Genomic DNA, 72,089 nt, shown 5'->3' on the forward strand with positions numbered 1-72,089 from the left:
GCTCCATTGTTTCCCCTATGCTTTTCACCATGTACAAGAAACTGCTGAGTAAGGTCATCAGGAGATTTGGGGTGAGTTGTCACAAATATGTGGATGACACTCAGCTCTACCTCATGCTTCTGGATCATCCCAGGGATGCTCTAGAAACCCTGAACTGGAGAGAGTTTGGGAGTGAATGTGGACTAATAAACTGAATCTTAATCCTGACAAGATGGAAATGCTACGGGTGAGTGGAAGGTCTGACCCAGCACTTAAAATGTCACCCATTTTGGATGGGGTTGCATTCCACTTGAGGGAAGAGTTCTGTATTTGGGAGATACTCTTGGACCCAGGCATACTGCTGGATTAGCAGGTATCAATTATTAGGGCTGCCAAGTGGGGGCGGGAGGTGGGTAACCCCCCGCTTTGGAGGCCTGATTTCCGCCGCCGCAGAATTGGGCCCTGGGGGAACTCCCCCCCCGAAACGCTATGGTTTTCCCTCCGATGATTGGGGCCACACCCCCAACGTGATCGACGTAGCACGTCACTTCCGGGCCAAGATGGAGGATGTTGTGCTATCATGGGAGATAGTGGGACTTAGGCCTTTCCTTCTGGTCTGTCTGTCAATGAATACGCTTATGAAATGCTACACAAGAAGGAAGAAATCATTGATGCATCTTCTTTCAGGAAGGAAAAATGCTTCTAAAGGAAGTTCTTTTTTGTTTTGCATTTTAAAACGTTGACTATTATAAAGGAGGAGGGATTGCAAAGCAGGCTGAACAAAAGCTGCTTTGCTTCTGGTTGCCACTATTGGGTATGATGGGTAATTTAACAAAAGAAGGCAAGTACATTGTAATAAATGTATCAGGCCTAAGACAATGAGAGACTGTCTCATTCTGGATGTTATCAGCAAGCTGCAAAATCACAAACTTTCAAAAAGTGGGGCAAGAGAAGGATAATGATTACAGCATGTCAAGGAAAGTAGGTCTAGGGAAGTGTTTTAATAGGATTGTATGGCTTGGAAAAGAAGACTCTTTCAGTCTAATCAGTAGCCATTCTGAGAAAGCATGCGGAGGATGATGTTTGTATTTCATAAGAACACTGATTTAAGAAGGAAGCTCTATGGCTCCAGAGGAAAGATTTTGTTGCCAGGACTTCCAATAACTATGTTTAAAATTATTAAGGGAGACATTTGAAAGAGCAGCTGATGCCCTTTTTATTCTAAACTCCGCTTGGTAGCCATAAAATTAAGAATGCTTAAATTAATAACCAATTTTGGAGAAATCACTATTTAGGAGTTACATAAGGGTTTCCTGTGGTTTCTATTTTAGTTTCTTCTCGATGTAATAGTGATGTGCATTTGTTGTTGTCATTATGACAATGAATACCAAAATCAACAGCATTCCTTTTTATTTGCTAATATAAGTTACTCTGGTGCCTGTCTATCCATCTTGGTGTGCCACTTTAAAGAGTTCAATCAGGGAAGAGGAGAAATCAGTAATGACTGAATGATGAGGCACTTTTGCAATCACTAGAGCCAAACAGGTCTTGTAATGGAAGAGATTTTTCCTGTTGTCATCAATCAAGAATTTCAGGGCAGGAACAGAGAGGGACATAGATAGACACTGTGTTTGCATCCCCTAGATGACAGTCATGATATGTGGACTGGATGAGACAGAGGCAAATCCCCCCCCCCGGGGGGTTGAATCCAAACAAATTTGAGCACATAAACTTGTCTTGTTATTCCTGTTTGGTTCTCATATCTGTTAAAACATCATTATGTTGTATGCTAATTTCTTTTCACCCTCTACCTATATGTATGGACTGATAACTTCAATTTCTTGGTTACATTTTTTATTTTCAAAAACAAAAGTGGGATACAAAATGTAAAAAGGGTACGGGAAAGTGTAAATTCATCAACCATTAACAAATATTCACGATCTTGTTAGCAGAAGCTAAAAATGCTGTTGCATTACAATGGAAAAACAAAGTCCAACTAGACAAAATTGGCATTCAATATTATGGAATATATACATAATGGCTAAAATTACAAACAACCTTACTGATTCACAGGCAACTTCATCTAATTTTATCACAGTTTGGTTCCCTATATTAGACTACTTAATACATCAAGAAGAAATACCAAATGTAATAGAAGAACTAAATTTATGGCAAATAAATGGGTTAATAAATAATAGATGTTTAAACACAATAGATAAACAAGATATTCAATTAAATCTACTGTTATCACAATTCTACATTTGTAAGTAATTTATATTGTCTTAACTTGCTGTATATTGCAATCTTGTATAATAAAAACTTAATTTTAAAAGTTATCAAATATCATGAATACAACAAGTAACATCATCTGTATTAATAAAAATACATTGTTCAAATATAGAAGCAGCAAATATTTTATTATATCATTATTATAGTATATAGGAATAAGTTCTCTTTCCGAATAGTCAGTGATAGTCTAGTAAAAATAAACAAGATTACATCTTTAACAATTACACAAATTTCTACACTAAGTTTAAACTGTCCTTAAAACCTGTATATTATCTTAATAATTTATCACATTATAAGTCTTATTTTTACCAAATATCTTAAATACTTAATGGAGTATTAAATAAAGAGATTTAAACTGTAATCAAAATGATCATCACCTTTTATGTAATATTCAGATACATTCAAAAAAGTTCAATTTTCTTGATAACGTCCATTTCAGTGTGTCTAAGGAAGTGTGTTTGCACATGAAAGCTCCCACCTTAAATAAAACTTTGTTGGTCTTAAAGGTGCCACTGGACTCAAACTCTGTTATACAGAAACAAAGAGGAGGACATATTTGTACAACCATTTTAGTATATAGAGAGTAGGGGAGGTAGTTTCTCCCTGTTCCCCAGATCCCTCAGTTCTTGGCTAAGTATAAAGGAAGATAAGCTTTTCTTCTTTTTCCTGCTTCTCCAGGCGCTTCTGTGCTGCTGCCCACCTGTCAGGTAGGCATAACTTATATAGCCAAGCAGGCCGTATTCCACATTGATGCAACCTTCTTTTGCTATGCTGTGGGCCTGCTTTTCCAGCACAGCCAGCACAAGACTTGGGTGTAGGGTTCCCAAGTCCGAGTGGCGCTGGAGCGGGGGACTCCAGCGCCGCTCTGGGAGAGTTTTCCCTCGGATGACCATGGCCCCACCCCCAGCACGCCCGGCATAGTCGTGTCACTTCCGGGTGATGTGCACGTTGCGTACTTTGGGGGTGGGGTTCCCCCTGGGGCCCGATCCGCCAGCGGCGGGAAACGGGCCTCTAGGGCGGGGGTTCCCCCCCCCAGGGGGACTTGGCAAGCCTACTTGGGTGTGGTTGTGTTGCTGCCAGCTATGGAACATTCTGCCCTCAAGTATGGAGGAGGAGTTGCCATCATGCCAAGTCTTCTGGATCATTCTAGTTTCCTAATGAATCTTGCATTGATCACTGTGACCTGTTTAGCTTCAGGAGTCGGAGTGTTTCTGCCTGTGCTGGTTGAGTCTGGTAAAAGAGCCATTGTTTACAAGAGCAGCCAAGAAAACTAGGTTCCTGACAAGGCTGGAAAAACTAAAAAATGGAGGCAACCTTTGATTGCCTGGTAGGAACCCATTTTCAAAACCTCTTGTGGGTAGACTTGGATTCTGAGGGATTCTGCAGGGTTTTCTAGAGGAGACAAAGAAGAAGTGCAGGGTTTTATACTCTGCTTTTCTCTACCTTAAGGTGTCAAAGCGGCTTACAATTGCCTTCGCTTCCTCTCCCCACAACAGGCACCTTGTGAGATAGGTGGAGCAGAGAGAGTTATGAGAGAACTGTGACCGGCCCAAGATCACCTGGCAGGCTTCATGTGGAAGGATGGGGAATCAAACTCAGTGCTCCAGATTAGGGTCTGCTGCTCTTAACCACTACACCATGCTGGTAAAAGTCTCTGATTCCCCTGACATAACCATAGCAACTATATTTAAGAATAATCTAGCACAGGAGGGCAGTCTCATTTCTGCATATGTGAGATACAAATATATCCCAAACGTTCCATATTTCAGGGTGGAGGATGACAGGTGAGGATACAAATATACATTGGGAGCAATCAAGTTGCAATAGCTTTGCTATGCCACGATAATGATCAAGATGTTTATTGCTATATTCACTTGTCAAGAACAGTGGTACTGCCTCAGTTGTCATTTTCAGGCGCAAACCCTTAAAAGCTCTTTCATTCTTGATTTTCCTACAGAAACACTGCTCTTACATGAGCAAGGAAGAATTTTTAGAGAAGAAGAAAATGGGCCCTTTGTGCCATTCATTAGTCTGACAGATTTCCTCAGCTTGGCAGCCAGCCCTTGCATCAAAGCCTGACTGTGTTCTGGCAATGTTTCTTTGCTGGCCACTGTCCCAGTAGCACTGGAAGGCTGCCACTGATATGGTGGCAGTAGCAGTTTCATAATAGCTTCTCTTTATGCTGACAGATTAACAAAACTTTGCTCTTCTGATTGTCACACCAGGCCAAATTCACTCCCATCTGATGGCTTTCTGGTCAAGAAATGTTGCATTTGTGGCCTATGGCATTGGAAATGAAAAGGAGAGATTTCGATACTGAACACAACTATAAATACTGAGAGTTTCCCATTTAGTTGATGTAGATGTGGCAGAGCTGCATTGTCAGGACAGAAATCTGAGCAACGGCTTGCTGCAGAATACAAGGCCTCTACCTTATACATGATAAGAAACGATGGAAAAAAGAAAAATGCCCCTGAGAATGTTCAAAGTACATTTCATCACCTATCTAGAACCGACCGTCATGAGCTTTTGGAAAAACTGGAAACGTTCACTTATTGGGCTTCTTCGGACAATACGCTTCCACATGGGCATTGTAAATAGTCAATACTGATGAAGGAGGGAAAGGCAAATTGTTGAGCAAATCTCTGGCCAAATTAACAATATGAAAAAATGTAGGAATTAGAACCACCACAGGGAGGCAGTCTGCATTATACAACCCCCTAGTGGAAATTATTTGAAACTATCTCTACTTGAAAGCTGGTCTGCATAAAGACTGGAACATCTAGATGTACATGGCTGTCGGTTGAACATGTTGTCATTCAGTTGAAGCAGTGCTGATGTTGCTTCAGCAGTTTCAATGTGTAGGCTGTAATGTGCAGAAACATTACCCCCACTACATTTACAGGACATCAGGGCAGCTCACAGAGAAAAGTGGTGTAATATCATTAGAACGCCATGTAGTATTTGATTGTTCTGTTGCATGTGAGAATTTAATTACTAAGATCTATCTGTTATTGTCCTGCTGCGGAACATTCATTAAGTCACTGAGCAAAAATGCCACAACATTGTTTTGAGCTTTGTCTTGTAATAAGCATAGAGTAAATGATAACAATGCTCTGAGCAACAGTGGAGGGAACAAGGGACAATAGAAAAGCTATATCTTTTTTAAAAATGCTTTTTAAGCCTAGGATCACAAGAAGCCATTTATTCACTTTTTGTGGAGATGACTATAGATACTCCCATAGTTAAGATTTTGCAATCTGCATAATCTGAAGGTGGGCTTTTGGGGAGTGCAATTAGAGCATTTAAAGTATAATTTGCTATTTACTGAATGCTCTTTTTTATTTGCAATTACTCAGAGAAATACAAGCCTCTCCTGGGTCCTCACCTTTTATCAATGCAGATATCAAATGCTGTTTCACCTAAGTACATTTGTGCAGTTCTCATTTCTTATGCAAATAAAAAACATCAACGGGCAGCTCTGCACTGTAGCAGAAATTGTATTGTGAATTTCATTCCAATTAGTACCTTTCACCTAAGAGGGCTATCATGTACCTAAAAGCTGCTTTCTTATTACTATAATCTGGGGAAAGTTGCTTCCACTGACTGTTATGGTTAAAACCATAACTCAAAATGAGATAAAATCACACAATTATTTCTTGTTACCTTCAGTTTAAAAATGCTGTTGCTTCTGATTGAGAGTTTTCCTCCAAAACAACACTAAAAAACTCTTAACAGTGATCCAAAACAGAGTTACACTCTTCTCATCCAATCACCTTCAGTGGATTTAGAAGGATATAACCTTGTTTGGGATTACACTGTCAGAATATGAGTTATTTAAAAAAAATTGTACATTACTAGATGTTATGGTTGCAAGAACATACATGTAACTTTGCTACTCAGGTATTTCCAAAGCAAAAATTCTCATACATATTATACTATTGTTAAAATGTCAGAGATTTGGAGATATTTCCATTAAATTTAGGGTTCTCTAAATGAAATAACAATTGGTGCCAGAATTCTAGTTAAAACATTATGTGGAAAAACATTTTTATAAAAATCATGTTGCATATCTTGATGCTAGAAAATGAAAGCTAAAACTATGGATAGGAAACTGAAACTTCACTCTTGCCGTGGAGAGAACGAAATTATCCATCCTGTTATCTATCCAACCCCCTTTCCCCACATGGGATAATCAAAGCTGAATACGCAGAGGGCTCCTTTTACAAGATGGCCTATATAAAGCAAAGATAATGCCAGCTGGTGTTATTTGAAAGGACATCTTGGGAAAAGCAGATACACATTCGTTTTGAATAAGAGAATGAACACCTCCATCTGCAAGCTTGTGCCTGTGCTGTATGTATGAGCGTATATGCTTTAAAGAAAAATGTACCACTAAGAAGCTGTTTGAATCTATTTTATAATAATATTGTATATGTGTATATGAAATAATGTATACCATAGATTTAAAATTTTATACAGATGTCTAGAAGGACCTTAATGCAATGTGTGTAGCTTCTTATTGTCTAGTGAATTATTTGTATCTTTTATTTTAGTAATATAAAATGTCTAATATGAAAAAAGCATTATGACTAATACCATCAGTGGCTTTAAACTGATGATTTGAGACTTGTGAATACTTCATTTTTATTAGAATTATTTGTGACATTTTGAAGCCCAATAGTATACATAGAAAAATATTAATAATCATATTCCTGAAAAAATATGCTTGAGTACAAGAACAAACATAATCCAATTAATTTTAGAAATGTCAATTGTATTCAGCATGTTTAAACGTTTGTAATTTATGTTTTCTTGTGTTCCAATCAAATCTCCTCTCTTTTACTTCCAGTGTCCTTATTTTACCTTTAATCCAAACCAATTTTTCCTAGTACTCATATGGTTACCCTAGGTCCCCCATTGCCCCTTTTCAAAATATACTTTTAAGTATTTCTCTAAGGGAAGACCACTGGTTGGGGAAATGTAAAAAATCCAAAAAACTATTTATTTTGATATTGGGAATAAAACTTCATTACAAGTGGAAGTTTTCATATTTAATTTTCCACTGGCAATTAACAGGCACTTCAAACAGGTTTGACATATGTAAGGGTGTCCAGATCTAGCAGCATTCTGGAAGATCAGGTTCTGCTTTCGTTAGTGTTTATTATTCTTGGAAGAAATGGTGATGGTTGCTTTTCTACTATGGGTCATCTTGGCTCCAGGCATTGCTGCGTCTTGCAATCCAACTAAAGCAGGTAAAATAACTGTTTTAAAAATTGAGCTATGTTTCCTCCTTGCAATTAAATTATCATCAAAATATCTGGCTATATTAAACAAGCAAACAGATTTTGTAGTACATGAAGATTTGCCATGGCACATTTACAAATGTGAAATCTTGCTTGTATTTTCTCTGTACAGCAAGATACGATAAAGCACATACATTAATCTTAACTTATATTGTGTATGAACCAATCCAAATTACACATTTAAGTTCAATTGATTCCAAATTCTGAATTCTCTCCCAATGAAATCCATGACACTAAAAACTTATTTGACTTTGAGTGGACCATGCCCAATATTGGCTATGCTTTCCCCTACCTTTTATTATTATTGATCATTTATGCATTTTTAAATCATTTTTAGCCATCTCAAGTACCATGTGAAACGGGTCCAGTTATCCCGTTTTTTATATTTGAGAAGGAAGTCCAAAGGACAGTGGATGCATTCAGACCAAACAAACCTCAGTCTGTTCATGACAAGAACAAGTCCTCGCGCTCCCAAACTCCCTCCCCCTTTCTCTTATGTACTTGCCAAGACATAGCTTGGAATTAACCTGCAACTTGTTGAGATGTCCCAGTTGGGCAATTTAACATACTGTGATTTGTTTCTTGCTTAGAAACATGCATTCTAAACTAAACCTGGCTGACAACAAATTGTAGCTAGTTCTAAGCCAGAGCATTCATTCTCTGCATACAAGGGGTGTGAGAGAGAACTTTGCTTACAAGTATAAGGTTTGTTCTTCTGAGGTTTGTTCTCAAACTTCTTTGAATGCAGTTTCTACAAGTAAGAATGTTAGCCTATGACCAGCTAGTGAGGTCAAGAGACTACTTCATGAAGTGGACAACTGACAGGACTAAATGTTTTCCTGTGACCTTGATCACTGTTATATGTTGTAATTTGGTCATATTAGGTCATACAAAGTTGCATTGATTTATATTTTTCCCATAGATGAAGGGGTAGCAAAAAATTGGGGTCACAAGGACCTTTGGATATTGTGATCCATCCTTTGGATATTGGATCCATCCAGCTTTTCCACTCAGTCTTACACAGCTCCCCTCTTTACTTCAGCCCCTATCCTACATGGTCCCATGGTCTTCAGCATTGCCTTTTTATGTGGTCTATGGGGATCCTTTTTTCCTATTTCATTAATGGAAAAGCTGGATGGATCCAACACTATGTTGTCTTTTTTCATCATATATCTCACAGATAAAGGAAACATTACAACTATAGCTATGTTGCTGCTTTACATAGTAGTTTAATGTGTCATTTATGCTTCTGTTCCTTTTTTGCTGAGTTCAGAATGTACTTTAGAGATTGTAGGACATTGTTCGGTCAGGTCCTGTGAGTATCTGTCGTCCTCTGCTTAGTGTGTAGTGCCTTTGTAATACATAATAGTGCATGTCACAATGGGCTGAACAAGACAAGATCCCCTTAGCATCACCCTTCAGCTTCAGTTAATATTGAATTACTATTTTGGCAGTAGCAGATGGCACCATGAGCTTAAACATTTGTTACACTGCTTAGTGCTCTTTTTTGAAGTCATGTCAAATTTGCTATGTACAGGTGTTTCTCTTCTGTATACAGCAAAGTACAACTGAACATTTTAAGAGACTGAGAAACAACAGAGTAGAAAAAATTAGAAAATAAGACTGTGGTTGTATCATACAACGTGTTGAATAAAGGTGCTCAAACCAAGGTGAAATTGAAAATCTTTTTAAAATATCTTGGAACATATTTTATGAGCACCTATACTATGGCAAATGTCAGTTTGTATCAGGAGATGATATGGTATCAGGGACAGAAAGCACCAGTAGTATATACAAGAGTTTGTCTTTTAAGCCAAATCTTACTAGAGCTCAACCTGGGACCATCAAGGTGAGGCCTGGGTTTATTGTTATTGTTGCTGTTATTATTACTAAAGGACAGAGTACATTTCTTAACTGTATCTGCACCTTTTCCCCCCCTTTTAGATGCCATTTTGGTGTATTGCTATCCTAAAACCATAATTACTAAAATCCCTGAATGTCCTTATGGATGGGAAGTAAATCAGCTGGCTCTTGGTGGGGTTTGCTACAATGGGGTCCATGATTCAGGGTATTACCAGTTTACAATCCCAGATCTGTCACCCAAAAATAAATCATACTGCGGAACCCAATCAGATGTAAGTAGACCAAATTAAAACCTTTCCTTCCTTGGATTTCATGATGATTTGTTCAGTACATGTGTGTATGTTGTGCTGTCAAGTCACTTCTGACATATGGTGACCCTATACATTGATGTCCTCCAAAAGGTCCTATCACTAACAGCCATTCTCAGGTCTTTCAAACTGAGGGCTGTGGCTTCCTTGGTGAAATCAATCCATCCCATGTTGGGTCTTCCTCTTTTCCTGCTGGCTTCAACTTTTCCTAGCATTATTGTCTTTTTTTCAGTGACTCTTCTCTTCTCATGATATGACCAAAGTATGATAGCCTCAGTTTAGTCATTTTAACTTCTGGGGAGAGTTCAGGCTTGATTTGGTGTAGAACCCACTTATTTGTCATTTTGGTGGGCCACAGTATCCATAAAACTCTCTTCCACCACCATATTTCAAAGGAATCTACTTTCTTTCTGTCAGCTATATATATTTTTAAGGATCACCACTTAAATTTGCCATGCAGCTAAGAAGCCTGGACTAAAGCAGAGAGATTTAATACTATTAATTTAGCCCTTGCTAAAGCCAAATTTCATTTTTAAATGGTGATAACTTTTCTTATATTATAGTAATTGTTTCCTGGGAAACTTTTACTGTTAGCATAAAAGCAATATTATGCTAAAAATGTCTTTAGAATGTTGGAATACTGAGCAGCATCTCTTAAAAATGGTTTTCTTCTCCATAACAAAGTTTAATACATTTCCCCTTGTTAAAATGTGTTTGACACAATAGATTGAGACAATCAAAACTGAGTTAATATGCTGGATGTTATATTACACATTAATATAATACAACCCAGCTATATCAAATTGCTTATTTGGACTATCAGTTTAAAGAATAGCATCTTGCCTTGTTAGGGATACATTTGTAGATTAGAAGTAATGAGCACAAATATTTTGAAACAAGCAATATAAACATATTTGCAGAACTTGGCATATGGCCCTGAATGACTTTAAAAAACAATTATGATATTGGAGCACTTGAATACCATTCTTATTCAATGTATCTACACAACAGTGGGTTTTCCTTTATTTCTCTTCAGAACCACCCTGAGCCTGTTTGCAGGGGAGGGCAGCATACAAATCAAATCAATCAATCAATAAAAGACATTCTATAGGGAACCATCAGTTACGGCTTAGGGCTGGTTCATTACTCAGCTTGTGATGCTCTTGACATCATGGATGAGTGACTCCATTCTCTTTCCACCTTGCACCTAAAACAGCATGGGAGCTCATGTCTGCATGTCACATTCAGGCAATTCTTTCTCCTGAACAGCATGTTGGAAGAAACACATACTCGCACCCTTGGAGAAAGCCATTAAAGTTGATCCTAGATTGGATAAATATGTGAATCAGCCCCAGAAATATAAAATGTTAAGCAAAAAAAAAGAAGTGTGCTGCCTTAAAACCTTAACATCAGTGAGCTGAATTATTATAGGCAAGAACCTACTCCATCAGATGAAACATCCTATTGTTTTTCTCCTTCTGCATTGTTTTAACATGTGAAGCCATGTGGGTGCTTATCCGGAATGTTTAAAAAGTAACCACAGAACTGACAATTTATTACCAGAATTGTATTTGTTCTGCAGAAATTTATCTCTGTATCTTTCCTCTGGTGCAGTTTAAAAGCTCCATCTATCATTTCTATAACTCCATCACCTCCAATGACAGCTCAGTGATTGTGAAGAGTCAGCCTGTGAACTATTCATTTACATGCACGTACCATGCAAACTATTTGGTGAACCATGCTGCCTTTGACCAAAGGTAACTCTGCCTTGATTGGTTGAAGCTCCGTTTCTTAGAATATGCCTCACTATACTTTCAATGGCGTATGATTTAGTCATATGACTTTTTCTGCCTCTTTTAGAGTGGCAACAGTTCATGTGAAGAATGGCAGCTCCGGTTCATTTGAAAGCCAATTGTCCCTCAACTTCTATACTGTAAGTACTCTGCTGATATCCAGAGTCAGTTTCACAAGGCTGGGAGGAACTGGATGGGTCACAGTCTCATGGAATTTAGGACCAGGGAGTCTCTCAGTGCTGCAACAGTAAAGAGAATTTGGTCACAACTGTATATGGTGTACCATAGAATACAGACATACCACAGAACACAGATAGAACTTTTCAGAATTCTAATGGGTGCATGCAGGAAGTTTGTTGAAAAACTTGTCATGCACTTACTCCCAGTTGAAGCTGAGACTATATATTTTTGGTGCTATCTTCTATGTGATTACTATTTAATTCATACAAGCCATCACTTGGTGTTGTGTCATTAAATGATGACAATCGTGTATGTATTTACTTACTACACTGAAAGCCAGATCCACAACTCAAGGCACAACCATAATCCAGTAGATCTTAAGTATTTTTATTTATGGGATTCTTGGCTAACATGATGAGGACAGTGGTCCTGAACAATGAAGTCACTCCACTGATTTCAATTGTATTTAAAAATTTGTAGTGAAAATGAGACTAATGCAGAGATTCTTAACAGCATAACACCCAACATGCCTCTTTTCTAGACTGTTTTCTGCATTGATGTTTGTTGTTATATAACAACATAACAATGTATTAAGTACAGTATCTCATACATTTCCTTTATTAGTATCAACTTTTGCTGATGCTTTCACAAAGTATGTTATTACTGTAAGAAACCATTAGAAACTGGCCAAAAGTCACAAACACAGGGCAATGTGTATCTTGTCTTTTAGGTCTCACTACACATAGAAGTTCCTTTCATTCCTCCTGAAATTTACCTAGATATCCTCTGAATGCAGAAGATGCTTAGTGTTCTCTTGGGATCTTTACTCTGCTTTGTATTTGGTTTCTAAAGATTGTCCTGTGCCATGAAGCTTTTTATCTGAAAGTTCTGCCCCCCTTTTCAGGATTCTGAATGTGTGAGCAGCACACATGCTGCTTGACTACAAATCAAGCCCAATTTTTCCCATCGGATCTCAGACAGAGAATGGTCTAGATATTACCATGAATAACTGAAGAGGCCGGACCTCAAGATACTATGAATGGATTCTTTACAGGGATCTGGTGACTGGCATTTTCCCATGTCCCCACAGCAATAGATGTCAGTAAATCTGCAGTGTGTCTGCTTGTATAATCCTGATTTACTTCTGATGCCAAGTAATTTCAAGCAAGACACTGTTAGCAAGCTACATGCAACAGTTATGTAACTATTTATAGTTTGACAGTGAAGAGGGTTATGCAGGTAAATACCTGCAGAGATTTTGTCTCCCTAATTACATTATGTTGGGATAGATGTCATTTATCCTTATTTGCAGTGCTTCAGAGTTAAATTCACTATGCCAAAATTTGGACATACAGGGCACCCTGATTTTCTAAATAGTCTAGACTAGAATAGAATAGTCTTTGCAGAACTGTATTGACTCAAAATCGTACATGGGCAGAAAACCATACCCCTCTCCCTCCCCTGATCTGCCACAGGGTAGCCAAACTCCAAGTGGTGGCTAGAGATCTCCTGCAATTACAACTGACTTTCAGGTGACAGAGTTCAGTTCACCTGGAGAAAATGGCTGTTTGAGAAGGTGGGCTCTATATCATTATACCCTATTGAAATTCCTCCCCTCCCCAAGCCCCACCCTCCTCAGGCTCCACCCCCAAAATCTCCAGATATTTCCCAACCCAGACCTGGCAGCCCTATGCTGCCTATGCTGCCACCATCCTCTGTCTGTGTGATCCTGGTCTTATGACCAAGCTTCCTACTGCTGCTGTATTTTATGCACAGAATGTGAGCAGATTTGTGTTTCTAGGCAGGCAAAAATGTTTAGGGACCATGTCATCATCTTATTTAGACAACCACAGTTTTAAGCAAAGGCACAGTTTCAAAAACACCATATTATTTTCTCTGATTTGTGTCAGTCAAGTTTGGTTTGTAGCATGTGATGTATATTCTTATACCATTTCACGCACCAATTCCAGCATTTTAAAATTTGGAATTACAGAGAAGTAACTGTGTTGGTCTGTTACAGCAAAAACAGTCATGTGGTACTTTAAAGGCTGACATGTTTATTTTTGGATAACCATTCATGGACCAGAACCCACTTCATCAGAGCCATCAACCTCTAGTCCTCAAGAGTTTACACTCAAATAAAAAAGTGTTAGTCTTTAAAATGTTGCAAGACTCCTGTTTAACATTTGGAATGAAGAAATCTAGGTGGTGCTTGGTGGACTCTCAGCTCACCAGAGAGTCCATGCTGAATGGAGTGACTTTTTAGATGCAGTTCCACACTGGATGGCTAGCAGCTTATAGTCACAGAACAGCTATCTTAGCAGTGCTGGCTTTATATCCAGTTCTTTGGTGCTGCAACAGCATTGGGTATGTTATGTGCCATCAAGGTGCTTCGGATTTACAGCAGCCCTATGAATTAATGAACTCCAAAACGTCTTATGATTGACAGCCTTGCTCAGATCTTGCATATTGAAGACCATGGCTTCCTTTATTATTAGTTCTTCCTCTTTTCCTACTGCCGTTAACTTTTCTTAGCATTATTGTGTTTTCCAGTGAGTCCTGCCTTCTCATGATGTGACCAAAGTATGATAGCCTCAGTATAGTCATTTTAGATTCTAGGGAGAATTCAGGCTTGATTTGACCTAGAAACCATTTATTTGTCTTTTTGGTGGTCCATGGTATCTGTAAAGCTCTCCTCCAACACCATATTTCAAATGAATCAATTTTCTTCTTGTCAGCTTTCTCTACTATCCAACTTTTATTTATTTATTTATTTATATTTAAATTTATGTCCCGTCCTCCCCGCCATGGCGGGTTTAGGGCGGCTAACAAGATATGTATAAATATATACATTAAAATTCCAATATATATACTAAAAACAACATTAGATTAACATTACAATATAAAACACATAATCATAATACAGATGGCGACACTCTGTCATCATTTGAATGGTCACCACCAGGCTCCTGCCAGGTTGTTAATCATCCGGCTGGTGGGGATGTTGATGTTAAGGCCAGGTTGGTGGTGTTATTGATATTAGAGCCAGGGCCATGATGTCAAGGCGCCCCCTACTTGAAAGCCTGGCCTTTCCCTATCCTACATAGTAATGGGGAATACCATAGTATGAATTACCTTGGTCTTGTTCTCCAGTGACACTTCCTTACACGTAAGGATCTTGTCTAGCTCTTTTATGGTTGCCCTTCCAAGCCTCAATTACCTTTTGACTGTATTACATTAACTTATGGCACCATTTTCTTTCTTAGAATGCCAAGTTTACAACCAAGAAGGAAGCCCCTTTTGTAGTTGAAACTGCAGACATTGGCTCAGATATATTTGCTGGAGTAGAAGCAAAGGGCTTAAGTGCCAGGTATGGCTTTTAATATCAATCACCCCCACTAGGAAACTGTCACTCCTGCATTGCTCACATCTGTTTGTTCTTCCTCAGGTTTAAAGTAGTCTTGACCAATTGTTGGGCTACCCCTTCATCAGAGTATTTCTATCAAATCCAGTGGCCTCTGATAACTAAGGGGTAAGTAATGTTCTGAGTTTGTCCAAATGAGACTTCTTTCCATGAAACGGAGCACCATTGGTTAAGTATATCTTTTGTTCAGTAGGCCATTCCGGATAGCTAGTGGGGGATCAGCAGGTGGGACTTCTTAACAGTTGTGGTACATTTTGTGGTTGATCCAGCCATTCAGCATAATCACATAGTGCAGCACTGTTGAGACTACATCAGACAGTAGATAGGGATTACATTTCAATGTTTCTCCTTTTGAAAGAGAGATATGATACAGCTCATCAAGGAGAGATCTAGGCAAAAATCTTCTCCTTAACAAATTATTATGCCACTAAGTTTCAGGGGCCAGAGACAACTTCACTAGATGTGTGAAATGTTACCCTCAGTTCTTGCTGCAATGGACTAACATGAAATTTCTGCTTAGTGTGTTACTTCTGTTTTAATATAGAAGCACTTAAGCATCTAATCAGATTATCACTGTCCCAACAGAGCTGTGTGGTTATCCTGAGTGTCTAATTAGGTCAAGGGACATGTAAATAATTCAAATCATAAACATATTCCAGGTATATAGAAGTAATATAAAATTTCTGAAATTAGTTGGTTAAGTTTCCCCATATGCATTTTCCAAGCCTGGGATACCTTCCCATTAAATAATACAGGTTATTTACAAAAAGGGCTTTGGAACTTCAATTCCAGGCACATTTATCTGTGAGTAAATCCCAACAAATTCAGGCAGACTTGTTGACACAAGTAGGGCTGTATTCCTGTTATCTGTGTATTGAGAATTAAGCTATCCATTATTCTGTGCAACTTACTTTAGTATAGCACACATAGGAAAAAGTTTCCCAAGCAAGATAACTGTCAAGGTAACTATCATAGATGAGTCTTCCTATAATACTGAAACATTGAAAGGTGGGTCACTTGTTTTATCGATTCAGCATAGTACAGTATAGTTTCAATATAATGACACTAATGTAGAGTGTGCATGTGTGCTTGATATATAAGTAGTGTGATCTGAGCCAATTAATGGGTGTGATTCTCCAAGAACAGATGATCTAGCATGCTCAAATGTGTCTGCCTGGCTGTTTTTTTTCTTGCACAAAATGGAATCAAACATCTAAGTATACTTGGTCTACTGCAGTACATATGTCCTAGTTCTGCAATAGCCAAGATGGGTGCAATGATGTTATCAGAGATAGCACTACATTGTGACTGTTCTCATTCTCATACTGCCTGCTGTCATGTCGCTCAGATGTGCAACAGATAGCTCCATTATTGTACATGAAAATGGGAAAGACAGCCGAGCTACCTTCCAGTTTAATGCATTCCGGTTTCGAAATGTTCCCAAGCTTTCCAAGGTGTGGCTGCATTGTGAGACACATGTGTGTGACAGTGAGAAGTTCTCTTGCCCTGTGGTAAGTTCTTTATGTGTAACCAGCATTATAGCCTAGGCTGCAGAATTGTGACCCCCTGTCCCAAGGTTCCATTAAAAAGTGGATATTCATTTCAGCAGTAGATAGCTTTCTTTAAAACTTTTTAAATTCCATTATGCCATAAGCCACTATAAGCCTTAAGTGCAGTGCACACATTAGGGGCACCAGCGTTCTAGTCCCTGTTGAGCCTAGAAGCTCTTTGGATCAGTCAGTGATATTTCACCCTAAGTTATTGCACAATACGTTTGTGAAGAAAATAAAAAAGTCCATATATTTATTTATTTATTTATTTATTATTTATATTTTTATCCCGCCCTCCCCGTAGGCTCAGGGCGGCTTCTCAGAGCATCCCAGAGGAAAGCATACAAATGCAATAAATAGAAAAGTAGAAAGATATGGTTCTGCTCAATAGGCGGAGCCAGAAGATATTATCAAACTGTGCCTTTGTAAATGAAAATAGGTCCAGTGTTCCTAGATGTCAAACCTAGACTGAGGGTAAAATTAGAAGTGTTCTGTAATTACTTTTCCTAATAACTTAAAAAAAATATATGTGACCACAGAAACTGTGAGCTCAAGGGAAGATCACCAGCATGGGGATGGGAATGATTAAATTTTTTGCTCCTGAAATTATTTTTGTGTTCCAAATTGACATTTTGGGGTACCCATAGCTTTGCCCCAGAACAGGCAAACAAAGGAATTTTTAGGGGATGGTGGTGTAATTATTTATTTATTTATCAAATTTATATCCCACTTCCTGTCCCCTAAATGAGAATAGAGGGGGCTATGAGAATATGGCAAGGAAGGAATTAAATAGCCCTTTCTCTTCTGTACCAGTGTTCTCCTTAAAGTAGCCCTTGTGCCTGTGTTCTGTTATAACAAAAGAATAGCGGTGCCCCTGACACTGATTTTCCTTTTAAAATAGAAAAAATAATTACAGAACAACATCTAATCTGTAGTTCTACCCTGAAAGGCCCCTTGATTAAAAAAAATCCTACATAGAAGGCACTGCCTTGCTCTGCATGCCCACAGTGTCTATGTGGCTAATAAAAGTTTTCCAGGACATAAACATTTTGGGCAAATGAAAGAAAATTACACCTTTGTTTATCTGAAAGATGGATGGCATCTGGTGATAGATAAAATGGTTTTTGTGTTTATGAATCGTGCCAAATCATTCAACATCATTCTTAATGCCTTCTTGGATAACAAAAGTGTCATCTTTCCAAATCTTGTCTTAATAGTACTGACTGTTGTACGCTCTGCTGACTGACTGTTGACTAAATTGCTGAGGCAATAGGGGAGGATGATGTTGTATTACAATAAAATCGGAGCAGGAAGCATGCATAGGATAACACTAGACACAACACAAAGTAGCAGCAGTTCACCTAGGAAACCATGTCCATCTCAGATACAAAATTGGGATTAGTCACCCCTTTCTTCCACCATGGTGGTACATATAAAGAAACTCTGCAGCAGGCAAGGTCCTCTGATGTTCCCAGAAGCACACCACATCCCCTTTTTCAGTGTCAACCATGTCTTTTGACCTGAGTAGTTAAATTTCACTCCCCCTTCTGCATCAGCCATTTATTTATATGGGCATTTTTAATCTGCTTTTCTCCACTCAAGGTGGATTCAGTGTGGCTTACAATATCTCCACTCTCATGCAACAGACAAACACAAATATTTCAACCAACCAACAAAGCTACCTGCTGTCAACAAAAGTAATGCACTGGGAGGGGGAAGGGAAGAGCAGGGGATAACATTCTGCCTTTGATGGCTACAGTCTCTCCCCAGGCAAGCAGGCGGGCAGGCACTCATGCTTAATCCTTGCCTTGAGGACAAACGGAAAAGGATCTTGGGGCATCTTAACAACTAACAAATCTGTCAAAACATAAGATTGCGTGGGCTAGAGGTCACATTGTCAGATGTTTCAAATGGATTATCAGTCAGCAAAATACATATAGCAAATGCAGCAAAATACATAAAAAATATGAACTGCAGATTGTGACATTTTTATGCAAAACTCAAAGCTCTATGACTGTTTGCACAGCCTATAGTTAATAATCATTATTTAGGCTAATTGTGTTAAGCAATTTAACACCTGTAGTAGATATGAAAGGTTTTAGGTCTGTTTAAGCCTTTGTCAATGCAGTCAAACGTATTAATGAATTCTAATTCATCTGTTTGTTGCTGGATGTTCCATTTGAAGTCCCTTTATTGAACAATGATTACTTTCAGATCAGCAGCAGAATGTCCTGGCAGACGGAGATATTCTCCTACAAGTTTCTGAATGTTGCATTTTTACATGCTGTATTTCAGTCCATTTTTTTTTTTATGATTGATTAGGATAGAGACTAATCTGTTTGTCCTCTCTAGACTGCAAAAGGGCATTGTTGACAAATAACTGCATTTATCATGTGGAGGACAAGCAAGTGAATGAGTCCTGATGATTTGGCTGACATTATTAAATCATGTAATAGTGTTTCCTGAGTGGATAAGTAGGCTTGCTGCAGAGGTTGGACTGAAATATCTGTTAGAAAATCAGTGGCTCTAGTGCAGGGGTGGCCAAACTGTGGCACGGGAGCCACATGCGGCTTTTGGAGCCCTCTCCTGCGGCTCATGAAGCTTGCCACCCCCCCCTCCACATTCCCCCCTTTGAAAGCCACTCCCCTCCCCTCTGCTGCCTTCTGCTGCTGGAAGAGAGCGCAGAAAAGAGAGGAGGAGCAGCAGCCCCAGCTGCTGGGGGCTCAACAGCGGGGGAGGGATCAGCTAAGAGAGCTGCCGGTGCTGCCGGGGAAGCTGGTTTCTGTGCGCCCTGCTTGTCAGCCTGCCAGCACCCTGGGGTGTAGGCAGGCAAGGCAGCAAGCTGATCTGGAGGCACCCTCTTTGGATGCCCCTGGAATTGGACCCCCTGGACCAATTTTCTCAAAACTTTGGGGGTCATTTGGGGAGAGGCTGGAGCAGCCACGATCCACATTTGGAGCTTCTACCTCAAACCCCCTCCCCCCAGCCCCCTGCAAACTTTCCAGAGGATTTTTGCCATTGACTTCAATGGCCCCATTGGATATAATGGACCCGAATTTTTGGGGTTTCCCGAAAAGTTTTGGAAATCTATGCTTTACCAGTATAGATATTCAGGATTTATTGGGTTTCCCCCCAAAAAATTGGGTTCAATAAATCCGAATTTTACTGAATTTTGTTTGCACACTCCTAGTGTTTGGGGGGATGCCATCTGCTGGGGAGGGAGATCGGGAGGGCTTCAGCCAGGCTGCATGGTTGCCTTTCCACCCTCCATGGGTGTTAAACACGGTGAAAGGCTCTTCATGGGCCTCTTGCTGCCAGTGCCATGGGGGGGTTGCAGGGTATGCCCTCTGCCAGGGGGAGGGAGAGCCCCAGCCAGGGTACACGGTTGCCTTCCCCCCTCCATGGGGGCCTTTGAACAGCACAGCGAGAGGCTTTTCATGAGTCTCTTGCTACAAGTATCATGAAGGTGACTGTGGGGATAGCAGACAGAGCACCATCAAAGATGGCTTGTCCATGATGGCTGTGGTACCTCTGCCATTTCACAAAGCAATATCTGTTTTTACCACTTTTGTTTTTCTGTTTTTACCACCTGGGGACTTTGGGGGTGGTGTCTTGCAAGGATGTGACATCACTTTATGATGTCATGTCCTATGATGTCACTTCCAGGTCAAAATCATGTGACATCACTTCTGAAGCTCCACCCCTTCCAATGACATCACATCCTGTACCCCTTCCTGCGATATCACTTTCAGACCACTCCCCTAAACCTGCCTCTTCCGCCGAAGTCACCTTGCAGCTCTTGAGCATCTGACATTTAGTCTTTGTGGCTCTTACGTGAAGCAAGTTTGGCCACCCCTGCCCTAGTGAGTAACTGTTAGGGTGCTATTCATAAGGACCAAGGCATACCATTGTTCAAAGTGGGCTGCAGTTAATTGATTATTGGGAAAGGGCTGTGACTCAGTGGCAGAGCATCTGCCCCTCACCTGAAACAAAACACAGGTCATGGGCTAAACTGGGAAGTTTATTTACAACAAGCTGATCTGCATTACTAAGTTAACACATTAAAGCATGGGTTGTCTCTGGCTTGTAAGGCAGGCTTCCTAATAGGGCAAAACTACCCCAGCTCAGAGCCAGGTCCAGAATCCTTCTGAACCTTTCTCCTCATGGCCTGCACACAAGTGCATAGAGGGGATGGAGGGGCATAGTCATATGTCCCCCCTGAACCCCAAAGAGGCCCCCACTGAGCCACCTAGACTGACAAGATGATACCTCAATTTGGGTCATACATATGATACATATGAGAGCTATAAACCACATCAGTGGTGTTCTGTGACTTTCTCTTCTAGGCTGGTCATGTAGTAGTCTGTCCTTAGGCACCAGTCTGGCTTTGTCAGTGTCTTTCTACACTTCATTGTCTGGGTATTTTAATTTATTAATGCCTAGTGTAAATCCTCTAGATGTGGGTCCCTCATATTACTCTTCTGCAAACTATACAGGACAACACAGACAGGCCAGTCTACACAGAAATTCGAAGTTTCACATTAAAAAATCACTACTTGCAGGAATATTGGGAGAATGTATCATATGCACCAACTACAGCCAAGCTCCTATACTTGTTATGTATCCTTCTAAGTTTTGCATATAAATGTCACCCTACCTATTTATACATTTTCTTTCCTTCTGCCTGTATACATTCTACTGATGGGCTTCTGCTTCAATAAATCTACTAGTCTTTATGGTGCCACAAGACTCTTTTTTGTTGTTTGCAGACTGACACAACTATATCAATGGGATTTGCTTGGAGGAGTAGGTAACCCTCAGTCCCTCTCAAAATTGAAATGAGATGCAACAAGTGTGCTTATTTGCAGGGCCGGCCCCAGCTTATTTTGCACTCTAGGCAAGGATCCCTTCTGGCACCCCCCCCCCGTGCGCCGCCCTCCCCCCCCCTGTGCATTGCCCCCCTCACTTGGGTGCTGCTGCCGGTGGCCAGAGGATTTCCGCACTGACTGACCCACTTTGCCTGGCTGCTGCCTCACCCAGCATCCCAGCGCCTTTCACAGCCCCTGCCGGTGGAGCTTCCCACGGGCTGGCGGGTCACAGGAATGGGCTGTGCTGGGTAGCCGGGTGCAGTTTGGCACCCCCAAGGGCCGGCCCGCTCTAGGCGAACACCTAGTTCGCCTAGTGAGCGAGCCGGCCCTGCTTATTTGTTCATACCCTCAGTATTGGTTCCATCTGCAATAACTTGCAACTGCAATCTTATGTGCACTTATATGGGAACACCTGCTTCCGAGTAAACACACACAGACTCAGACTAGTACAAACATATTTTTCTTCTACTACATAGTTTTTTCCACATCCACAGAAAGTCTAGCTATTAAAAGTGGACAAGGTTTAACATGAAATAATTTCTTCATGTACTTATACTGTGAGAGTTTATTCTTGTAGCCCATAGGGGGAAATTTCCTTTATTTAGTTCAGTTTCCATAGCTAGAGATAGATGTATGTTTTCTGCAACTCTCCAATTCTTCAATTAACATGGTATTAACTTGTTTTCCCTGTTATTTTGAGACATGTTCAAAACGAAGACAACGTATGGAGCCAACAGGTGGTGTTTTAATGGCTGAGCTCACTGTGAACAGTAAGTTGACAATATTTCTGTTTAGGGGTAGGATGTTACATTGCAAGACAGTAACACTCACTAGTTGCATGATGTGACAAATGTACAATGGCAGAGGTTAGCACAGCCCACACCCAACTGGAGATGATGGATCAGTTTGCCATTTCCCAGTGGGAGAAGTTCTTTGTGGCAGTGAGAGAAGGGAGCAGAGTGTAGGAGCGGAGTGCTCTCTGCTGTAACCTCCAGGCACTCTGTCTACTGGGAGATGCGTTGTTGCCCCTTCTTGGAACCCTGACTCTTTCACACTCTTTTTAGGCCTACCACATCTGTAGAGCTGAATGAAATGTGAGTCACCCCTGTGCTTCCTCTAGCATACCCACAATTGGGGAGAGGCAGTTGGGAAGGGCAAGGCAGTTGTAGTTTGTAGGGGAGGAGAGAAATGACCACGATAGAGATTTCCAAGGATGGTTTATGCCCGGTGGTCTATAAAAACCTGCAGCTAGCTCTTGGTGGGTTTTTAATTTGTTACTTAAGCAGAAGATAGGAAGAGCTAATACCATTTTAACACTACATTGATGACAAGTTAGGATGATTTGAAGAGATCCTGTAATAATGTACCAGAATAGACTTCTGATGTCAGTACTGTATTTCCTGTGGTTCAGACATCTGTTCTGTTCCTTCCTTGTACTGTTTATATCCTGTTTAATTTCTCTGAAGATAACACATGTTGGCTGAGTTCAGACTGGCAGTTTGGCCTGGCAGGCAAACGTTTCAGTAGTGGTTCAGTAGCGGATTAAAGGGGCGGGTTCACACAAGCACATCTGTCAGGCATCCCCCAGCCATACTCAAGCCATCTTGTGCTGCTTCCCTCCCGAGTTTAAAAGCTACCAGGTGAAAGTGGTAGTGAACCGTGTGTAGAGCGGGTTGATTCCAGTTCCCTGAGTATGAACGCAAGCGCTGCTAAGGTGGGAACAACCCGCAGTAATTGATAATAGGCACCAGCTGTTTCCCCCGGCAGGCGCCATTGGGGCCTGCACGATCATGCCCTATTTGCCGCTGCGCCCATGGGCGCATGCAGCCCAGTGTGAAAAGAGCTGCTAACAGCCCACCAGGGCGGCCCAACAGTGTGAATGCTCCATTGCGCTTCCTCCACAGTATCCTCCCGCTTCATTCGCTGCGGTGTAAACGGGAATACCACAACCAAGCCGTTCCAGGTCTGTTCCAGTTTTTCTTTGCAACAACTCCCTAGCACTTCAAATTGCCAGTCTGAACATGGCCATTAACAAAAACTGCACATACAGACTCTTGCCTGTTATGGCCCAGAGAACAAAAAAAAACCCAGTAGAATGTGCAGTATCTTAATTAAACTCAGAGATCTGCATAACACAGACTACAAAGAGCACCAGAATCCATAAACTATTGTGTGTGGAAGCAGGGAGGGGAAATAAACAACTTTGGAGGGGCATGCAGAAGTCTAAAAATTCATACCACCCCCAACATTGTTCATTTTCCCTCCCAGCTTGCATACACCATAGCCACTTCTATTAACACTGTGGGGTTGAGCTATGGAAAGCTCAATAGAAAATGTTTAACACTAGGGGTTGATGGTCAAATCACTATCTGATTAAAGCACAGATGAAATGGAAGAATTGTTCCATGAGGTGAGAGGGCACATTAAAATTGCCCTGCCCTCACAGAATGATGGATGCAGGTGGATTTTAAAACAATATGGGAAATACTTGCAGGAGATGGTAGATATTGTTATGTCAAGGTTGTCATGCTTGATTGGGGTAGCTGGTAGAGGTAGTTGAGGGCAATTAACACAGAGCATTGAGATACAGTTTCCCACTGTCTCACAGGCCCTTTGCTGCTTGGTAAACACTGGTGATGCAGACCATAACACAGTTTGTAAAGGTGATGAAAGGCTTCCTACAAATTTGTTAAAAGATACCAAAGAGGTCATTAGCCTCATCTGTAGGAATGTGTTCAGAATGCTAGGATTTGTGAAGACCATCGTGTAAAGTTTGAGCCATATCCTTCTGGGCTTGTTAGGTCAACTGAGCTGAACATATGATACTACTCACTAGAGTCATCAGTACCTCACTGGAGGGAGACAAGGGCCCCGGTCACACGGGCCGGATATCGTGGGGGGGGGAGGAGTGGCTAATTGCCCCAGCGCAGTTTAATCCACGATTACGCGATCAGACGGGCCAGTGGCACACCATGGGTCCTTTCCCTTGGCGCCAGCAGGTAAACGAGGGACCAGAGGGGAATGCCGCGCGCCAGCAGGATCACACCACGGTACTAGTTGGAGGTACTTGGAGGTACTAGTTTTTAAATGTGCATTGTTGGCGGTAAGCCACGGGTGTGCTCTACTTCACAGATGTTGGGGTGTGATTGCGCCCGGATAATCCGCCCACCTTCCGTGCCTCTCCCGCGGCAACTTTGCCGTGTGACCGGGGCCAAGATCTGTTTTTTAAAGAAAGTTAGAGGGCTTTCCCCCCTCCTCTCCCCATTGGAAAGCAAGCATGCTTTGGCAAACTTTCCCATTTTGGAGAGAAAATTATAGAAAGCATCATGGTAAACAGCCTTAGGAACATCTGAATGAAGCGTTCTTCATTGGCCCCTTCCAGCTGAGCCTGCAATCTGGTTATGTTATAACAACAGAATTGATAGCCTTTATATCTAGAAGCTAAAGGGGAAATAATACTTCTGCATCTCTCAGTAACATTTTGACACACTGGATCAACTAGAATATCTGATGGGGCCTACTGGGCTTACTCTTGAGTGGTTCCATTTGTATTTGGAGAGAGGCACTAAGTGCTGTAATTAGTAAAATAAGCCAAATACCCCAGTGTATATTCTGCAGGCTTTCAACAGATGCATGGTGGAATCCGTAAAAGATGGTGATGATATTGGTGGGAAATCCCCATTCCTTTTGGAAGGGTCAATCATCCTTTGATCTGATTTGAATTAAGGTTACTATTAGCCCTTCAAAACACATTCTATGTACCCCTGGGACTAAAACTACCTGGCACAGGTAACAGCTATGGCCAGAAGGATCTTGCTATCTTTAATAATGCCCTGAATCCTTTTAGATTCCCTGTGCTTTATAGGGGACTGTCCTTGAAAACAACATGGAAGCTAGCAGATATAAAATGTAAAACATTATTTAAATAAATAAATAAAATGTGGTCATGTGTTTGTAGTCACATTATTGTATTTTTTCATTCTTTTGTCTCTTGTGAATATTCTGCTTCTTCTTATTTCATACAGGTAGAGGTTTATCCAGAAATTACAACTTTTCAGGTAAAAATTAAAATACCAAACCTACCCCAAGCTACATATTATCCAGCATTACTTTGTCTGCATCCATGAAAACACTATACAGTAAAGAATTCTATTATATGGATGATTTCTGAATGATAATAGTCTTAACTTTGCTCACAATTAAATTGCCTTCCTGTAGGCTACATTTATAGACTAATTTTTTCTCATTTAGATGTAGTCTTCTAAGCCCTTCTGTACAAACCCACAGAAATTAATAAATGTTCCAAAGTGACAATGCTGTAGTCTGAGAGAGTACTTTTATAGTTACAATTTGTTACAACCCATCTCTTGCACCCACCTAAGAAGGTAGATGAGGCAAAAGGGGGGGAGGTGTTTGGAAGTAGAAGCAAGCTGAGTCCATTGTTTCTTTGGCCAAAAAGAGGACCTGACCTGGATAAGAAGCTTTTATAGGGGTAGGCCCTCATTACAACTTTCTCTATAACTGTCTCTGTGGCATTACATGTTTAATCTCTACCTGAACAATCCAGGCTCCAAGTTCAGGTACTTCCCAGCCCCCTTTTGCATGATGCATAAGATCATTTCATTAGTGTTGGTGGATTAGGGTTGCCAAGTCCCCGCTGTATGTAGAGCGGGGGACTCCAGCTCCATTCAGGAAGTGACAGGGCCGCGGTCATCCAAGGGAAAAACATAGAGTTTTCCCTCGGATGACCGCAGCCCCACCCCGGGTGCGCCCGCCGTGGCTGCGTCACTTCCAGGATACGTGCTGACGCCGGGCACATCACATGCTTTGGGGGTGGGGTTCCCTCGGGGCCCGATCTGCCGGTGGCGAGTAATGGGCCTCTGGGGCGGGGGTTTCCCCGCCCCCCCGGGGGGACTTGGCAAGCCTATGGTGGATAGTCCTGTTTTTTCCAATAAGGGTTATACAGTCTGATTCTGATCATGTTCACGTCACATATCATTATTTTAGAGATAGTGCAGGAACATCCAAATTTGCTTCCAGGTCCAAGTCAAGGCGTCAATATCGGATGGCTTTAAGCCACCATACCTGGCCTCAGGCCAGCCTTCTCCACGTGAACCTACCCAACCACTCCAGCCATCTTCAGAGGCTAGATGGGTGGCTGATTAGGACCTTGATCGTCGTCATAACAAAACTTTAGGACTCCCTCCCCTGAAAAATTAATCTATCTCCCTCTATCATTGTCTTCTGCCATTGGATGAAGGCTTTCTTTTATTTGGTGTTCTCTCACTAACTCTTATTAGCTTTCCTCTCTGTTTGTGTGGTTTATTTTTATATAGTTATATACATTTTTAATTTTTTTTAATTGTTTACCACCTTGGGGACACTAAGTTCAGTGGCAATCTGGCACATAAACATTTTAAATTAAATAAACTGTATTCTGATAGGGCAAAAGTCCTGCACATCAAGGTAGATGGGAGATTATGGTTGTGCAGTCTAGTTTTATTTTGCTGGTACAGATGTGTCCTATAAAAAGGGTATGTATGTTTGGAACAACTTCCCACTTCCAATTGAATATTAAAGCACTAAAAGGAAGCCTTTCAATTACTTGCTAAGATGACTATAAGACGCTGCAATCATCCAAGAAGATGCTGATAGTCTTTTTAATAGACATATAGTTTCTTTATTTAGGAGAAAGGAATACAAGGCCTATTCCAGAGACTTGAGTAAAACCTGGGCTAATATCCTAATATCCTGGAACTAATAGAAAAGATGAAATGGACTACTGAACATTGCAGTGACATACATTTTTTTAAAAGAATCTATGTTGTCATGGTGGCTTATGATTAGTAGAAATTTAGAAAATTTGAGACCACTCACTCACATGCTTGCTGTTTCTCTTTTCTTTACAGCTATTATTTGCCATTTATTCCTCATGCTTGGAGGCTGTGCAGTTTTACTATAATAGTCAGTCCAACTCATCAGCTGCTGATACATCACCTTCTTGGTGCCCTACTGCTACAGAAATGCTTACTTTACCCATTGTGTTATTTTACAAGAAAATTAAATAACATCTGCTTACGTTTTGTTTCTGTGACATTTGAAAATTACAATGACAATTTCTACCACCTGTGCACTTATTTTTTAATAAATCTCAAATCAAGAGGGACAACACCATAGCATAAGAAACAAGATGGTAATCAGAGTTTTCCGACGGCTAGGTCAAAGACTGCTGGCAACCTCAGTCTGCTTCCTGACTGTCAGCATTCTCAAGATTCTGGAAGCAATCAAGTCTTGCAGGGATCAGTTACCTTAACTCTCATGGATTTAAGATGGAGGTCACATTTAAAAATTTGGTTGGCAGACAAGGCCCTAGACATAGATGTTCCTGCCTTTAGATTCTCAGTTCTCAGATGTACCAATATGCAATCCCCCCCGTCAGGAAGAGGGGCTATCACAAGAACACATTACCAAGCAGAAATGAAAGGGCTTAGCTACATCCAAAGTCTTATGAGTCACATCACAGCATCTTTCTGACAGGTGAGAGAAGCTTGGTATAATCAACACATATTACAGAATGAACTATATGTGTGCTGAAAGACTGTGGGTCAAACTATGTGTTCTGTGGGAAATTGTTTTTTAGCCACGGGATGGGGAACTGAATTAGATCAGTGTTGTAGACTTGGGTAAAGGAGTTTTACCTATTCTACTTCTACCAGGCCATTTATCTAACAGAAATCTCCCCCTCCCTCAGCAGCTGTTAGCCTTGAAAGGGGGAGCTTAGTCCCCATATTGTTTCCCCACAATAGTTAATATTTTTAATTTGTATTTATTGGAGCATCTCTGTGCTACTTTTCTCCCTGAAGGGATACAGAGTAGTTTACAGAAAGTTCCAAATTATACTACCATTTAAGCAAATAAGATAAACAAAACACCAACATAGCTGGGCTGGTCTTGATCTGCCTATTGCAGGCCTCAGGCAGCAAGTTGTTAATTTGGTTCCCTTAAGCAAGAGGCCTCTATTTTTCTTATGGGTTCTCACCCTGGTGGGTACATGACTCTTAGTAGGAAGACACAGAGTACAAAGTGATACTTAGGCCCCGGTCACACGGAGCATTTGCCCCGCTGAAGGCATGGGAGTCCCGCGGAGTATCCGGGTGCGATCACACGGGAACATCTGGGAGGCGTAGCACTCCCATGGCAACCCCATGGCAAGCCGCCGAAGCCATGCAGTAAAAAACTAGCACACTGCATGTGCTAGCAAATGCTTTGCCACGGGCCGCCTATGGAAGCCTCCCGGTGTGATCACGCTGGCACGTGGCTTCTTCCCCCGTCATCCTCTTTGCTGTGGGGAAGCCACCGTCGTGTCTGATCACATAACAGCACATCAGAATGCGACAGCGCAAATAGACGCGCTTCCCCCCCGCGTTTTCCAGCACGTTTGGCCGGGGCCATAGATGAATTAAACAGTTTACTGAAAGGCATTACTGAATAATGCCTAATAATAATGGCTAATAACTTAAGGGGGAGGGATTTCTATCAGGGAAACAATGCAGGGCTAAAGGATTAATCCCAATGTTCCAATACCATGTCCCAGATCCAGTTTCCCAACTCCTATGTTTGTGTTTTGATCTTAATTAAAGCATCGTAAGATATGTGCACTGGTTTCCCATATCATGTTTGGCCCTCAGAGTGCTGCTGTAAGATCAATGTTTATATTGCAAATCCTTTGAGGAGAGTCAGCAGTGTCAAAATGCATAATATTTGGTGAACATAACTGTGAAATGTGTAGCATTCCAAGTTATAGCAGGGTTTTATTCTGGGATACAGCTTCTCGGTGTATGAGCTACAACCCAAGAAAGATCTCAGAGTGTGTGAAATTTTGAATTAAAACTCAAGACTGCCTTGTGATGTACTTTCAGAAGTTTGTTTAATGTCTCTCCCTATTGTGTATCAATGGTCCTTCAGGTTTTATTAGACTATAACTGATGAAGTAAAAAGGTATATACTCAATACATGTAATATTTATTGGACAGTATTAAACATGAGACTAAAATACTGTATACATACACACAGTAGAGGGAGTACTTCCTCATCTTGAAGTACAGGTGTTTCCTCAATTTAGATCTTGACTTTTGACCTATGGGTGAGGTACAATATATACATTTAATCACAACTGTCTGTTTCCTAGATGTGATGAAAGTGAAAAAGGTCTAAGTCTTATCATACTGAAACTCTTTGATTCATGCGCTTTATCTAATCTTTAAAAATTCTTGATTGCATTAGCTACAGGGATTTTGTCTTCATTAAGATACGTATAGACTTAGTTCATAAAATGAACTTTCTGGTCACTGTTGAAAGCAGTATAAATGCTGGACTGGATGGACTATCATCTGATCCATTGGGGGGAAATTATTTCCTTATAAACATTGACAAGTTGAAATTTCAGTATTTAAAAACTAATTCAATTTCAATTAAAGAATTCCTCAGCATTACATTTATCTGGTGAATCACAGCTCCTTTTTCTTTCAACAATAGAATCTACAGTTCTGACATTCTAAAAAGTCTTGCAGTTTTAAAGAATTTAAAGAACCTAATATCAGTTTGGCCTTTTCAAATGTATATCATGATTCACATCCATGAACTCACTTGAGCAAGTTTCACTGAATGATGCACCAAAGTGGTGTCTTAAAAGTAAACATATTTTTAAAACTGTATCATTCAAATAAACTTGCTTCTCTATAACAATGATCAGCATCACCCACTTAGTCATTAATTTCTCTAGCCATGTTGACTGGGGAGTTTTATTATTTTCAGAAAGAAAGAAAAGAAAAACTACAAGAAACATAAAACAACAACAAAACGATAACAACACATAACAACAAGTCAAACATAACTATGATAGTGGACCTTTAAAAAAAATAATCTAGCCATGTTGTTTTCAAAAGTTAATGTACTTCCAGTAACTTAAATGTTTTGCCTTGTGTTTAGCATTGTAAATAATTAACTATACATAAGTGTGCCTACCAAAAGAATTAACTATATTTAATTGAAGGCTGTTTCACAAATTACATGATAAGAAGACAATTGTTGCATGCAAGAGATACTTATTTCCAGAAGCATGCTTTGCAGTGATACATGATAGAAAGAGGGTTTGGCTTGGCTCCTTGAAGTTCATTCTCTTGCCTTGCCATCATATAACATGTGAAATACATTAGTCAGGTAGTTGCTTACACAGGGAAAATGGATGTTTAAGGTAATGGGAATGGCCTCTGGGGCATTTTTTCAAACTTTCCATTGCACTTCTGAATTTATCTTTTGATTATTCAAAATTTAGTTTTTCAGAAACTCCAACAGGTGAAGCAAGTTAAGGCTTTTTTTGTTAAATAAAAATGAAAAATGGCCATTGAGAGTTTCCTAGTTAATGCTGTTCTTGATTTGCCCTTTGAATGTTAAATATCTCTGTGGAGAAACAGTCCTTCTGCACAGGGTCTACTTGCCCACAGGAGCCTAATTGCACCTTTGGATTCACACACTCCATCTTCCATTTGAAAATGTAAAGCAGGGAACCAGTACCTCTGATATTGTACCACAGTGACTATGACCACAAAATAACTTCCATTTATCTATACCTAAGCCTAAATATTCTGGGGGATTCTAGCTTTTTTGTGTGAATATCCACCACCACAATGGGGGGTGAGGGGGACACACAACACCACTGGGTTAAATTCCACGTGCAAAAGTGACTTCATTTTCTAAAAACATATTGGAGAACGTATGAGATAATATGCACTCCAAATCTGTATTCCTATCCACTTAGGTTGCCAGCATGGGAAGTTCCAAGTTTTTTCTTGGAAGCCTTCAGTCCAATCAAATCGCAGATTTCAGTCCATTCTACTGACATCATCTTATTCAGTTACTGAAGGATGTAACATCTGTCCTCTCACAGTAGTGGGGAAGTGGCACCAGTTTCTCTGTTGCTCAGAATATTCATACTGAGATACCTCCACATTCAAACAGCCATAATGTCATGCCTCCATTTTGCACTGTAATCAGTAGTATGTGGAAGCAGTGCCTTTCTGGTAGCAACAAGACAGTGAAAATTAGCATCAACAACTGTCGGTATTCAGAAGGATCAACTGAGTATATTTAATTAATTAACATGAACGGAAGGGTACTATGTTAAGACATGCATGACTCTCTGCAAATTTCCCCTTGTTTATTACAAGACCTGGATTTTCATAGGTCTTGAAGTATTGGTTCTATTGAGTTTTGAGTGGAGCTGTGGATAACTATTCTATGGCCCTGCAGTGAACATATGGATGAGATGAGGCACATTTCATACATATCCTTAGGAAGGACAGGATAGCTTATGATGTCTGAAAGCATTTCTCCTGCTAGGCATTACAGTGGTCTTCCACAGCAACTTGACATGACAACATGCACATTTTAAAAAAGAATTAAAGGTTCAAATCAGACAATAACACCGCAAGATAACAGCTGCATTTAAAGGGTTCAGCTCCCTTCAGTTGAATCTATTGCTTCTAAACAAGATTTTTAAAAATCTGGATATGTTAATTCAAATAGTATAACTTGTGTCATCTCTGCGTCTTGATTATTGACCTCTGTGCTTTAATCCCCATTTACATTGGAGACATCCTTTTATTGTAGATAAATTTCACATGTCACTTTCCTAACCACAGCAAAAGTATGGGGATATGACAGTGGTATTAAACTGTTCAGGCGCTTAAAAAGTAATCGTCTCAGAGGGCAGCCATTTTGGCCTGCAGTATGACAGTGAGATTGGAGTCCTGTAGCACCTTAGAGACCAACAAGATTTTCAGGGTATGAGCTTTTAAGAGTCAAAGCTCCCTTTGTCAGATACAGATGACTCTCAAAAGCTCATACCCCAAAAAATCTTGTTGGTCCCTAAAGTGCTACTGGGAATCAAGTCTAAAAAGACATAGGTTATGATCCTATTCCATTGTTGTACATATGCTTCTCTCCGGACCCTACGGAAACATTCCCCACTGCAGAGTTTGGTTCCTATCGCTTTAGACACTTAGGAACTCACTGAAAAGCCTAGTGCGAGAAAAAGCAGGCGCCACAGCAGAAGACTGTCAGCACAGTGCCCAGAGAGAAGAATGTGTAGAGCAAAGGTACAACTGTCAAGCCAGAATTACTCAACACATTCAGCAGGTACTTTGGTTTATATGTGGTTTAGCAGTACAGCACATGCTTTCCCATGCAGCAGATCCCAGATTCAATACTAGGCTTCTCTTGGAGATCTACTGTCAGTCAGACAATATTGAACTAAATGGTCATAGTGTCTGATTCGGCCCAAGGTAGTTTCAAATGTTCAGAGAACACCATTGTTAAGTGTTTCAATAATTTTAGCATAGTCACTGCTTGAATGGAAAAGGAATAAATTGGACAGAGGACAGCATGAGGCCCCAAAGGACACTAAAGTAAAGACTGTGTAAGCACAGCTTTGAGTCTACTGAGAGTTTGATAATTACAAAAAAGACATGAATGTTACTCGAAGGGAGATGGTGGAGGAGGCAAAAGACTTCCCCAGCTATTAACCCAATTAAGTAAAATGGCAACATATTTTCAGACTACAGTATTGCAGCATATGCCACAATGGGAAAATATTTTACATTCTCATGGATTGCTTCTAAACAGATACGACACTTCTTGGATCACCCACCTCAATGGACTTGGAAATACCCCTAGAATTATTTTCTTGCATACAGTCCTCAGCCATAGTCCTACCTCCACATTTCTTCTTGGGAGCATTTCTCCATCACTGTGGAATTCTGGCAGAGGCATTTTAAATCCAGCTTTTCCTTTCAGCCAAAAAGTTTGCTGCTGTCCTTTGCCCTGATATTCCACAAGAAATAAATGAAAGCAGAGTTGCTTCATGTAACAAGGAAAATATCTCCCTAAACAATTTAAACTATCAGAATGAAATGTCTTTTTAATGGAAGAAAGGGCTCATTTCAAAGTAAACAGTAAAGATTTCCTAACTGGAGACTTTACACGACTCCTCTCTAGAGCCCTGCTCAGGATGGTTCACACAATGAAAATAATATACTACAAAAATTGAGAATGATGGTTATTTTAAAAAGCATTAAAATAGCAAGGGGTCTAATAAAACATTTGGGAGCCTAATATGACAGTTTGCAGGCTAGAAGCAGAAACAGAAGCAGTAGAAACCATTAATATTTTCGCAATCAGAGTATTCATGGATGTTATAGGAACAGCCTCTGCTTTCATTAAAGGTAATACCACTGGGCAAAAAGAGCTCGTGCAATTTTGCATTTGCTCATCATTTTATTTAAACTGTACTATGCATGTACTGCTATTGCATGTGCAACATCAACACACCAGTGTAGCACATGCTGGCCACAAGCAAGACCACTGGTAAATTCTTGCCCATCAGAAATGTATTTAAATCAGAGTGTATGGAAAGGAACCAGAAGAGGCTAATTGGCTAGAGATGCCTTGTCTTGCTGAAGATTTTTGGAATGCTGCAGAAAGTTTTCAAACAGACAGAAGCATCAAGGTTCTATTTATAATGTCAAGCTTGGGACCCAAGCATCATAAGCTCGGTATCAAGGACCGCCTCTTCCCGTATGTTCCCCCGAGAGCGCTGCGATCTGGGAGGCTGGACCTTCTTCAGGTTCCGGGCCCACGAGTTATCAAGCTCACCCAAACCAAGGCCAGGGCTTTTTCGGTGGCGGCTCCTACCTGGTGGAATGAGCTCCCGGTGGAGATCCGGGCCCTGCGGGACCTTGTACAGTTCCGCAGGGCCTGCAAGACGGAGCTCTTCCGCCAGGCTTTTGAGTAGGAGCCGCCGCCACTGCCACGAGACCATCGCTGTGGCTGATCGTCCATCTACCTGGCCTTGGGGGGAGAGGTGAGAAATGCTGCCCTGATAAGAACATCATGCGGGCCCTCAGAACTGGGATATCATCAGCTGAAAATGAGACGTCCATCTTGAGTCTTTGTTAATATGTATTGTAGAGCACCAATTTTAGTTTTATTTATCATGCTTTTAATGTAATGTATTTTATCCTCGGCGTCTGCCGTCTGTTGCCGCCCTGAGCCGTTTGGATAGGGCGGGGTATAAGTCCCAAAAATAAATAAAATAAATAAATAAGGAACTCCGTACTGAAGCAACAATTGGGACTGATTGGGAATCAGAATCCCAAGCGTATGCATCAGTGAGCTAAGCAGTGATGTCAGCTCAGGACCAGTTTATTGTCTGCCCTTTGTGCTAGATCATTGCCCTGATCAGGGAGCGACAAAATGTTTAGTGTTTATAGAAAAGAAAGAAGTCCCAGGTTTCTAGAAGCTAAATCTCCTTTTCATCCCTGTTCTTAGACCAAAGTCTTGAACAATAAAAAACAAAAAACTTAAATAAAACCCATGTCTAAAAACACCTCTTTTTGACACTTCTCTGCAGCCTTTAGAAATCGAACAACAAAATAAGTACATTGGGAATCAGAATTGAACCTTTTACTCTAATGTCACTAGAGGAAGCATAGTCCATTTATCAAGACATGGCATAATCCATTTTAACCTATACTGGAGCACATAAGGACATTGCAGAAGAATATGTACAAGAGAGGGGGCAGGACATAACCAATTTGGAAAAGAGATCCTTAGCAGATGACCCAGCAAGACTATTGAAAAGGGGCAGTTGAAACGTGAATGCATAAAGGTCCTGTACAACTTTGGGCTAGCAAAGAAATCTAAATAAGAAGGGAGTTTACCCTTAGAAGGGAGGCCGAAGGCAAGCAGAGAACATGTCCTCCAAGCATCAAAATGGGTATAACTCTTATCTCTGGCCTAAATCAGTTTAGTCACATGTTTTTTTGCATTGATTTATAGAGGGGGGTGGAGAGATCACCTTACAAGAGATAACTTCTGTTCAAAAAGCTGGAGCCAGGGAACCTTACAAGAGCCCCTTAGGGTTAGGCTTACCAAGCTACCCTCAGGGCCACAAAAATAGATGAAACCAAAAATTAAAAGCACATACTCAGGCAAAGGCTTCTAAAGAGCTAAGGCCAAAATGATGAAAAACACCCGGGGAGCCCTTCGATTGCCCAAAGGACTGAGGACTGTACTCTATTTATAGAATTGTCTATAGCAGAAATCCACATACAGACACCATACAAAAGTTACAAAATCACCAGTTAAAAACTCTAATAGCAGCTGGAATATAATGTGCCCCAATAGAAAAAAAGAAACACAAAATTGTCTTCATAATAGCCATAGATTTCTGAGTGACCAATTGTGTATGACATCTCCAGGACAAGGTAGAATGAAATAAAATACCCAAATACCTAAAAGAGGAAAGCTGTAAGATCTTCTGCCCATTAACTATCCATGTCTCTCTTTTGGTCGGTGAGGCACAAACTTAATAATTTTAGTTTTAGTAAAATTAATAGATAGTTCCTCATGTGAACAATAAGTATGGAATCTTTGCAAAGCCTGAAGAAGACTGAGGAAAGTAAAACTGAATCGTCTGCATAAAGTAAAAGATTGACTGAAGTGTCCAGTAATTTATGCAAATGCAGAAAAAGATCAGTTAAAAAAAACCTGGCAAATCAGACAAATACAAACTAAATAAAAATGATGCTAAAAGGCACCCCTGTTGACCCCCCCCCCGTACAACAGGGAAGGAAGCAGTTAATTGACCCTCACTATTACACAACACTTGGGCAGTAGAATCAGTATACAGATTTTTAATTAACCACAACAATCTCCTGTTAATTGTAGTTTGCTTCAATTTAGCCCACAGATGGGTTCTAGATATGGACTCAAATGCATAGGAAAAATCTATGAAGCCTGCGTATAAAAACCCCTTCCTCAAAATGGCATACTTACTGATCAAGTGGGATAACACATGACAGTGATTTAACATAATATGTCCCTTATAAAATCCCACCTGTTCTGAGCTAATGATCTTAGAATCAGCCATCCAAGACTGAAGTCTGCTTAACAAAAATGCTGCATAGATCTTACCTACTACTGACAACAAACTAATGGGCGAAAAGTTCTTAAAGGTAAAGGTAAAGGTTCCCTTGCGCGAAAGCCAGTCGAATCTGACTCTAAGGTTGCGGTGCTCATCTCCGTTTCAAAGCCGAAGAGCCAGCGCTGTTCGAAGACGTTTCCGTGGTCATGTGGCCGGCATGACTAAACACCAAGGTGCACGGAAAAGTTCTTAGGACTGTCCTTACCTCCAACTTTACTGATTGGGACAATTATACTAGAACACCATTCAGGAGGAATCACACCAGTAGGTCTCACGCTAGTAAAAAGACTAGCCAAAAGAGGCATCAGTCCATGCTATTAATAATAAAGTCTGCTGGAATACCATTAGAGCCTGTAGCATTCTGAGTATGAAGTCCTTTAATAAGGTTCATTATTTCTTAACAGAGGACTAGCTGCCATTCTGGAAGATCAAGAGACATTGTGGCATCTAGACTATCATAATTTGACTTAAAGACAATGATGAAAAGTGCAACACCCAAGTCTGAGCCTATCTCTAGTTTTTAAAGAAGAGGAGACAATCGATCAGAATCTAGAGCACAGGTGGGGTGAGCCAATCATGGCTCAGCACAGGAGCGCTGGCCAACCAAGGGTGAGCTCACTGGCCAGGTCTGGCAGCCACCGCCCTCCATGCTCAGATTGGCCCAGCACAAGCTCGAGGAAGGATGGAGCTGCACGCCTAAGCGAGGACAAGCCACGTGGAGTTCTATTGGTGGTGGCGGCGGCCGAAATCCCGAACAAGACCCGAGGACCCAGGGGAAAGGAGCGATGGTGAATTTACTCCAATAGGGGGGAGGATCAGTTGTACTGCCCGCCCGGCTTCCCCTGCATCACGGCTTCACTTACCAGGGGCATCCCTCAGCGGATCTTCGTTCCAGGGTCATCCTGGCCTCTCCTTGGGCTGCAGCTTCCCCAGGGGCTTCGGGCCACCACATGCGGCCCACAGGCCTTGCCCGTGTCCTTCTGGCTGCCGGCGCCCCTGCCCTACTGGCCAGGGAGGTCGCTGGGCAGGTGGAGTGACTGGGGGCCTTCAGCATCAGGTCCATGTTCCAGGACCCGCTCATGGCGTGGGCACACAGGCTGTGGCTGTCACGTGTCTCTCTGGCTGCCAGCACCCCTGTCCCGCTGGTCTGGGAGGCTGCCGGGCAGGTGAGATCATCGGGGCCTCACACAACAAGCTGGGGCACTCCTCTATGTGCCTCCAGCAGAGCATGCACTGTTGGGTGCTGGCGCCTGTTCCCCCCATCCTTGTGTGAGGCTTGCCCTGTGCGGGACCATATGGTGGCGGCGGCAGCTTGCTCCCCTCCCTGTCTATCTACGCATTGGTGTTCGTCCCCTTTAGCCTCCTGCGAGGCTTGCCCAGGGTAGGCTGCCGGGCAGCACGGGACTGGTCAGGAGTGGCTGTGCCAGCTTGTTTGCCGCCCTGTCCATTCAGGCACCGGCACCCATTTCCCCTCCCTCCGTGGCCTCCCGCGAGAGTTGCCTAGGGTAGGCTGCTGGGCGTTGTGAAACAGACAGCGGTGGATATGCCTGCTTGCTCTCTGCCCCGGCCATCCGGGCACTCATCAGTGGGTGCCTGCCCGCCTGCCCCATCCCATTTAGGCAATTTGCGTACCCCCACCCCCTATGGCCCACTTGCTCAGGGTTTGCTGGCCTTTGCCGCTGAGGCAGCATGGTTTCTGTGGGAAAGGGGCCCTCCATGGGGGTATTCAGCAGGCCTCAGCCAGGGTGGGGAGGGGGCCCGAGGAGTGCAAGGTCAGCAGCTTAGCACGTCCTCTCTAACAATGGGATCTCAGCCAGGGACCTAGGGAACTGCTGCTGGTCTGAGGGGAGGATTCTGCCTGATGGACCAAGTTTCTGATTCAGTCTAAGGCAACTTCAATTTTTCTTTTCTCCTTTCTTCCCTGCATTATCGATCCTCTAGGGAAGCCGATCCCCAGGAACTTTCCTCAGTAATTTATGGGGCTTTGGCTTATTCAAGATAAGGCAGCATCATGCTGCTCCCTCCACTAACAGCTTCAGGGATCCAATGCTAAGCAGCGGCATCGTGCATTCCTTTACAGCAGTGGGTTTGTGGGGACAAGGGTCTGTTCAAGAATTAGCCAGCATAGCTTGCTTCTCTTCTCTGGGCCTTATTATTGCTTGGGGAGGGTGTACTTGGCTTTAACATCTCTCCTCGTCATTTTCTTCCCAAACTATCAAGGGCATAGTATGGCAGCTAAGAAGTCACCACAGAAGAAGGGCGGCCCAGCTGGAAAGGCACCCAGGCAGGTGCCGCCAACTATCTTGTCCTCTGAGGATGAGGGTGGTCCCTCCTTGCAAGACCTGGCAGCCAAAATCGAGGCCCTGGAGAGGGCCAAGGTGGCGAAGTGGAAGCCAAGTGGCAAGGGCAAGTCAGGGGCAGACCCCCCCTCATCAGCGTCCCCAGTCCATGGCTCGTGCGCAAGAAAGGTGAGCCCTATATGCCAGGTTGGCACAACTACAGGAGTCTGAAGATGAAGAGGATACCCAGGCATCGAGCGACAGAGCTGGAGCAGTACCAGATGACCCAGCAGAGATGGGTGAGTCCTCCAGTACCACAAGAGTGAGTCCCACTCCGGCCCCCACAATTCACACCCCCATGGGGGCCTGGGGGGTTGTTCAGGGTCCTTTGGAGGCAGGACTCGATGGAACGGGGCAGATGTGCCAGGTCCCCAGCCCTTCCCTGGCACCAAGCACCATGCCTGACCTGGCACACCTTCTGGGGTTGCACCCATACCAAGTGCACCATCCTGGGCCGCTGGGCAAGCACTGTCATGGGGTGGGGTGCAGAACCCGGCAGCAAACCTTCCTTATGCCTATACGGAGAGGTGTCTCCCACTAGGGGACCACCTGCTGCCGGCCAAAAAAGCAAAGATCTGGAGGGGTGAGTATGTGGACATGGTCACACTACTCTTTAGGGATGTGGAGGTGAAGGTAAGTGTGAGGGATGACCCCAGAGAGTTAGAGAAGATAAAACTGACACAAATTGACAAGACCTTTGACAACTGGCTTCCGGTTTATACCATTTACATGGGGGTGGTACTGCAAACCTACCCATGTCATGGAGTGGCCTTAGTAAAGTATCAGAACCTCATCCACAGGGCATATAAAGAATACTCAAGGCAGCTTGGCTGCGATACGATGAGAGGTTCCGCTCTCGGGCGGCCTCGGACTCCTCGTTGCCCTGGGATCGGGAGCACCAGCGGCTCTGATCCCAATGCATGGGCCCTGCAGGGGCCATTTCAGGCAGGTATGCAGACAGTGAGCACCTGGTGGCATGGTTGCACATGGGAGCTGGATAGGAGGGTGGTGAGAGCACAACCCTCAAAAATAATTAAAATCACTCATGGGGGCAAATAATCAAAATAATGGTTAAAACAAATTAAAACAAACACAGAACTGTTTCAAATTAAAAAAGAAATGAAAACCAGTCACTTGCAAGCAAAATGATAATAGGGTAACAAACCTTTTCATCTACTCAACCTTCACACTGCTCCAACTCCACCCAAACAAGGGACAGAGAGGAGATTTTAGCACTGGATCTATAACACAAAAGAGGAGGGGGAGAGGTACAGACTAAAAACTAAGTTAACCAAGGCTAAATTAAACAGAAGACAAAAGACTAAAATAAAATAGAATAAAAATAAAATAAAGTGCCCCAAAGATGGAATACAGCCTCGTAGCATCCTGTCGCACTGGAACTGGAACCCTAGACACTAAATACAGTTTCACACAAAAGAATCATATTATAGTTACTTACAACTGCTTATAGAGAACAAAGCCTAGTCTACAATTAAATCTTGAACTTACTGATGCAGGCAAGCATGGATACTGCAGAACAAATGAAGAACATTTTGAATGTCAAAGAATGTCACAATGCCTACTAATGGGCAGTGTTCCCTCTAAGCTGACTTAGTGTGAGCTAGCTCACAGTTTTTTAGCCTCTGGCTCACACATTTTTGTCTTAGCTTACGAAGGGTAGCTCCAGAGCAAATTAATTTATGCAGTAGCCAAATCGCTGGCTCACAACTTTAATGCCAGTAGCTCACAAAGTAGAATTTTTGCTCACAAGACTCCACAGCTTAGAGGGAGCATTGCTAATGGGCTCATTTGTTGCCATGAAATTTGGTACTTTTCTCCTTGCAGTGGCCATTCTCAGAGTAAAGAATGCTTCTGGACATTATGCAGGGTTGCCAATTTCCAGATCAATTCATCCGGAGAAAAAGCCTGCTTTGGAAGGTACACTTTATGGCATTAAACCCCACTGAAGTTCCTCTCCTTCCCAAACCCTGCTGTCTTTAGACTCCACCCCAAATCTACAGGTATTTCCCAACCCTGAGTTGGCAACCCTATTTGTGAGTGATAGTTATAGCAGCAGCCTCAAGGAGCCCTGCTGATGCATACACACTACAAGATGATGTTTGGGGTTCAAATTGGAATGGAGAGGCTTCAATAACAATGTTGCAGACAACAGCCAATGGATGCTCATGATGTTTGAACATGCACATTCTGCCAACACTGATAATGTCAACAACGACTGGTGCATTTTCTTCAAGAGCAAAGTAGCGAACCTTCAGTGCCTAGAAAATGCAACATCTCCACAAGAGAAGTCCGGTCTCTAATCATGTAAAACAAATGTGCAGTTATTGAACTAAAGACTGTTTGAGCAAAACTATGTTAATCGCTGAGCTCTGATACGTGTACATTTATACTACAATGTGGTAGGAAGATTCATTGATCTTTAGGGAGGACCCCAAATGTGTTATTCTCCAAGTATCTGACCAACCTTCATCTTGTCCTGGTTCAAATATCTTTTTAAATTAAAGCTGTCCTTGCAACATTTTGTACAATGTTAAACTATTGGAGGATTTATCCATATACTCTGTTTTGGCTTACTAAATTCTCCTTTAATGTTCCTGCAATATACCTGCTCCTTGCTCATGGCAGAAGGTTCCCTGAATAGCAATTTTTAAACTATACACTGGGGCAAATCATAGAATCACAGAGTTGGGAGGGGCCATACAGGCCATCTAGTCCAACCCGCTGCTCAATGCAGGATCAGCCTAGAGTATCCCTGACAAGTGTTTGTCCAGATGCTGCTTAAAGACTGCCAGTGAGGGGAAGCTCACCATCTCCCTAGGCAGCTGATTCCACTGTTGAACAACTCCTACTGTAAAAAAGTTTTTCCTAATATCCAGCTGGTACCTTCCCGTGCTTAATGTAAACCCATTATTGTGAGTCCTATCCTCTGCTGCTGACAGGAACAGCTCCTTGCGCTTCTCTAAGTGATAGCCCTTCAAATACTTAAAGACAGCAATCATGTCCCCCCTCAACCTCCTCTTCTCCAGACTAAACATTTCAACATCCCTCAGCCTTTTGTCATAGGGCTTGGGCTCCAGGCCCCCAACCATCCTCGTTGCTCTTTTCTGCACACGCTCCATTCTGTCCACATCCTTTTTGAAGTAAGCCCTCCAGAATTGCACACAATACTCCAGGTGCAGCCTTACAGATGCAGTGTACAGCGGGACTATGACATCTTGTGATTTGGATATTATGCCTCTGTTGATACACCCCAAATTGCATTAGCCTTTTTTATCGCTGCATCACACTGGCTGCTCATAGTTAACTTGCAGTCCACCCTTACCCCAAGATCTTGTTCACAGGCACTGCTACTCAGAAGTGTATCCCCCATCCAGTATGTGTATTCCTCAGTTTTGTTACCCAGATGTAGAACTCGGCACTTATCCTTGTTAAATTGCATCTTGTTCACATCTGCCCACTCTTCCAGCATGTTCAGATCCTGCTGAATTCTATCTCTATCTTCTGGTGTGTTCACTGCTCCTCCCAATTTAGTGTCATCTGCAAATTTAATGAGTAGCCCTTCCACACCCTCATCCAGATCATTTATAAAAATATTAAAAAGTATTGGGCCCAGAACCAAGCCCTGTGGCACCTCCATTCAGATGAAATTCAATAGACAACTACTCTCTGAGAGCAGTTCTCCAACCAGTTCCCTATCCACCTAACTATCCTAGAGTCCAGTCTACAGTCCTTTAGTTTACCCATCAGAACATAATGGGGAACTCTGTCAAAAGCTTTACTGAAATCCAGGTAAACAACATCAACAGCATTCCGTCAATCCAGTAAGCTTGTCACTCGATCAAAGAAGGAAATGAGGTTGATCTGGCAGGACCTGTTGGGGACAAATCTGTGCTGACTTCCTGGATTACCGAGTTGTCCTTTAAATGCTCACAAATCAATCTTTTAAAAATCTGCTCCAGTATCTTCCCTGGGACAGAGTTCAGACTGACTGGCCTGTAGTCTCTTGGGTCATTCCTCCTCCCTTTTTTGAAAATTGGGATAACATCTGCCCTCCTCCAGTCTTGTGGCACATCTCCTTTCCTCCAAGAGGTCTGGAAGATGATGGACAAAGGCTCTGCAAGCTCTCTAGAAAGTTCTTTGAGCACTCTTGGGTGCATACCATCTGGCCCTGGGGCTTTGTACTCATTCAATGCAGCCAGGTGCTTCTCAACTACCTCTCTGTCCATGTCAACCAGCAGCCCAGATGCTTTTGTGCAAAAGGTTAGACTAGATTATCTTTGGGTTACTTCCAGCTGTCTTATTCTCTAAAAGTTATACCTTTATTCTTATGGTCCCTCTTTCTTGCAAATCATAACCTCCAATTGACTGAAGAATTTTTGCTGTAATCATAGAGACATGGATTTGGAGAGCTACAAAAAAGAAAGACAATGTGTATTAGCCACCAATATTGAGAAGGAAAAGAAAATTCAATTTTCTTCTGTCAATTAAATGTTCCAGCATTCAAGGAGTACAGTGAGTAGGAGGAAAAAGCCCATTTTATGATTTCAGTTTTATGAAGTATTAATTAGATAATTATACCTTGCTGTTTTCTCCAATGGGACCTAAAGCAGCTTACAACATCAACCTTCCCCCTCCATTTTATCCTCACAACAACACTTCGAGACTTATAAGGTTGAGAGACAGATAATGACGGGCCCAGGGCAACCAGGCAAGTTTCAGTAGAAGAACAGGGATCTGAATCTTGGTTTCCCTGATCCTGGACTCTAACTGCTACACCAGGCTGATATCATCATCATCATCATCATCATCATCATCATTATTATCATCATCATCATCATCCCACTTTCCCTGCCGAAGCTGCTAAAGTTTTGGACATCCTGTCAAATACAATGGTAGACATGGTGCTCTAAGAGTTGAGCAATGGCAATCAGCCACTGAAGGACTCTGGGATAAATTCAATCTCCCTGGGTGTAACATGTGTCTTTACTGTCCCTGCCATTGCCAGTCCAGAGGCAAACATGGTGTATATGGAGGGGATGGTAGTTATGGACATATGATTGACAATAGGGGCATACTTGTGCATGTCTAACCTTTATTTACATGCTAAGGATCACTGCCCAGTGGCCTCCCTTTGTTACCCTACTAGCTTTATTAAATAAATTCTTGCCTTTGGTTTGATTGGGGAAATTAGATGCAAAGGCAGAGCTAGCAAGAGGCTGAGGTAAAGTGAGGTCATCCCTTTTAGACCCTTGGTTGACTAATAAGCAGTCCAAATTGTGAATGAAATGGGTTTTATTAAGAAAAATAATAATTTAAATAGTCACACTCAAATCAAGGATTGCAAGCATACAAAGAGAAGCAAAAGGAGACAGCTGTCATATAGAAGAGATGGGGAGATCAGGGTAATACTCTTCCTATCCTGAAGAAGTGATGTGATCCAGAGGTTGTAGAGAAAAGGTGCGTGGACCCGACCAGCGAGACCATGGGGGACCTGAGTTATGATCAGGGGTGATAGTTTTGTGTATGCCCAGCTCAATCACAACATGCCTGTGTGGGACTGGGTATATTTATACCCCAAATGTATCCAGAGGGTATGCTGAAATGTGGTGGCTAGTTTCAGAATGGGTTGATGTGATTCCCATTATGGAAGAATAGTGTGATCTGGTGTTTCCCAGGTGCCAGACAATGGAGATGGACATTGGCATAGGTATACAGAATGGGTCTGGCATAGGTATACAGAATGCAGATATTTTAGACAAAGATATGGAGACAGGAATGAGAGGATTATCCAGAAGGTATTTCCTGACATACAGGTATTACAGGATTTGTGGCAGGAAACATGCAACATACTGTGTTCATGACAAAGACACATACCAGTGGCTCTTTGTCTCTGCCTGCTGGTACATTTGATAGACAAAAGACTGGCCATTTGGTAAGTAAGAGATGCCTGGGGCAAGAGCAAAGATTTTTCCATTCTAGTCCTTATGGACTGAGCTGACATGAGAGGAATGGGGGGGATTGCTTGCCTGGATGATGTTTGACAGTGCAGCTAGCCCTGTGTTCTCACTTGGCCTATTTTAAGCCAAAATGAGATTCTCTTAGGCTCCCAGCAAAAGCCACTGTTTAAGCCAAGCCTGGCTTCATGAGGGCACTGCTTGCGGAGGCTCAGAGGTTGTTTTGGGGTGTCCCTCTCTCAGGAAAGACCACCGCTGGTGCAGGGCAGAAGCTGCCTGTTACACCTTCAATACTACCCTTTCCCATTTAAGCTACCTTGAACTGGTTTTCAAAGCAGAACGCATTAGCAAATAGATCTTGACAGATTTTAGAAGCTAAGCAAGGTTGGCCCTAGTTAGTAATTGGATGGGAGATCACCAAAGAAGTCCAGGGTATGCTATGCTCTTGCCTTGAAACCCTTACAGGGTCTCTGTAAGTCAGATGCAACTTGACAGCAACTTGACAGCACTTTCTACCACCATAAATGTGTGTAAAAAAGTTTTATAATCTCATAACTGATCTGGGTACAGTTATTGAATAGCTGCATCTCAAACACATTGGCATCATTTACTGTCTGGATGGCCATTATGGGTGAATGGAAGGGAAGTGTTTTGTGCCATGCCCATGCGTTAATGTGCTTGTGCACTAGAGTCAAGTTGTATCTGCCCCCTGCCCAGCCATTGAATCTTTAAAATCTTACTCTGCCCAGTCTGCTGCTAGCACTATTTCATTTCATGATTTGAGCTCACTCCTTTTACTTGAAAAGGTTTAGTTCACCTTGTCTGTTATCTCTGTTTTTTAAGAAAAGTGCATATGACATACGTAAGCTGGTGCTTTCCATCCTTGAAGCAGTATTGACAGTGTCACCAAACAGGCAATATCGTGGCCTCGTGATCCCTACTACTCCTGCAACAACAGGCCCTACAATAACAAGGAAAGCATCAAGGAAGACATGAGCTACACAGACAAAAGAAATACAACATTCCCAACAACATACTGTACTTTCTCACTAAGAAATATAAATGAATATTCAATGCAATCTCTGTCTCACTAGAGGCACTTTCCTTCAGTTGAAGATACTCAGGCATCCTCCTGCTACACTACAAGTGTACAATCCTGAAAAGTACTGAGAACGTTGAGTGATTTCAGCAAAAGTACTTTTATTAAGCAGGAACAAGACAAAGGTAAGCCGGCTCGCAGGCCGGCTAATATGCTCAGAAACCCACCACCTAAAACACACCCACTAAGGCCCTATAGGCTATTTACAGTGGCCGAGAGTCCCATAGGCTCTCGGCCGCAGACCTGGCCCTCTGATAGGTGTGAGCTAGGATCAGCTGGACTATTGTTCTCCTGGAAGCGAAGCTCTGCTGTTTGGCCTGACCGCATGGCCCAACGGTCATGCACGTGGTCATGGCGGAGTACATTACAAATCCCATTCATGCTTACCTGGGAGTAAGTCTTCTTGAAGTCAGCTGGACTTAATTCTGAATAAACTATTAAGCAAATGAGATCACCCTGAATGTTGCTTATCAGATCAGGCCCTTGATACTTGATGCATAATCTTACTCTACTTTCTGATTAAGCCATAGGATCAAAGAAAGTAAAATATATAATGTGATAAATATGATTTATATGATATTACTTTCAGGTCAGATAGATGAAATGAAATACAAAATTAAAAAAGAAAAAACAATCCAGAACCAAGGTCAATTCAACAAGATTGAAGAACATAAGAGTATAAGAACATAAGAAAAGCCTGCTGCATCAAACCAGTAGTCCATATAGTCCAGCATCCTGTCTCACACAGCTAACCAGTTGCCCTGAAAAGCCAAACAAATGGGACATAGATGCCAAGGACTTTGCCTTATGTTTCCTCCTAGCAATGGGTTTCAGAGGTTTGCTGCCTCTGTACATAGAGGCTCTCTTTACTAGGGATGAGCACGAACCTGAAAAATGGAGATTTGTGGTGGTTTGTGGTTCATGGGGTCTCAAAAACCATGGTTTGCGAACCTCCATGCACTTTTCCATTTACCAAACCGATTGAGGTTTATTAGGTTTGTGCAGCTTCCAGGGGGGAGCAAAGGACATTGCTGAACTGGCTTGCATTTCTTAGATCCAAGTCGGTTCAGTGATCCCTTTTACTCCCCCCCCTGTGGAAGCCGTGGTGGCTCTCTCAAGTAGCACAGCTCTCAAGCAAACTCAGAAGGCTCATTTGCACAGTGGTGGCATGACTCGCCAGTGAACTAAGAAGGCACCAGCATGTGAATCCTCCTACGAACCAAGTGAATTGCTACAAACCCCATGGTGGTTAGCGGCCAGTTCGCAAACAGCGCGATTGCACTAATCACAGTTTGCAATTGCATGAACCAGCCCAGTTTGTCACAAAGTTCGGTTCATAATTTGGGTTGTGCCCATTCCTTCTCTTTACCCATCTAAGCTAATAGTCACTGATGGACTCCTCTTCCATGAATCTGTCTAAATTCCTTTTAAAGTTATCCATGATTGTGGATATCACTACATCCACTGGCAGTAAATTCCATATTTAAATTTCTTAAGTAAATAAATCCTTTTGTTTGTCCTGAATCTATTTTCCAACAATGCTATTGGGTGCTGCTGAATTCTAGTATTATGGGAGAGTGAGAAAAAACTATCCACTTTTTCTACCCCAAGCATAATTTTAGAAACCTCTATCATATCCCCCATTAGACATTGTTTTTCTAGACTGAAAAGTCTCAAACTTTTCAACCTTTCCTTATAAGAAATGTGCTTCAGCCCCTTGATCATCTGGGTTGCTTTCTTCTGTACTTCTTCCAGCTCTGCAATATTCTTTAAGAGACATAGTGACCAAAAATAAGCTTTAATCTAAGTTGAGATAATTTTTCTTCCAGTGGTTGCTTCCTTTCAAATTAATCACAGCTCCTAACAAGAGTAGCTATTTCGTCATAATGTAACATAGAGCCTTTAGTCATCATCTCAGTTTCTTTCATGTCAAATCTTGATCTGTGGTATGAGAAATAGATGCAAGATAAGCAAGGCAGGGGAAGGCTGCCTGTTCTTGTATGTATGTAGTGTAGAGGTGCCTCAGTGTAGCTATGTCAGTCCTAGCAAAGAGAGAGAGAGAGAGTAATATATGGGCCACAAAGATAACCTATATGTTTCATATAACTATGTTGCCCCTGATCCAGCACTGAAGATAGATGTGTTTGGAACATCATCAATGGTATCTTGTAGCTCTTTTATCTACCTGTTGTTTATGAAAAGTAACTTTGGCTTTGCTACTCCTTTTAATATCCTTCTTTTTTTGGCCTGCTCAGCTATGATACAAGTTAAGCAACCCTACTGCTTTACAGCAGAAAATTCCTGATTAGTAGAAACAATCTCAGCAAGCTTATCATGTACAGTTCATTAATCTGCAGACATACATCTCATTACCAACACAGTATTATTTAACAATAGGAAGCATATTTTAAAACATGTCACTATCTGCTCCAAGTGTTGGAACAGTGCACAAAGCAAACTGAAATAGGTATGGCTGTAAATACTCTGATGAGGGATATATGATTATGCATAGTTCTACCATGACGATATTTTGTTGGTATTTGACCCACATATCTACCTATAATTTCATTCCAGTTTTAGCTTATCATCTTTAATTTATTTATTAAGTACATTTTTATCCCGCCCTTCCTCTAAGGAGCATGGGGTTGATGTACGTGGTTCTCCCCTCTTCCCTTTTATCTTCACAACAATGCTGTGATGTAGCTGAGGCGGTACTGGCCCAAGGTCACCCCACAGGTTTCCCTGGCACAGTAGGGATTTGAACTGGAGTCTCCCAGGTCCTAGTCCAATACTCTAAAAACTATTGTTGATGCTGTATTATTTTATTATTTTATGACTGTTTTAAATGACTTTTAAAATGTTTCTTTGAAAAGCAGTAGCTATCCTCCTGAATTCCCCCCCACACACATACAACCTAGAGCCGCCCTGAGCCTGCTTCAGCAGGGAGGGTGGGGTATAAATTGAACAAACAAATAAATAAATAAAAGATGCTAGGAGGTGAGGTGGGGGGAAGTCTCATTTTCAGTGGATAGGGAACTGGTTAGAGGACTGCATCCAAAGAGTGGTGGTCAATGGCATGTCATCATATTGGAGGGAGGTGCCCAGTGGGGTGCCGCAGGGCTCAGTTTTGGGCCCGGTACATTTCAATATTTTTATCAATGATCTGGATGAAGGGTTAGAAGGGCTACTCATTAAATTTGCTGGTGATACCAAATTGGGAGGAGTAGCAAACACCCAAGAAGACAGAGTTAAAATTCAAGCAGACCTGAATACTCTGGAGAAGTGAGCAGTTGTGAACAGGATGCAATTCAACAAGAATAAATGCACAGTATTACATCTGGGCCACAAAAATGTCAAGCACATATACCTGGATGGGGGATACGTTTCTAGGGAGTAGTGTATGTGAAAGAGATCTTGGAGTAAGAGTGGACTGTAAACTAAATATGAGCAGTCAGTGTGATGTGGTGGCAAAAAAAGGCTAATTCAGTCTTGGGTTGTATTAAAAGGGCCATCGCATCAAAATTGCAGGAGGTCATAGGGTTAGGGTTAGGGTTACCCTCTGTATACTGCCTTGGTCAGGCCACACCTTGAGTACTGTGTGCAGTTCTGGAGGCCTCACTTTAAAAAGGATGTGGGCAAAATCGAGAGGGTGCGGAAGAAAGCGACGAGGATGATCAGGGGTCTGGAGACTGAGCCCTATGAGGAAAGGCTAAGGGCCTTGGGAATGTTTAGTTTGGAGAAGAGGAGATTGAGGGGAGACATGATTGCTCTCTTTAAATATTTGAAAGGATGTCATTTGGAGGAGGGCAAGGAGCCCTTCCAGTTGGCAGCAGAGGATAGGACCCGAAGCAACGGGTTTAAATTACATGCAGAAAGGTATCGGCTGGATAACAGGAAAAACATTTTCATGGTCAGAGTGGTTTGAAGGTGGAATCAGCTGCCTAGGGAGGTGGTAAACTCCCCTTCACTGGCAGCTTTCAGGAAGAGGCTGGATGCATATTTGTCAGAGATGCTTTAGGTTGGACCTGCATTGGGCAGGGGGTTGGACTAGATGGTCTGTATGGCCCTTTCCAACTCTATGATTCCATGATTCTATGAATCTATGATTCTGAACCCTAATAAGGATCAAGGAATTGTCAGTTATTCCAAGGCATCACTCCAAAAATAAAATAAGAATGATCAGTGTTTATAAAATTTAAAATCAGTTTTAATGAAGAAATTCACTGAAAAGTTCTTGTGAGCTAGCATAAAACACAGGCATCTTGCAAGAGAGCTCCAAGAATAAATTCTTGGAAGGCTAATTTCTGCTCACTTGTATCTTTAGTAAGCACACTAATGGACATGAAAAATACTACTCTCAAACTACAAAGAAAGCATCTTGTATATCTCTATAGAGTAGCTAGAGATGAAGTAATTCTCATTTCATGATCATATAATCAGAAAAGGCACACAAAAAGACTGCTTACAGAACTACTTCCCTGTCTTGGTTCTTCCCTCTCTTAGCTTTTTTCCTGTTAGTTCTTCCTCCTGCTCCAAAGTTGTCTGTAAATCATGAGACTACTGGAACATCACCCTTTTCTCCATGATCAGGAAATGTATGTCATCCTCTTTCTACTGCCATGTTTTTCTCCCTTCTTTAATACAACTTCTCCCTGATACAAACACATCCTCACTCTCAATCTCCCCTTCCATCAGCCCTGAGCTCTTCTCCCTTTCTCACATTACTTTCAGGGAAAATATGGAAGTGATGTCACACCTAAGAATTGCCAGAAATTCTATGGTAACACCATAGAATTGTCAGCAATTTCCTAGAGAGGACTCTTAGAGAGGTAGGAAACCACCATTCTATGGCTATACCAATGTGATGGTAGAAAGGTGTGATCATTTGAGGGGCTTTCTACCATCACCTATCTTCCCTCACCCGAGTCTCCCACTGGTTGCCAGGTTAGGCCTGAAAACCCTGCAACTGAGGCATAAATATTGTTATTCTGAGAATTATTTCTAAGAAATAATGGCTGCTAAATAAGAGAATCTCTGTGGGTTTTGTTTTCCTTTCCTGTCCACTTTTCAAAAGTTTCATAAATATCAGCTTTATTACTTAAAAAGTCTACCTATCATTTCATAAAAATATTGCACCAAGTATGCAATTGTATACACATAGACTCAACCAGTCTTGGGGTGGGTGAGGTGGTGGACCTTATCTTAATTTGTACAAAACTTCTGTCTCAGTAAATCTTCCTCAATAAAGGAAAGAAAAGAAGTTAATCACACTTTAGGACTGAGAATCTTTTTGCCTCCAAAGGATATTTCCACTCAAATACTTGCATATGTCAGTGAACTGTATGTTGGCTGCCAAATTTCTAACTATCAAGACAGTAAGAAACCAAATACAGAGTAGACTAATGCCATTTACCTGTATGAATGCCTATACGTAGCCTCAGTTTCTCATTGGGCATGTGCCCAATCTTGAAGGATATCATTGCACTGAGAAAGTGCAAAGACATAGTAGCAATTTCTTCAACGTGTTTGGTCCCATTGCGGATGGGGAGGCCACTGGCAACCATATAGGCATCTCCAATGGTTTCAACCTGTTAACAAATTAATCATTAGTGTTTACATAATTTGCACAATAAGAACAAAAAGTATGATGATGTGCAATAGCAATGCATATAAGTGGCAACTACAACTAACTCTGTAATAAGTAAAACGGAGATGACAAATACTTTGTTTTCAGTACTTCAAATGGGAATGGCTTATTTAGAAAAGTCAGCCCTTTCCTTTCCCTTTGGGCACAGCCTATAAATTTGCTTGACACCAAAATATAACTTAATGAAAATAACATTTCATCTTTTTCCTCATGATTATCTCCAAAGATGCTTTCCAAGCAGCAGATGTCAGCCTGAAATCAATTAGGGTTTTCCTTATTGGGTACCAAAGTGGAAAAACTGTGCAACTTTTCCCAAAACAGTTAGATTGGAGTCCAGTATCTGCACTCAATTTCCCAGCAAATTTGGAAAACGCAACAGTGGCCATAGGATTGGAAAAGGTCAATATACATTCCAATCCCAAAGAAGGGCAATGCCAAGGAATGTTCAAACTATCGCACAATTGCACTCATATCACATGCCACCAAGGTCATGCTCAAGATCCTACAAGCTAGGCTTCAACAGTACGTGGATAGAGAACTGCCAGAAGTACAAGCTGGGTTTCGAAGAGGTAGAGGAACTAGAGATCAAATTGCCAACATTCGCTGGATTATGGAGAAAGCAAGAGAGTACCAGAAAAACATCTACTTCTGCTTCATTGACTATGCTAAAGCCTTTGACTGTGTGGATCACAACAAACTATGGCAGGTCCTTAAAGAGATGGGAGTACCAGACCACCTCACATGTCTCTTGAGAAACCTGTATAAGGGCCAAGAAGCGACAGTTAGAACCGGATACGGAACAACTGATTGGTTCAGCATAGGAAAAGGAGTACAACAAGGATGTATATTGTCACCTTGCTTATTTAATATATATGCAGAGTACATCATGCGAAATGCTGGCCTGGATGAATCACAAGCGGGAATTAAGATTGCTGGGGAAAAGATCAACAACCTCAGATATGCAGACGATACCACTCTAATGGCAGAAAGTGAAGAGGACCTAAAGAGCCTCTTGCTCAGGGTAAAAGAGGAGAGCGCAAAAGTGGGCTTGAAGCTCAACATCAAAAAAACTAAGATCATGGCATCCGGCCCCATCACTCCTTGGCAAATAGAAGGGGAAGCTGTGGAAGTAGTGACAGACTTCACGTTCCTGGGATCCCAGATCACCGCAGACTGTGACTGCAGCCATGAAATTAAAAGACGCCTGCTCCTTGGGAGGAAAGCGATGGCGAACCTAAACAGCATGATAAAAAGTAGAGACATCACCCTGCCAACAAAAGTCCGCATGGTCAAAGCAATGGTATTCCCAGTAGTCATGTATGGCTGCGAGAGTTGGACTATAAGGAAGGCCGAGCGCCGAAGAATAGATTCTTTTGAACTATGGTGCTGGAGAAGACTCTTGAGAGTCCCTTGGACTGCAAGAAGAACAAATCAGTCAATCCTCAAAGAAATCAACCCTGACTGTTCCCTGGAAGGCCAGATAATGAAACTGAAGCTCAAATACTTTGGCCACCAAATGAGAAGGGAGCACTCACTGGAAAAGACCCTGATGCTGGGAAAGATTGAAGGTCAAAGAAGACGGGGACGGCAAAGGATGAGATGGTTAGAATCAAAGCTCCATTTGTCAGGTATGAGTAGGAATAGACAATGAAACCTCATTATTTTATTTAGAAATTGTCAAGCTTTGGGTGCTTTCATACATCTATTTTAAGAAGCATGGTGGCATTACCATGTGTTCAGTATGCTTAACTTCCAGTGGGTCTAAGTTTGTTCTTGTCATTTAAATGCCTCAGGGGTAAAGGGAAACTCAACAGGATCTAAATTCTCCACCATATTCCCTTCCTAATTCTGAATTTGAAGCAGTCTTTCTCAGTAAGTGCAATAAAATGGGGTGCAGCATTTGGAAGAAACTTGATGTAGGGAAGAAATTATTCTTTCCTTTTATAATAGAAAATGGCCTACAGGGGAGTGGGGTTTGTTGTCTGATAGCACTGGAGATTTTTTTTTCTATTTTTGTGGGCTATACAAAAATTACTGATAGACCTCCAAACATTTGGTATAGTAGTCTGCCCTCTCTCCTTCTGTCTCCTTTGCCATATTATTTATAATGTAGATTATGTGGGTTAATCTTCTAGGAGAATTTAGAATGAAGCATTATAATCTGTCTCAGCACAAGGGATGGAAGTAGTTTTGATTGAACATAAAATTCTTCCCACACCATGTTCTCAGTTTTTGTGATTTTTCTCTGTATCAAATCTCCAGGATTTCCAAAACCAGAGCTGGCAAGCCTACATATGATATGGTCAACCAGGCCTTGGATTAATAGCAATAAAATAAACAGAAGCCCTTAATACTAGACCTTTTTATTCCCTGCAATGAAAACTCTTTTCCTTACCTTGTAAACATCAAAGGTTTCAATGATGTTGTCAAACAAGCTGTATAAGTCATTGAGGAGACTGACAACTTGCAGTGGAGAGCTGAGAGAACACAATTTGGTGAAACCAACAATGTCTGAGAAAAAAATGGTGACTGAATCAAAGCTCTCAGGTTCCACTGATCTCCCAGCAACAAGCTGTTCTCCTATGAAGCTGGAACAGAAGGGGAGGGGGGAGAGAGAGAGAAATATCCTCCATCTACTCTGCATCACCTCAGAAGAAATGCAAAGTTGGTTTTCAGAATACTATTGCCATTTTACAGTTTTTGGTAGAGTTAGTGGCATGGCTTCAACCTTCTTCCAAAGAGACTTCTTCCAGCCTATGAGATTTCCAACATAGAGCTGTTTTTAGATATGTTCAACATTACATTGCAAAAGAAAAAGTGTATTCACTGTTCTGAAGAAGTGAGAAGTGACTCGCCAAAGCTCATACCCTGCCACATATTTTGTTAGTCTTTAAGGTGCTACTGGTCTCTTGCTGTTTTCTACTGTTCTCCTACAGTGTACCAACTATAGCAACCTAGGATAAATAGCCACTTTTTTATATAGCAAAAAAAAAGTCACAGCTATGTCACACCTGATTCCAAAGCCATTTGCTTCTTTATAATAACAGTGAGTGGGCTCAAAATATAAGATACCCTGAAGAGTAATCACATATTATCTCAACACATTGATGCCCAGGATCTGTGGTAAACAAGGACATTGGTCAAATCTAATTTGCAGGCACTTATCATATTTTCACTGTTATGAAGTACCCCACGGGGGAGGGCGGGGTATAAGTACGAAAAATAAATAAATAAATAAATAAATAAATAAATAAATAAAGTAATAAATAAATAAATAAATAAAAAAAAGAGGTGCAGGAGCTAATTAGCATAACTCATTAGCATAACTTATTTGCATATGCCACACCCCCTGACATCACCGGAAGTGTGTCAGACGGCAACACCCACCGCTCAGGTTCCACTGGACTCTTTTGGATTGCCAGCTATTGGGGGGGGGGACATGCAAATCTGTCCTTGCAGAGGAGGGAGAGCTTGTACCTGAATAAAACTTGGTCTTAAAGGTGCCACTGGACTGTTTTGGACCAGGGGCCTGGGGGGGGCTCTGCAGCTTACCTGGCTGCTTCTTGCTTTGACTGAGGGCTGCTGGGAGCAGGGGGTGGGGCTTGTTGCATGTTCCCGCCCCCTGGGCTCTTTACTGCCGGAACTCTGCTCCTGTGCGCTCCTGCAGGAAATGACCCCTGGACTTCAGTGCCACATAGTCCACCTTCCAAAGCTTCCATTTTCTCAGATTTCTGTTGCCTAGAGATCTCCCTGAATTAGAACTGATCTCCTGACTACAGTTCCCCTGGAGAAAATGGCTGCTTTGAATACAGACCTCTGTGGCCTTTTATACACCAACAAAGACCTCCTCTCCCCCAAACCCTGCCCTCTTCAGGCTCCACCCCTCATATTTCCAGTAATTTCCCAAAACAGAGTTAAAAAACCTAGTATATATGTATATCGATCAGGTGGTCAGCCGTGTTGGTCTGAAGCAGTAGAACAAATTTAGAGTCCAGTGGCACTTTTAAGACCAACAAAGGTTTATTCAAGATATGAACTTTCGTGTGCAAAGCACACTTTTTCAAATACATTCAAACAGATTGCATTACATTCACTATTCTAATATACTATTCTGAAATTTTAGTGTATTTCTTTTTCAGAATAGTATATTAGAATACTGGATGTAATCCAGGGAATATTGGGATGTTTTGCTGACATAACACTGCATCCAACCTCAAAAAGTGCCGTTAAGTGATCTCCACGCCTGGGAAGAGAGGATGAAGATTCTCGGTTTGCTTCCCACAGTTAGAAAATACCCCTTTAGACATTTATCTGCTATTTTGACATATTGATTGCTTTACAACTGTTGACCTTGTAACCTTACCTTGTTCTTTAGTTCTGACTTCACATATCTTAAACATCATCATGTTATATGCTAATTTGCTGTTAAGTTCCTGTTTATAAGTTTGAACCTTACCTACCATTCCAATGTATTTGAAAAAGTGTGATTTGCACATGAAAGCTCATACCTTGAATAAACCTTTGTTGGTCTTAAAGGTGTCACTGGACTCTAAATTTGTTCTAGTATATAATTGTTCTTATCTTAGTATAGTGTGTGCTGCAATAGTGGTTTTTACTCTTGTCATTATCACATTGCTGTTCCTTTGTTCTTGTTATCAAGATCCCATTCAGCATTTTGTTGTTTGAGTGATAGTGTCTGCAGGGACGGGGGCAGGGAGCACTACAATATATTGAGAGACCTTTGTTCCTGAACAGGCTTTGTTCTATAGTGTCAGACATTTTGGGACATTTTCTGCTAAATATGAACTTGGGGACACTGAAAGATGTTAATTACCCAGGTAGCATGGCTGATAAAAGTTTTTCTGTCTTCTTTTTCTCGGCCACCAGCTGGGTTGTCCTTGCTTCAACCACTTCCTCCAGATGATTTGCATATTTTTCTAATTTATTCACCATGTTGTCCAAGATGCTGAAATGGCTTTTGGAAATTTTAGACAATAAATATTGAAGAAAACAGTAGTCACGTACCCTTTCTACCAAAGGGCTTTGTATTATTTTTAAAAGGAAACAATGTGGTCTCTGGAACTGCTTTTTTGCGCCATGAGCCCATCAGTTTTTGTTTAAAATGCCTGTTTATTGCATAGTCTTGATAATCCTGTTGGGAACTGGCTAAAAATTATACCTCAGTTTATTCACCATATTTTGCAATATTCTGGCAAACCAAAGGCCATATGTTGCCATGAGATATTTTATACCCTAATGAATCATTGGCAACAATAGTCAGATATAAGATACTGTCTATCACTTTGTCTTCTGCCCTTTCTCCAAGGAGCTGAGGGCAGCATACATAGCTCTCTTCTCATTATAATCTCAGAACAACTCTGTGAGTTAGCTTAGACGGAGAATGACTGTCCTAAGGTTACCCAGTGATAGAGTTGCCAGGTCGCCCCTGGCTGCTGGTGGGGGATGACAGGGTAGGGTGGTGAGATTCAAGTAGAGAAACTCCTGGAGATTTGGGGATGGAGCCTGGGGAGGACAGAGACCTCAGTAGGGTACAATGCCCCAGAGTCCACCCTCAAAAGCAGCCATTTTCTCCAGGGGAATTGGTTTCTGTAGTCTGGCAATCAGCTGTAATTCTAGGGGATCCCCAGGTCCCACATGGAGGCTGGCATCCGTACCCAGTGAATTTCACAGCCTAAACTCAGGTCACTCTGGTCCTAGTCTAACACTTTAATCACGTCACATTACTTTCCACAATCACATCACAATACACAATACTGACTGATTCTGGCACTATGAACAGTTCTACACTGCTGGCACCATCACGCCAATCTTTTTATCCTGTGATCTGATCAGAGAGACACTGTGGCGTAATGGTTAGAGTGCCAGATTAGGATCTGGGAGACAGGTTCAAATCCCCGCTATGAAATAGAAATTTGCAGGGGGCGAACTTGAGCCAATCACATGCTTTCAGCCTAACCTACCTCACAAGATTGTTCTGAGGTTAAATGAAGGAGAGGAGAACAATGTAAGACACTTTGGATCCCCATTGGGGAGAAAGATAGTTATAAATGAAGTAAAATAAAAAGAATAAAAAATAAAATCCGTCTTCTTTCTTCCAGTTAACTGTTATTAGTTTCACTAACATTTACTGGTCAAGGAGGCAGGCATGCGTGAGTATTAATAATTATAATTTGTATTTGTTTATTACATTTATTTCCTGCTTCCCTTTGTCATGGAATTCAAGTCAGCATACTAATATGTATTCCTTGTGCTATTTATTTTAAACCTTCAGTATCAAACCTTGACAATTAGATGGAAAGGCTAACAATCATGCAGATATGATTCTACAAGCATAAAAAGAGTCACCCTTCTGGACTGGCCTCTCTCAGCTCTCTCTTCATGTAGCAAAAAGGTGGCCTCTTCACTGGATATTCATCCCAACATGCCCGCACGAGTGCAAAGATCCTTTCATTACATTTCTCCGCTGAAAGAGGAGGGCGTAATGGAACAGGACAGTTAGGATCCGTGATTCTCTTTATTATATCTGGAATTGACAAATGTTCAGATATCAGATATCAGAATGTATTCATTTTATTTCCAGTTCCTTTAATTTTAAACTCTTTCAGCCTTTGGTGTCAGGACCAATGCTCTCTCTATGCTGTGGAGTCTCGTGAGCAAAAAAATCTACTTTGTGAGCTACTGGCATTAAAGTTGTGAGTGAGCGATTTGGCTCCTTCCTGAGCTTAGACAAAGATGTGTGAGCCAGAAGCTAAAAAACTGCGAGCTAGCTCACACTAACTCAGCTTAGAGGGAACACTGGTCAGGACTGGCAGTGCAATCCTGAGAACACTATCTTGAGAGTACATCTCATTGAATAGACCTTAGTATTCTGAGCAGCCTTGCTTAGGATTGCCCTTGGAGGTGAGTAATTGCAGTAGCAGTTGGTAAGCATAGCCATCACCCCCCAGTTAAGGAGAAAAAGGAATGCTCCAAGAGGCCTCAGCCTATCTCTGAAGCCACACCTTTGGGCAAGGCCTTTTCTAAACCCACTGCTGTACTCTTGTACCTCCTCATATTTTAAATAATTCTGTTTATTAGGATAATCATTGTTGTGTTTGAATATACATTAGAAACAACCTTTGGGCCTAACTATGTTAATCTTAAGTGTGGTACGAAGAACAGAGGGATGAAGGAAAACTGTGATTTTCCGTCCCATGCATGTTTTATAAATAATGCCACAAGCACTACTTACAGTTTTTTGAGAATCAGTTTTCTGTTTTTATGATTCTTGTGCTATCTGAAGCAGAGTTACAACCTCCTAAGCCATTTAGTTCAATAGATTTAGAAGCAAAGATGGGCAAATAGGGTTGCCAAGTCTGGGTTGGAAAATACCTGGAGATTTTGGGGGTAGATCCAGGAGAGCTTTTCCTTGCCAGCAGAAAGGAAAGGGTAAAGTTCCTCCCATAGGACATTTCATACCTTCCTGTCTGCTGGCTGTAGCTTTCCACAGGTTAAATGGCTCCCAGCCATTTAAACCCTTTTGATCTGCTCCCCTCCACTTCAAAGTGGCAGAGAACAGGAAGCAGAAAGCAGGGCTTTAAACTTTAAATGGCTCACAAACCTATACAAACCAGTTAAGTTTGTGAACTGGCATATCGACTCATGACGGTTCATGGTTCGGTTTGTGGTTCAGCCACGAACCACTAACCTAACTGAACAGCAAAAATGCCTATCTCTACTTAGGTTGAGACCTTTACAGGGATTAACCCTGACATGAAACTTGTGGTGTATCTTCTAGTTAACTTGCTGTCATTTGCTGATAGAGTATGGGGAAACTACAGAGAACCTCTTAGAGTATTCTGATGTCTCTTCCCCCCCACACAAACATTTATTTATCAAATTTATATCCTACCCTCCCTGCCGAAGCAAGCTCAGGGCAGCTTACAGAAATTAAAACACATAAATAACAATTAAAACAATCATAAAACCTTCTAAGAACAATCCAGATGATGTAAAGTGCTACTACAATTGGTCTGGGATGTTTGGCGATGGTGGCAGCAAGTTGATGTCCTATCCTATTGATCCACTCCTCAATCTGTTTCTTCTTATGTGGCCAGCTCAGGCTGTTGTTAATGACTCCAAAGGGCAGGGCTCGCAATTAATTATTGGGGGGGGTGGCTCCTAGTTGAAGGCCTGGTGGAAGAGCTTCGTCCTGCAGGCCGTGTGGAACTGCATAAGGTCCCGCAGGGCCCTGATCTCTTCCGGGAGCTCATTCCACCAGTATGGAGCCACAACTGAAAAGGCCCTGGCCCTAGTTATAGCCACCTGGCATCTTTAGGTTCCATGAGGGTCAGTCGATTTGGGGACCCTGACCACAGTGATCTCTGGAGAACGTGTGGGGAAATGTGGTCCCTCAGGTAAGTTGGCCCCTAACCATTAAGGGCTTTAAAGGTAAGAACCAGTGACTTGAAGCAAATTTGGTATGCTATTGGTAGCCAGTAAATGCTTTCAACACAGGCTCAATGTGCTCCCTCATAGTGAGGCCCATCAAAAGCCTGGCCACGGCATTTTGCACTAGATGTAGCTTCCAGATCTGCAACAAGGGCAGCCCCATGTAGAGAGCATTACAGTAGTCTAGTCTCGAGGTGACCATCGCGTGGATCACTGTTGCCAAGTCATTGCATTCAAGGAAGGGAACTAACTGCCTGATCAGTTGGAGATGATAAAAGGTTGACTTGGCAGTGGCTGCTACCTGGGCCTCCATTGTTAAGGAAGCATCCAGAAGCACTACCAAACTCCTCACCTCCGGTGCTGGCACCAACGGAGCCCCATCAAAGGTCAGGAGTGGGATCCCAACCCTCGACCCACCCCGGCTCAGGCACAGGATCTCTGTCTTCATCCTATTCCATTTCAGTCGGCTCAGTCTAAGCCATCCAGCCACGGCTTGTAATGCCTGGTCCAGATCTTCTGGTTTGGAGTCAGACTGGCCGCCCAACAACAGATAGAGCTGGGTGTAATCAGTGTACTGGTGACATCCCAGCCCATGCCTCCGGGCAATAAATATTAAATAGCATCAGGGAAAGCACTGCCCCTTCGGGCACTCCACACTCCAGTGGGTGCCTTCAGGATAGCTGCTCCCCTTTGTCCCCGACTGTGGAGGAAGTCATTGCAAGGCAAGCCCCTGGACTCCAGTGTCAGCGAGGCACTGGATCAGTAGCTGATGGTTGACCGTGTCGTACGCTGCCGACAGGTCCAACAACACATGATTTATTCCTGTTGTCTCTTGCTAGGTGCATCTGTGAGAATTCAGGGAAGGGACCGGGCTAGATATGTGTAAAATGCACATTTCACACACTTCAGCTCTACACTTCACCAGTGTTCAGTCCTTACAAATCTCTCCAACCATCTGGAAGGAGAGAAAAAATTCACAGATCACAGCTCAAAAAGTGGTAAACAAAATTCTACCTTCTGCAGTCTGCTCCAGTTCTTTGAACGGGCCATCTTCATGATTGTATATTATTTCCCTCATAATAATAGCAAAGCTGTAAACATCCCCCTTTTGGGTTCCTTGGGACGGGTATTCCCCCATTCTTAGTAATTCAGGAGCTGTCCAATAGAGATCTACAGTAACAAGACAGCACAGAGTGAAATGGTGGGAAGTCCAGGTAGAACCACATTCAGGGTGAATATTTGAAAAAGTGTTAACACACCCTATCTGTTAAAAGGCATAATGCATCATATTGTTTTATGCCTGGTCTGTTTGGTAGTTCTCAGATGGTTTCGTTTTCCTTTTTGCATTCTTTACAGATGCTTATTTGTTTAGTCAACAGCAGGTGCCACTAGTAAGACCCCTGTAAAGCAGACAGTTATCATTTTAATATTGCCAGCAGGGCACCTTTCTCAGAGCTAATTTTTCCAGAATATCTAATGGGAATTCGCAGCAATGCCTCCCCCTCCCTTTTCTTCCAAACTGGACTGCTCTTTGGGGGGCATTCATACAACTTTGTCCTCTAATTCTCTGCTCTCCAGGCTTTGCCTGTTCTCAGCACGCTCATCCTCACACCACAGCATGCTCATTCTCACATTCTCACACCTGCTTTACTGCAATCTTTACAGACAAAACACAGCCCAAGCTACTTAACACACAGTCAGGGTGGGAAGGTACACATTTTCGAAGTCCTGCCCATCAGCACCATTTTTCTTCTTGTAACCCCTCATCACCACCTTATTCCACACCACACCACTGAGGGTTGTTGTTTTTTAAATGGCAATTTCTATAGCAATTACCATTTTTAAAAAAAGACCTCCAAAATTTCTCCAGTGGTACAATGGGAGGAAATGCAGGGAAATGTGGCTGGCAGGAAAGCTCACAGAAAACTTCAAGTGGGAATTCCACTGCCACTGTCACTGCCACTCTCAAGAGCAACGTATAAAAAACAGAGAATCCTTGCCCGTATAAGAATCAACTGTGTGAATGCATCAACTGCATTCTCTATATCAATTTAACAATTTTTCTTGATGGCCCTGCTGGTGATAGCAATTGAACTAGGGGTGGATTTTATGAATTCATAATATTACAGAGTTTGATAGCTAGCACTTCTAGGTGAAGAAGAGTTCTAAGGAAAATTATACTTATTTTTGCCCCAGGACACTTTCTTCACATGACAACTATGCTATCCAGTGTGGAATACGCCTACTGCCAATAGAATATCTTTGAAAGACTTTAGATTGCCATTGGCATGTCAGGAGTAAAATGCTCTGGAATGGTAGAGGCAGTGTTTTGTGGAACTCTTAGTATGTAGCACTTTACCTTCATAGTTGGTATCCTCTGTTATTACCCTGGTTTTCCTTCCATACTTAAATTCCCACAGCCCAAATCCACTCAGTTTCACCTGCATACGACTGTCCACTAAGCAGTTGGTAGGTTTTAAGTTGCCATGAGAATTCAGGGGGCTATTGTGGATGAATAACATACCCTAAAAAAGGACACAACAAAATCTCCACAGTGTATGCAAGTAAATCTCAAAAAGTACATCTGAGCAAAATACTCCATAAATACCAGTGCCTCAGTTTTGATTTGTATTTAATTAATTCCACAGATTTGTTGTGACAGGTAGCATAACTTTTTATATGAAATGGCAACTGTATTTCACTGGTTGAATGTGGTGGGTTGCGGCTTTGACTACAGCTCAGGGTCTCCCAATTTCTGCCACTCTATCATTCCTTGAGGTCATAAGTTCAGCTGAACCAGCAGAACTATTTAGCTATTCATTCAGAAACAGGTGGGGAACCTACAAGAACTTGTGGGGACACTACGTTTCCCCTTCCCTGAAAGCACCCATAACCTGTCCCCTTTTCCCATTTTTTCTCTCCTTCCCACCCAAAAGCCAATCTACCTTTATCCCCCCTTCCATCTTCCTTCCCTTCCCCAACAGTTGCTACAGCACTACAGTGCAGTTGTGCAGTGCCAGTGCCCAAGCTGGGCTGAAGTGTGCAGTGCTGGCTGCCAGTCTCAGTTGTACCTCTCTTTCCTCTGTATCCTTTCCCCACACTATTTCCCTTTTTCCTCCTCCTGGCAGCTGCCATAGCCTCACCTTTCCCTGCTTCCTTTTCTCCTTTCCACTCACCAACAAACTAATTCTTTTATCTGCTCCCCACGATATTATTTAATGACTTCATTTATATCCCACCTTTCTGTACAGTGGGACCAAAACACCCGACATCATTCTTTTGTCTGCCATTTTCTTTTCACAACTAACCTGTGAAGTAGGTTAGGCTGAGAATGTGCAACTGGGCCACAGTGACCCTGTGAGCTTCCATGGCAGAGTAGTGATTCAGATCTGGGTCTCCCAGATCTTAGTCTGAAACTCTTACCCTTATACCTCATTAGCTTTCATGAACAGTTTGCTGAACAGTAGGAAACATTCCTGCCAATGTCATGCAAGTTGCAGGCTATCAAGTTGCCTGCTGGTTGCTACCAGGCCTGGCTCCAATGAATCCTCCTTCAAAAGTGAAAACAGCACTGGAAATGCGGAGACCCCACACCTTGTCAGAATATTAGCCTATATTTGCTCTCTGTGACCTCCTACCTGTCCAAAGACATAAATTAGCAAGCCATAAATCAGGTGTTGTTAATTGCCCCTGCTGTAATGGAAATCAATCATGCCTGTCTCTGATTTATGACTCCCAATTTCTTCTCAAGATATAAGCCAAACTTCTGCTTCTACCATGCCTTGATCACCAGTTGTCCCCTCTCTGTTTTGGAGGTTTCCCTGTGACTGATCTGCAACCAAAACAGGAAAGCTTATACCCAGAATTAAACTCTGTTGGTCTTAAAGGTGCCACTGGACTCAAACTTTGTGTTATTTATCTGAATTCTGACAGGGAAATTCCCATGATTGAGTACAGTCCTCAAAAATGTCATCCCAAAGGAGTGGAAAACATGAAAATGTACAGCCAGAAATGTGTTTCCCAGTTAACCCAGACAGAAAACTCGTCCAATGCTAGCCTATTTGCAAGAGTCCAAAGGAAGAATTCCACAACTGAAGGTTATCAATTGAGAGCATCTCTCTGTGTGCCCTTGAGGTCTGAATATGTTGCATACATTAAGTAATCAAGAAGGCATGAAATGAGATATACGAGAGAAGCAGAGATTACGATATGCAGGTGGAACCCATTTAAGCTTAAAAGACATTAAAAGCAGTACTGTCAGTTGTGTTCAGAAGCCCAGCAGACAGCCAGTTCTGATAAACTCTTATGTTTATCACTTACGCAATGTGCAATCTAGCCTGCTCTGAAATTTTCTACAGGAGCTGAAGCATCTTTATGGTCTAGCAACCAGATGTAAAACATGAAATCTCCCCCCCTCCCTCCCACCCCATACAAAGAGCGCTTCATTTCAACCACATGAATACAGGTGATTACAGCCTATTAATGCTCATTCTGGCTTTTTTCCAATATCCAACCCCTACAGCAATAATTTTGTGTTTTCGATTTAATCTTCTATAAGAAAGCAGTTCCATCACAAGCATACTCACATTGACTATATCATAAGCAAAGGAGATTTTGAATATCCAATCCAATTCAATATCAGAATGCATCAAAACATCCTGGAAAAACAATAATTTAAACATTCTTACTTGTCAAAATATTTTGTGTGTGTGTGTATTGCACTGCTGATTCATTTAATCTTTTCTACATTTGTGGTTCCATCACTGTTTCATGTGACTTGGTGTTTTTTTTAGCATCAATACTGTTTTGCCTCCAACAAAATCACACAATTGTACCTTGTCTTTTTTGTTGTTGTTTGTTTCTAATGGAATATTAACTCATCAGCTCATTTACTCACTGGATGACACACCAGTTTACCACTCAAACAGCAAATGGCATACATTTAAAAACAGAGGGGAAAATTCTGATATCTGAACTGATTATCATTAGGAGTAGGGTTGCCAGCCCCATGCCACTAGATGGCATTTCCCACCGCCACTCAGAGTAGCAGCAGGATAAAAATAAAATTTTAAAAATGGTTTTCTGGCGACAGGAATTGGCTGGAACTCTATGGTAAATCCACAGAGTTTTCAGTGATTCTTAGAGAGGTGTGACCTTCTTTGGATAAAACTAGAGCAGTTAAACATGGATAAGAGACTCCTCCTGCTCATTTACTTTACACTCTTAACACCTGCCAGATTAAATGCTCACCAGCAGGCAACTTGACACCAAAGATTGCCGCTAATAAGGGTGTCAAACAGGGATGCATCCTAGCCCCTTTCTTATTTAACATCTTTCTTAATCATCTTGCTGCTCAGCTCTCTGATACGGACTGCCACAGTCCCAAACTAGGCAAAATACAAGTACCTTTACTACTCTATGCTGATGACACAGTGTTGCTAACTAGAGTTGGTTTGAGACGTCTGTTGTCTCGCTGCATTGCTTTTTTTTTTACCAACAACAAGCTTCATCTGAATTATGATAAGTCCAAAATCCTAGTGTTCTCTAAAAAGTGGAGACCATACAAATGGTCCATCAATGGCAAAGAGATAGAACAAGTCAAACACTACAAATATCCAATACAATGCAACTTGGTCCACCCATTGCAAATATGCGGTGAAGGCTGCTAGTGTCAGAGCATCAGCTATAGCACGTTTCTTTATTGTAGGGGCAGCACTGATTCGTTCAGCCAACTGGCCTTTAATTCAATGCTATCTAAAGACTTAGATCGTTCTTGCTTCCTCAATAACCTACTACTAAGATATTCCATTCCTGACGACCTCCTTAGCTCCTCAACAAATAACTTAGATCTCAGAGAATGGGTATTTAAGCATGATGCTCTGCTAGATAGACACTTCATTTTAAAAACACAGTCTGCTACCTGGTTTAAATCATTTAAGAATGATCATTTTAGATCACCTTATCTGGTTAATATAGATAATCATAACCTTAGAGCAGCTTTTACATCTTTGCGCTTTGAATCAATGCCTACGGCCGTGTTGGTCGGCCGTTACAACAGAACACCCAAGGCACAGCGTTTATGTATTTGTGGCTCTTCTGCTGTTGAGGATCTCTCCCATTACATTTTTAATTGCTCATTGTACTCCCAGCCTAGGTCAAAATTTTTATCTGGTATTTTATCAGTTTTAAGCTTTTATTCAGTCTCAGAGAAGATTATATTTTTGCTAGCCGATGCCAATGCTGATGTATCCCATAGAATGGCTTTATTTGCCTTGGCTGCAAGGAAAATACGGGCCAACGCTGCTCCTAGCTAATACTGATTTTAGTGGGTATGTTGTGAATTAATTAACTGTTCATAACCTTGGTTTTAACTGTTCATAACCTCGGTTTTAACTGTTCATAACCTCGGTTTTATGGATTTATAACCTCGGTTTTAACTGTTCATAACCTCGGTTTTAACTGTTCATAACCTCGGTTTTATGGATTTATAATGTTGGACTGTATCTTATTTTATACAATTTTTGTGTTTTATTGTGCTCTGTCTGTGGTTTGTAATGGCCTATGGCTAAATACAATAAAATCTTCTCTCTCTCTCGCCATACATTTTTATAGGTGTTTCAACTGTTTCCTAAAATTGTATAACTTGTACTGTTATTTTATGCCAATAAAGGCTAACTTGAACTTGAGAGGTGTGATGTCATATCTGATGGTCATCCCCGTGTCCCCACTCCCACCATTCTCCCTTTATACAGCCTAGCTAATAAAACCTGCTCCCCCTTGAACTTTGAGATCCCCCTAACTACAGGGAAGATGGCCTCATATTTATCCACTCTGCAGGTCCCGCAACAATGTAGAGCATTTACCCTGGCCATACATTTTTATAGGTGTTTCAACTGTTTCCTAAAATTGTATAACTTGTACTGTTATTTTATGCCAATAAAGGCTAACTTGAACTTGAGAGGTGTGATGTCATATCTGATGGTCATCCCCGTGTCCCCACTCCCACCATTCTCCCTTTATACAGCCTAGCTAATAAAACCTGCTCCCCCTTGAACTTTGAGATCCCCCTAACTACAGGGAAGATGGCCTCATATTTATCCACTCTGCAGGTCCCGCAACAATGTAGAGCATTTACCCTGGCCATACATTTTTATAGGTGTTTCAACTGTTTCCTAAAATTGTATAACTTGTACTGTTATTTTATGCCAATAAAGGCTAACTTGAACTTGAGAGGTGTGATGTCATATCTGATGGTCATCCCCGTGTCCCCACTCCCACCATTCTCCCTTTATACAGCCTAGCTAATAAAACCTGCTCCCCCTTGAACTTTGAGATCCCCCTAACTACAGGGAAGATGGCCTCATATTTATCCACTCTGCAGGTCCCGCAACAATGTAGAGCATTTACCCTGGCCATACATTTTTATAGGTGTTTCAACTGTTTCCTAAAATTGTATAACTTGTACTGTTATTTTATGCCAATAAAGGCTAACTTGAACTTGAGAGGTGTGATGTCATATCTGATGGTCATCCCCGTGTCCCCACTCCCACCATTCTCCCTTTGGTTGCCATGCTGGGCCTGCCAACCCTAGTTAGAAGTATTGTGGGGAAATGCATTAGACATGATGCACTTACTTGTCTGTTGTTGTTGTTGTTGTTCAGTCGCACAGTCGAGTCCGACTCTTCGCGACCCCATGGACGAGCTCTCGCCAGGCCTTCCGATCTTCCGCCGTCCTCTGAAGTTGACTCAACTTCATGTTCGTTGCATCGATGACACTGTCTAACCATCTCATCCTTTGCCGTCCCCATCTTCTTTGACCTTCAATCTTTCCAAGCATCAGGGTCTTCTCCAGTGAGTGCTCCCTTCTCATTTGGTGGCCAAAGTATTTGAGCTTCAGTTTCATTATCTGGCCTTCCAGGGAACAGTCAGGGTTGATTTCTTTGAGGATTGACTGATTTGTTCTTCTTGCAGCCCAAGGGACTCTCAAGAGTCTCCTCCAGCACCATAGTTCAAAAGAATCTATTCTTCGGCGCTCGGCCTTCCTTATAGTCCAGCTCTCGCAGCCATACATGACTACTGGGAATACCATTTCTTTGACATGCGGACTTTTGTTGGCAGGGTGATGTCTCTACTTTTTATCATGCTGTTTAGGTTCGCCATCGCTTTCCTCCCAAGGAGCAGGCGTCTTTTAATTTCATGGCTGCAGTCACAGTCTGCGGTGATCTGGGATCCCAGGAACGTGAAGTCTGTCACTACTTCCACGGCTTCCGCTTCTATTTGCCAAGGAGTGATGGGGCCGGATGCCATGATCTTAGTTTTTTTTATGTTGAGCTTCAAGCCCACTTTTGCGCTCTCCTCTTTTACTCTGAGCAAGAGGCTCTTTAGATCCTCTTCACTTTCAGCCATTAGAGTGGTATCATCTGCATATCTGAGGTTGTTGATCTTTTCACCAGCAATCTTAATTCCCGCTTGTGATTCATCCAGGCCAGCATTTCGCATGATGTTTGGGAAAAGGTTAGGCAACCAGGTGAGCTAAATATAAGAACTGATCAAACTGTTGATACAAAGTCCTCACCTTTATGCTTCCCTTCTTGCAGTAGTGTGTTACAATGCAGCTGTCTGAAGCTTGGGGGCATATCCCATAGAAGATTACTAGATTCTCATGTCTCAGTTCTCTCATCTTAAAGCAAAGAGACAATTGTTAATCTGGCACCCAGCATGCATCTCCAAGCCCTATTCAAACCTTGCAACCTGTATATAGTCAAGCTGTCTTCCACCCACACTGAGTCCCCCATCTGCACTTCAGGAGGGGTCGTGGATGGAACCAGCTTGGACATGTAGTCAGCAGAAGCCATTGCGTGACATTGGTACAACGTTTGCTCTCAATATCTTGCACCTGATTTTTATAAGGTATATTGAGGGAGGGAGTGGTAAGTGTCTGCTCCCTCTCCACTTATGCAGTTGGTGTCCATTCGTGCTGTTAACTGCAGATTGTCGAGAGGTCTCAATGAATCGTCTATTAACTATATAATCTATTAACCTGCAAACTCTGTATATTAACCAATTATTTCCCCACATAAAAGATGTGGTGCAGATCAGGACAGCTCTGTGGGACAAAAAAATATATAAGGTGCAGATCAAAGCTGTTCTTAATGCTGCTTTTATAGATATAATTCTTATATGCTAATAAGGACAATCCGATATACAAAACTTCAACATAGATTTATTCTCTTCCTACATACTTCCATCAGATTTCAGATTAATTTCAAATTAGCTGTCTGATTCACCAATTCACATTTTATTTTAAATCCTACCCCCTTTCCATCATAGAACTCAAGGCAGTTTATATAAGATATGGAAGTCTCCAAATCAAATACTGAACAAACCCAGACCTATTTAATGTCTAGTTATGTAACAACAGAAGAAGAGCCCTGCTGGATCAGACCAGTGGTCCATCTCACCCAGCTTCCTATTTCACACAGTGGCCAACAGCCAGTTGCCTCCGAGGACCAATATACAGGGCATACAGGACAAGACCTTCTCCTGATGTTGCCTTGTAGCACTGCCTATGAATGTGGAGGTTCCCTTTAGTCACCATGGCTAGTAGCCTTTAGTGTACCTATATTTCATGAATGTCCAAAGCCTTATAAAACTGTCTATGCCCATGGCCATCACAATTTAATTACTTGTTTGGTCAAGGAATATTTCCTTTTGCTTGTCCTGAATATACTGCACATCAACTTCATTGGCAGAGGGAGAAAAATTCTCTCTCCATTCTTTCTGCCCCATGTACAACTGAAAAGTCCTGAACACTTTAGACCGGGGGTGTTGAACTCATTTGTTACTAGGGCCGTATCTGACATAAATAGGACTTTGTGGGGCCATGCGTGTCATAAAATGTAATGCCAGGTAGGAGAGATATAAACTTTATAAAAGATACAAACACAATTAAATATATTATTTTTTTTACTTGAAATACAAATATACTTAAAACTCTTGAGATATTTTGTTTATTTAACAGTCTTTGATAACTGACACCTCCCAAACCCTCCCCCCCTTAAAAGATGTCTGCCTAAAATGAAAAGGTGGGGGAACAGTGGGATTTGGCAATGCAATTTTAAAAATAAAACATCAAGAAAAAGCACAAGTACCACAGCAGAAACTAAAATATAAACTAAAAATATAAAATGCTCTGAGCCTAGAAACACAAAATGGCTGAGCACTGCAAGCTTCTCCCCTCCCCCTGGTCTACTCAGAGTGGCAGTGGCTCTCCACTGTAACATCCCCCTTTGGCTGTAGGTTGCCAGGTTAGAGTACTCACTCAGGCACCTGTTCTCAGGTCCATTCAGCAGAGCCAAGCTGGCTCATAACATCAACCCTGTATTTGCAAGAAGACAACTCCATCAAGCAGCAGCTTCAGCTATACAAACACTGGAAAGTGAAACTACTTAAGCTCCACTCCATTGGAATACATGGCAACACATGGCAACACAGCACAAACAAAGTTGCAAAGAAAATGCAGAATGGAATTCTCGTTAGGTCTCTGAACCCAGACAGACTACTCTGGGACTGGAATAACAACTACCAGAGTGAAATGACAGCCCCTGGGAGTAGCAGAAGCATTCTGGGATTGGAATGAGGGCCCCCAAAGAGGAATTCCGTTCCCAGAATGCTGCTGCTACTCCCAGGTGCTGTAATTCCACTCTGCGCCCTGTCATTCCAGACCCAGAACACAGATTCTATTGCTAGGGACCATCATTCTACTCTGGGGGCTGTCATTCCAGTCCCAGAACACTGTTTCTATTGCTAGAAACAGTCCCAGAGTAGTCTATCTGGGTGCAGAGACCTTAATGGAAAAATCCATTCCATATTTTCTTGGTAACTTTGCAAGCCCAGAAGAACTTCCTGCCAAAGCCGGCAAAGACAAAGACAAGCTGGAGGGAGCTGGGAACTTCAGCAGCATCAAGCTTCAAAGGGTGAGGACAGGAGGGGAAAGAGGAGGGAAGAAAAGAGCTACGGGCCTGATTAAAGCCATGGGTGGGCCACTTCTGGCCCATGGGCCTTAAGTCTGATACTTCTGCTTTAGACTTTCCTCATAGGAAAGGTGCTCCAACTACTGTATATCTTGGTTGCCCTCTTCTGTACTTTTCCCCAGCTCTGCAATATCCAGTTGCTATATTATGTCCAACCATAACATGGGACCTAGACATTGGGATGTTTTACAGTGCAAAGACAATCTGAAAAAGAGGATCATGAAAAGGTTCAAAGTGAAAAATACCATCTGAACTTCACGAAGAATTGATGGTTTCCAGATCCATGCGTCTGTCTGATTATCAAAATATTTAAGAGCAACAAGGATTCCCTGAAACAAACAAGATGACAGTTAGAACATAATATCCATTAACTATCTTGGAGAAACTATCTTGGAGAAAGCTCTTTCAAAGACACAACGTAGGTATTTTTTGTGTGATCAAATTAAGCAGGCCTCTCCCCATATGAGCCCTGGAGAGCGGTACGCTTTTCCAAACAGCACCTCCTGGTGATCCCCAGCCCGAGGGATGTCTGCTTAGCCTCAACCAGGGCAACGGCCTTTTCAGCCCTTGCCCCAACCTGGTGGAACATGCTCCCACCCAAGATCAGGACCCTGCGGGACTTATTACAGTTCTGCAGGGCCTGTAAAATGGAGCTGTTCTGCCAGGCTTTTGGTTGAGGTGCCTCCCCTGTTTATGGCCCCTTCCCAGTGCCCTGCTGCTTTAGGTAATACTATTGGGCACTGGAACTTTTTGGTGTGCCTATATTCACCTGATATGAGGCACAGAGTTTGTTGTTAGTGTTTATTGTGTCATCTATTGTTTCATTGGTTTTATTGTTTTATAGAGTTTATGTTGTAAGCTGCCCTGAGCCCACTTGTGGGATAGGGTGGGGTATAAAATGAATAAATAAATAAATTTAGTCACTGCATGATTCTCTTGAAA

At 41.9% G+C, this 72,089-nt stretch overlaps 2 protein-coding genes across 2 annotated transcripts in view; one reads left to right on the forward strand and one right to left on the reverse strand.

The window, feature by feature from the left end:
• Window positions 1-9,518: 9,518 nt before the first annotated feature.
• Window positions 9,519-23,106, forward strand: TECTB (tectorin beta; the record flags this gene model as incomplete). The annotated part of the gene is made up of 8 exons (XM_015425832.1): window positions 9,519-9,709; window positions 11,360-11,502; window positions 11,606-11,678; window positions 14,985-15,088; window positions 15,167-15,250; window positions 16,491-16,653; window positions 22,261-22,330; window positions 23,027-23,106. Coding segments are annotated over 8 exons (908 nt in total), but the record flags the coding sequence as incomplete, so codon positions are not given.
• A 9,214-nt stretch (window positions 23,107-32,320) lies between these two features.
• The window catches only part of LOC107122702 (guanylate cyclase 2G-like), a 78,939-nt gene continuing 39,170 nt past the window's right edge, over window positions 32,321-72,089 (reverse strand). Inside the window, exons 11-23 of the mRNA XM_015425833.1 lie at window positions 71,393-71,476; window positions 68,690-68,794; window positions 64,701-64,772; window positions 62,474-62,639; window positions 61,129-61,284; window positions 58,030-58,207; window positions 56,498-56,638; window positions 54,059-54,251; window positions 51,430-51,604; window positions 45,780-45,878; window positions 43,281-43,372; window positions 33,333-33,440; window positions 32,321-32,377 (exon numbers count right to left, since the gene is read on the reverse strand). Of these exons, the coding sequence (XP_015281319.1) occupies window positions 32,321-32,377; window positions 33,333-33,440; window positions 43,281-43,372; window positions 45,780-45,878; window positions 51,430-51,604; window positions 54,059-54,251; window positions 56,498-56,638; window positions 58,030-58,207; window positions 61,129-61,284; window positions 62,474-62,639; window positions 64,701-64,772; window positions 68,690-68,794; window positions 71,393-71,476 (1,626 nt within the window). The remainder of the gene's footprint in view (window positions 32,378-33,332; window positions 33,441-43,280; window positions 43,373-45,779; window positions 45,879-51,429; window positions 51,605-54,058; window positions 54,252-56,497; window positions 56,639-58,029; window positions 58,208-61,128; window positions 61,285-62,473; window positions 62,640-64,700; window positions 64,773-68,689; window positions 68,795-71,392; window positions 71,477-72,089) is intronic.

The sequence above is a fragment of the Gekko japonicus genome, unplaced genomic scaffold (assembly GCF_001447785.1).
Source record: "Gekko japonicus isolate JY-2015 unplaced genomic scaffold, Gekko_japonicus_V1.1 scaffold2261, whole genome shotgun sequence".
NCBI classification, from domain to species: domain Eukaryota; kingdom Metazoa; phylum Chordata; class Lepidosauria; order Squamata; family Gekkonidae; genus Gekko; species Gekko japonicus.